Source organism: Mustela putorius, unplaced genomic scaffold (assembly GCF_011764305.1).
Source record: "Mustela putorius furo isolate JIRA1106 unplaced genomic scaffold, ASM1176430v1.1 tig00004121_pilon_pilon_pilon, whole genome shotgun sequence".
NCBI classification, from domain to species: domain Eukaryota; kingdom Metazoa; phylum Chordata; class Mammalia; order Carnivora; family Mustelidae; genus Mustela; species Mustela putorius.
Window position 1 is genome coordinate 851,859 of NW_025422246.1, and position 72,089 is coordinate 923,947.

A 72,089-nucleotide genomic window follows, 5' to 3' on the forward strand; every position below is an offset into this window, starting at 1 on the left:
TCTTTGGTTTGGGATCAAGGTAATCCTGTCCTCCTAAAATGAGTTTGGAAGTTTTCCTTCCATTTCTATTTTTTTGGAATAGATTCAGGAAAATCAGTATTAATTCTTTAAATGTTTGGTAGAATTACCCCTGGGAAGCCATCTGGCCAGGCTCTTGTTTGTTGGGAGATTTTTCACTACTGATTCAATTTCCTTACTGGTTATGGGTCTGTTTTGGTTTTCTATTTCTTCCTGGTTCCATTTTGGTAGTTTATACATCTCCAGGAATGCATCCATTTCTTCCAGATTGCCTATTATGTCAGCATATATTTGGTTATAATATGTTCTTATACTTGTTTGTATTTCTTTGGTGTTGGTTGTGATCTCTTTCATTCAAGATTTTGTTTGAGCTAGCTTGCTTGCTTGCTTTCTTTCTTTCTTTCTTTCTTTCTTTCTTTCTTTCTTTCAAGTCTGGCGAGAGCTTTATCAATCTTAGTAATTCTTTCAAAGAACCAGTATCTAGTTTGGTTGATTTGTTCTTCTGTTTTTTGCTTTTGTTTCTATTTAATTGATTTCTGCTCTGATCTTTATTATTTCTCTTCTCCTGCTGGGTTTAGGCTTTCTTCGCTGTTCTTTCTCCAGCTCCTTTAGATGTAGGGTTAGGTTGTGTATTTGAGATCTTTCTTGTTTCTTGAGAAAGGCCTGTATTGCTATATACTTCCTTCTTAGGACTACCTATGCTGCATTCCAAAGATTTTAAAGAGTTGTCTTCATTTCCATTTGCTTTGATGAGTTTTTAAGATTCTTTTATATTGTGGTTGACTTATCCATTTTTTTAGTATGATGCTCTTTAGCCTCCATGTATTTGAGTTTTTCCCAACTTTCTTCTTGTGGTTAAGTTCTAGTTTCGCATTATGGTCTGAAAATATGCAGGTAATGACCCTGTTCTTTTGGTACTGGTTGAGAACTGATCTGTGAACCAGGATCTAATCTATTCTGGAGAATGTTCCAGTGTATATTCTGTTTCTTTGGGGTAGAATGTTCTGAATATATCTGTGATGTCCATCTGGTCCATTGTGTCATCAAAAGCCTTTATTTCCTTGTTGATCTTTTGCTTAGATGATCTGCCCATTTCAGTGAGGTGGTTGTAAAAGTCCCCTACTACTATTGTATTATTGCCAATGTGTTTCTTTGATTTTGTTATTGATTGGTTTTTATAATTGGCTGCTCCCACTTAGGGGTACAGATATTTAAAATTATTAGATCTTCTTGTTGCCCTTTAAGTATGATGTAGTGTCCTTCCTCATCTCTTATTATATAGTCTTTGTCTTAAAATCTAATTCATCTAATATAAGAATTGTCAACTTAGCTTTCTTTTGATGTCTATTAGCATGGTAATTTTTTTTCCGGCCCCTCACTTTAAATCCAGAGGGGTCTTTGGGTCTAAATTTAGTTTCTTGCAGAAATCATATGGATGGGTCTTGTTTTTTTATCCATTCTGATACCCTGTGTCTTTTGATTGGGGGCATTTAGCCCATTACATTCAGGATAACTACTGAAAGATAGGGATTTGGTGCCATTGTATTTTCTGTAGGTTGACTGTTACTGTATATTGTCTCTGTTTCTTTCTGGTCTGTTACTTTTAGGCTCTCTCTTTCCTTAGAGGACCTCTTTTAATATTTCCTATAGGGCTGGTTTGGTGTTTGCAAATTCTTTGGGTTTTTGGTTGTCCTGGAAGCTTTTTATTTCTCATTCTATTTTCAATGACAGCCTAGTGGATATAGTAGCCTTTGCTGCATGTTTTTCTCATTTAGGGCTCTGAATATATCATGCCAGTCCTTTCTGGCCTGCTGGGTCTCTGTGGATAGGTTTCCTGCCAATATAATATTTCTACCATTGTTGCTTAGAGACCTCTTGTCCTGAGCTGCTTTCAGGATTTTCTCTTTGTCTCTGAGACCTGTAGGTTTCACTATTAGATGATGGGGTGTTGACCTATTTTTATTGATAATGAGGGGCATTCTCGGTGCTTCTAGGATTTTGACACCAGTTTCCTTCCCCAAATTAGGGAAGGTCTCTGCTATAATTTGCTCCCATATATCTTCTGTGCCCCTCTCTTTCTTCTTCTGGGATCCCAATTATTCTATTATTGTTTCATCTTATGGTATCACATATCCCTCGGATTCTACCCTGTGATCCAGTGATTGTTTATCTTTTTCTCTGCTTCTTTATTCTTCATCATTTGGTCTATATCACTAATTCTCTCTTCTGCTTCATTTATTCTAGCATTAGGAGCCTCCATTTTTTAATTGCACCTCATTAATAACTTTTTTTATTTCAACTTGGCTAGATGTTAGTTTTTATTTCTCCAGAAAGGGATTCTCTAATATGTTCTATGCATTTTTCAAGCCCAGCTAGCATCTTTATAGTTCATTCTGAACTCTATTCCTGACACCTTACTAATATCTGTATTGATTAGGTCCCTAGCAGTTGGTACTCCGGCTTGTTTGTTTTTTTCCCTGTCATTTTGCCCAGAGAAGAACAAGTGAATGAGAGAACAAAATGTCAAAAGGGTAAAAATGACCCCCCCCAATACACACTAACTAAATCAGAAAAGACCCAAAACCAGCGGGAAAAGAATGGAAAAAAAATATGCTGGTGAATAGAACAGAGCCACACATTTGATTTTGGGTGTATTTTGGCCTATTAGAAGAAACTGCATCTGTTACTTTTTAAGAAAGAAAAACATATGTATATATAAAAAAATAAGGTTAAATACAATGAAGGAATAAAATATGACTATAAAAAGGAAATTAAAAAAGATTTTTTAAAAGATATTGATAAAATGGTTAAAATAGGAATGAGGAAAAATTTAAAAAAAAAATAGAAAAAAACCCCCCAAATTTAAAAAGTTTAACTTTGAAAGACTAAAGAATCATGGGGGGGGGGAAGGCATGAATTTTTTATTTAATTTTTAAAAAGAATTTATTTATTCATTTGACAGAAAGAGACACAGCGAGAGTGGGAACACAAGCAGGAGAGTTGGCGAGGGAGAATTCCCATGAAGCAGGGAGCCTGATGTAGGGCTCAATACCAGGACCCTGGGATCATAATCTGAGCCAAAAGCAGATGCTTAACAACTGAGCCACCCAGGCACCCCCAAAGCAATGAATTCTATGTACTGTATTACCCTAGTGCTGCTATTTTGCAGTTCTCATTGATCAGTAAACTTGGTCTTGGCTGAATGTTCTTGCTGATTTTCTTTTGGAGTGGCCTCTTGCAGTGATTCTCTAACACCATCCTTGCCAGGGGCCAGGCTATGTAATCAGCTCAGGATTGTTCTTGGTAGCTTTCATTCCCTGAAAGGTTACTGTAGATCCCTGGGGGATGAGAATCAAAATGGTGGCCTCGCAGTATCCAGCCCCAGGAGAACCAAGAGCTAAGGAGCCCCCTCTTCAGTGAGCCCTCAGAGAAAAGCAGTCAATGACTCCTGTCTCCCTGGTCTATGGCTGCATTCTGAGCTCACCTAGACTGTGACTGAGAGTTTCAATCTCTGGCACAAAGCCCTGTTTGGATTCTCCAAATCTAGTGGATTCCTGCAATGTAATCCTGCACTGCACCTCCTGATGGAGGAAGGAGGGGGTCTCTGCTCAGATCACAGTTTATGGCAACCCCAAGCTGAGAGCCCACCCCTTGGCTCTGTCTTTAAACCAAGCTTCCCTGCTCCTATACCTGGGACATTTGCCACACTCTGTCACTCCTCATCTTTCTATGACCCTGAGGGTCCTCACACTACACTAACCCAGTGAGGATTCCACTCCCTGCTTAGCCACTGGAGTGGTGTACCTCCTGGAGCAGACTTCTAAAAGTTCTGATTTTGTGTCCAGTGCTCTCTCAATTGCGGGGAGTTGGCTGATGGAGTCTCCCATCCCCATGGTCTATCCTCCCATATATCACCTACGGTTCCCTTCTCATACATTTTACCTTCCGGAAAGCACTCATTTTCTTTCTTTTTTAAATTTTTTATTTATTTTCAGCATAACAGTATTCATTGTTTTGGACCACACCCAGTGCTCCATGCAATCCATGACCTCTCTAATACCCACCACCTGGTACCCCAAACTCCCACCCCCCCACCACTTAAAACCCCTCAGATTGTTTTTCAGAGTCCATAGTCTCTCATGGTTCACCTCCCCTTCCAATTTCCCCCAACTCCCTTCTCCTAACTCCCCATGTCCACCATGCTACTTGTTATGCTCCACAAATAAGTGAAACCATATGATAATTGACTCTCTCTGCTTGACTTATTTCACTCAGCAGAATCTCTTCCAGTCCCGTCCATGTTGCTACAAAAGTTGGGTATTCATCCTTTCTGATGGAGGCATAATACTCCATAGTGTATATGGACCACATCTTCCTTATCCATTCATCCGTTGAAGGGCATCTTGGCTCTTTCCACAGTTTGGCAACCGTGGCCATTGCTGCTATAAACATTGGGGTACAGATGGCCTTTCTTTTCACTAATCTGTATCTTTGCGGTATATTTACCACTTCATAGAGAAGTTCTATTTTTAATTTCTTGAGGAATCTCCACACTGTTCTCCAAAGAGGCTGCACCAACTTGCATGCCCACCAACAGTGGAAGAGGGTTCCCTTTTCTCCACATCCCCTCCAACACATGTTGTTTCCTGTCTTGTTAATTTTGGCCATTCTAACTGGTGTAAGGTGATATCTCAATGTGGTTTTAATTTGAATCTCCCTGATGGCTAGTGATGATGAACATTTTTTCATGTGTCTGATAGCCATTTGTATGTCTTCATTGTAGGACTGTCTGTTCATATCTTCTGCCCATTTTTGGATATGATTGCCTCTTTTGCGTGTGTTGAGTTTGAGGAGTTCTTTATAGATCCTGGATATCAACCTTTTGTCTGTACTGTCATTTGCAAATATCTTCTCCCGTTCCGTGGGTTGCCTCTTTGTTTTCTTGACTGTTTCCTTTGCTGTGCAGAAGCTTTTGATTTTGATGAAGTCCCAAAAGTTTATTTTTGCTTTTGTTTCCTTTGCCTTTGGAGACATATCTTGAAAGAAGTTGCTGTGGCTGATATCGAAGAGATTACTGCCTAGGTTCTCCTCTAGGATTCTGATGGATTCCTGTCTCACGTTGAGGTCTTTTATCCAGTTTGAGTTTATCTTTGTGTACAGTGTAAGAGAATGGTCGAATTTCATTCTTCTACATAGAGCTGTCCAGTTTTCCCAGCACCATTTATTGAAGAGACTGCCTTTTTTCCACTGTATATTTTTTTCCTGTTTTGTCGAAGATTAATTGACCATAGAGTTGAAGGTCCATATCTGGGCTCTCTACTCTGTTCCAGTGGTCTATGGTTCTGTTTTTATGCCAGTACCATTCTGTCTTGGTGATCACAGCTTTGTAGTAAAGCTTGAAATCAGGGAACGTGATGCCCCCAGTTTTATTTTTGTTTTTCAAATTTCCTTAGCGATTCGGGGTCTCTTCTGATTCCATACAAATTTTTGGATTATTTGCTCCAGCTATTTGAAGAATACCAGTGGAATTTTGATTGGAATGGCATTAAAAGTATAGATTGCTCTAAGCTGTATAGACATTTTACCAATGTTTATCTTTCCGATCCAAGAGCATGGAATTGTCTTCCATCTTTTTGTGTCTTCTTCAATTTCTTTCATGAGTTCCTCCAGTACGGATCCTTTACCTCTGTGGTTATGTTTATTCCCAAGTATCTTATGGTTCTTGGTGCTATAGTAAATGAAATTGATTCCCTAATTTCCCTTTCTGTATTTTCATTGTTAGTGTATAAGAAAGCAACTAATTTCTGTACATTGAGAAAGTACTCATTTTCTGTCTATAAAATTGCTGGAGAGGGGCAAGATGAAGGAAAAGTAGGAGACCCTGTTTCAACCAGTCGCTGAAAGTGAGCCAAATATCTGCCAGAACACTCTGAACACCCATGAAATCAGCCTGAGATGTAGGATTATACACTTCTGTATCTCCATGGGGACAGAAGACACCCGTGGAGAGGCAAAGTGGAGTGGGAATGCTCATACTGATATTAGAGGATAAACAGAAGGGGGAGGGAACCACCAGAAGTGACCCATTTGAAAGTAATACTGCAATACTAAAGTGCCCTTTGATTGAGGACAAGCATTAACTTGGAATCTGGTTTAAAGCACTCAAAATGAACAAAAGATCTTAAGGGGAAACTGGTGGAATCAGGCAGTCACAGGCACGGGCGTAAGCCCATGGACCCAGGATGGCTGCTGCTGGTTACCACCCATACCACAGAGGGTGAGGTGTAGCCTCTATTTCCTGGTCCCTGAGCCCCATTGTTGCACTTCTTGCACCGCTGCACAGCTGGGCCCGTTTCAGCATGCGCATGAGGCAGTCTGGTGTGGGCGCCAGCCTGTGCTCTCTAGAATCACAGCATTTTGAGTACTGTGCACACTGCGCAACCAGGGTCTGACCGCTCTCCCGGCCCACACCTGCAAGACTTCAGGATGGGTACTAGCCAGTGGTCTCTAGAACAGGCCAAGTGTCTGGACACTCCCAGATGGCACCTGAAGGAACTCGGTATGGTCTCTGTTCAGCATTCCTTGGCCACATCAGTCTTCTGCGACCTGCACAACCTAGAGGTCTGGACCCCAGACAGCAGTACCAGCAAAGGCAGTCTCCAGAAGTAGAATCGCTGGACCAATATTGCTCACAGTTTTAGTGGCACAGGGGTGCAGAGAGAAGCACACACTGTGGGTGACACATGGGACAGTGGCTGGGGGTGCACACTGCCTGTGGGAGGTTGCAGTGTTCGGGCCCAGAACGGGCCCAGCTGTGCACAGTTTTTGGAGGGGAAGTCTGTGTGTTCTGGACCACCCAGAGGGGGAGCAGACTGAGGCTTCTCACTGAGGCAGAAGTCTGGGTGCAGTTTGTTTCCACTAAATTCCCAAAAGCTACAAAAAGCCACCAAAGATCTAAAACCTCCAGAGAACAAAAGCCTGAAAAACCGGTTTCCACAGAGCCCAGCCCCTTGATAGGGGGCAGGATGACTCAACCCAAACAAGACTGAATGGAAAACAATGCTGCAGGCCCCTCCCTGAGATAGCAAGCCAAAAGAATGAGAAGACAACCACCACAGTATCCCCATAAAACTGTTAAACCCCAACAGCAGGGGAAAACAAAATATTAAGCTCCCGGTATTGCCCTAAAACCTGTATATTTCATAGATAAAACTTTTTTGTTTTAATTCATTCTCACAATTCTTGTTATTTTAATTTTTTAAACCTACTTACCATTACAACTAGAGGTTTAAGACAACATATTCCATAATAACGTTTTAACATGAACTTGTTTCATACATATACCTGTGTTCTTCTCTCTCTTATTTTCTTAATATACATATAGGTATAAGCTTCAAGGTAATCCTCTATCCCTAATCAATACTACCCCTATATATAATCCAGTTTTCATTGCCATTTATCTCTGGAAAGTTGAGTCCTTTAAAAAAGATATCAATATACACCCAGGAAGAATCAAACTAACCTTCCATGCCCACATCAAGGATTTATAACCACCCTCCCATTTTTTTCTTCTGTCAGTGTTTCTGTGTATTTGTTTTTGTTCTTGTAGTCTACAAATCTTTTCCTTTGGGTTCATTTTGGCTGGGTTCTTTTTATTCTACTCATTTACTTTTGTCAGTCTTTTTGTTTGTCCATTTTTGTTTATATACCTTATAAATCTTACTTTTGGGGTTCACTCTGGCTGGGTTTTCTCTTCTCTCTTCATCTCTTTCTCTCTATTTTTAAATTTTTTATTTCCTTTTGGTGGTTACTTCTGATTGCACTGAAGCATTTCAGGGTGCACTTTGCCTGGGTCGTGGTTGAAATATTCAGCTATACAACTCCTCAACCACCTCTCACCAAAATGACTAGGAGAAGGAACACCCAATAGAGGAAAAATTCTGAGACTGTGCTGTCTCCCTCAGAACTATTGGATATGGATATAAACAGTATGTCAGAAAGGGGATTCAGGGTAACAATTATCCAGGGAATAGCTAGGTTGGAGAAAACCATTAATGACAACATAGGGTTTCTAACAGCAGAAGTGAGAGCCATCTGGGAAGAAGTTAAAAAAGCTATCAATGATATCCAATCTAATCTAAATACTCTAACAGCTAGGGTAACTGAGGCAGAAACAGAATAAGTGGAATAGAGGACAAAATGATAGAGAAAAAGGATCAGGAGGAGGTATGAAAGAAAGAGCTTAGAAGCCAGGAAAACAGAATTAGGGAAATAAATGATGTCATGAAACATTCCAACGTCAGAAGTGCAAGGATCCTTTGGGGGGGGGGTGGATAGAGAAGGCTAGAAGATACAGTTGAACAAATTCTGGATGAAAATTTTCCAAATCTGGGAAATGGAACCAGCATTCGAGTCCTACAGAAGAAAGACCCCCCCCCAATATAAACGAATCTAGAAAGATCCTTGAGGAACTTGATTGTGAAACTTACGAATCATAATTACAGAATGGAACTCCTGAGGGCAGCTAGGGGAAGAGATTCCTTACATACAGCAGAAGGTCCATCAGAATAACGTCAGAAGTCTCCACAGAAATCTGGCAAGCCAGAAGAGTGCTGGCAAGACATATTCAGGGCACTAAATGAGAAGAACATGCAGCCAAGAATACTTTATCCAGCAAGGTTGACATTCCAAATGTATAGACAGATAAAGAGCTTCCAAGATCAGCAAGGTTTAAAAGAGTATATGACCACCAAGCCAGTACTGCAAGAAATATTAAGGAGGGTTCTATAAAAGAAGAAAGTACCCAGGAGTGACATAAAACAGAAATTTAGAGACATTTATAGAAATAAGGACTTCGCAAGCAACATGATATCAATAAAAACGTATCCTTCAATTATCTCTCTCAATGTGAATGGCCTAAATGTTCCCATAAAATGGCACAGGGTTGCAGATTGTATAAAGCAACATCTATCCATATGCTGTCATATCCATATGACACATTTGGAACCTAAAGATACATTCAGACTGAAAGTGAAGGGATGTGCAAGGATTTCTCATGCCAATGAACCTCAAAAGGAAGCTGGGGTAAGGATTCTATAAGAAAATTAGATTTTAAACTAAAGACTGTCGTCAGAGATGCAGAAGGACACTACATCATTCTTCAAGGGGCTACCCACCAAGAAGATCTAACAATTGTAAATATGTATGCCCCAACATGGGAGCAGTCAACTACCTAAGCCAACTATTAATCAAGATAAAGAGTCATATTGATATGAATACATTAATAGCAGGGGATCTTAACATGCTACTCTCAGTAATAGATCATCCAAGCAGAAAATCAATAAAGAAACAAGGGCACTGAATGACACATTGGACCAGATGGACCTCAGAGATATATATAGAGCATTCTACCCTAAAAAACCAGAATACTCATTCTTCTCAAACACACATGGAACTTTCCCCGGAATAGTCCACACAGTGTGTCACAAATCAGGACTCAACTGATAGCAAAAGACTGAGATTATTCCCTGCATATTCTCAGACCACAATGCTTTGAAACTGGAATTCAAGCTCAAGAAAAAATTTGGAAGGAATTCAAACACTTGGAAGGTAAAGACCACCCTGCTAAAGAATGTTTGGATCAACCAGGATATCAAAGAAAAAATTTAAACAATTCATGGAAAACAATGAGAATGAAGACACTTTGGACCAAACCTAAGGGATATGGCAAAGGCGGTCCTAAGGGGTAAATACATAGCCCATCAAGCTTCACTCAAAAAAAAAAAAAAAAACCTGAAAAATCCAGAATACATTAGCTTTCTTTACACCTTAAAGAAATGGAAAGTCAACAACAAATGAAGCCAAACACACACAGAAGAAGGGAAATAATCACAATTGGAGCAGAGACCAAAGAGATAGAAACTAGAGATACAGTAGAACACATCAATGAAATTAGAAGCTGTTTTTTTTTTTTTGAAAGAATCAATAAGACTGATAAACCACTGGCTAAACTATTCTAAAGGAAAAAAGAAAGGACCCAAATTAATAAAATTATGAATAAAAGGGGAGAGATCACAATTAACACCAAGGAAATAGAAACAATCATTAGAAATTATCAACAGTTATATGTCAATAAGTTAAGCAATCTAGACAAAATGGATGCATTCCTGGGAACCTATAATCTTCCAAAACTGAATCAGGATGAAACTGAAAACTTGAATAGACCAATATCAAGTAATGGGATTGAAGCAGTGATCAAAAAACTCCCCAAAATCAAGAGCCCAGGACCTGATGGATTCCCTGGGGAATTCTACCAAACTTTCCAAGAAGAAATAATACCTATTCTCCTGAAGCTGTTTCAAAATATAGAAACAGAAGGAAAACTTCCAGACTCTTTCTATGAAGCCGGAATTATCCTGATCCCCAAACCAGGCAAAGATCCTACCAAAAAGGAGAATTTCAGACCAATATCCCAGATGAATGTGGATGGCAAGATTCTCAACAAGATTCTAGTTAATAGGATCCAACAGTACATTAAAAAGATTATCCGCCATGACCAGGTAGGATGTATCCATGGGATTCATGGGTATTTCAACATTCACAAATCACTGTGATAGAACGAATCAATAAGAGAAGAGGGAGGTACCACATGGTCCTCTCAATTGATGCAGTAAAAGCATTTGACAAGATACAGCATCCGTTTCTGATTAAAATGCTTCAAGATAGGGATAGAGGGAACATTTCTCAACTTCATAAAAACCTACCTATGAAAAACCCACAGTAAATATCATTCTCAATGGGGAAAAGCTGACAGCCTTCCCTTAGATATTAAGAACATGGCAAGGATGCCCACTCTCACCACTCTTGTTCAACATAGTATTAGAAGTCCCAGCAACAGTAATCAGACAACATAAAGAAATAAAAGGTATTCAAATTGGCAAAAGATGTCAAACTCCCTCTCTTCATGATGACATGATAACTTTTGATGGAAAACCCAAAAGACACCACCCCCAAACTACTAGAATTCACACAGCAATTCAGTAATGTGGCAGGATACAAAATCAATGCACAGAAATCACTTGCTTTCTAATACACTAACAATGAAACAATAGAAAGGAAAATTAGAGAATTGATTCCATTTACTATAGCACCAAGAACTGTAAGATACATGGGAATAAACCCAACTTAGAAGGCAAAAGATCTGTAGTCCGGGAACTATAGAACACTCATGAAAGAAATTGAAGAACACACAAAAAGATGGAAAAGCATTCCATGCTCATGGATTGGAAGAATCAACATTGTTAAAATGTGTATAATGCCTAAAGCAATCCATACTTTCAATGCCATCCTGATCAAACTTCCATCGGCATTTCTCAAAGAGCTGGAACAAATGATCCTAAAATTTGTATGGAACCAGAAGAGGCCCTGTATTGCTAAGGAAATGTTGAAAAAGAAAAGAAAACTGGGGGCATCACATTGCCTGATTTGAAGCTTTACTACAAAGCTGTGATCACCAAGACAGCATGGTACTGTCAGAAAAAAAAAAAAAAAAAAAGACATAGACCAGTGGAAGAAAGGAGGGAGCCCGCATATGGACCCTCAAATCTATGGTCAAATAATCTTCAACAAGCAGAAAAAATATACAGTGGAAAAAAGTCTCTTCAATAAATGGTGCTGGGAAAACTGGACGGCTATGTGTAGAAGAATGAAATTCGATTATTCTCTTACACCATACACAAAGATAATCTCGAAATGAACAAAAGACCTCAACATGAGGCAGGAATCCATCAAAATCCTAGAGGAAAACATAGGCAGTAACCTCTTTGACATCGGCTACAGCTATTTCTTTCAAGATATGTCTCCAAAGGCAAAGGAAACAAAAGCAAAAATGAACTTTTGGGACTTCATCAAGATCAAGCTTCTGCACAGCAAAGGAAACAGTCAACAAAACAAAGAGATAATCCACAGAATGGGGGAAGATATTTGCAAATGACAGTATAGACAAAAGGTTGATATCCAGGATGTATAAAAAACTCCTCAAACTCAACACACACAAAACAGATAATCATGTCAAAAATTGGGCAGAAAACATGAATAGATACTTCTCCAATGAAGACATACAAATGGCTAACAGACACATGAGAAAAAGTTCATCATCATTAGCCATCAGGGAGACTCAAATCAAAACTACATTGAGATACCAGCTTATACCAGTTAGAATGGCCAAAATTAACAAGACAGGAAACAACATGTGTTGGAGAGGATGTGGAGAAAAGGGGACCCTCTTACACTGTTGTTGAGAATCCAAGTTGGTGCAGCCACTTTGGAAAACAGAGTGGAGATTCCTTAAGAAGTTAAAAATAGAGCTTCCATATGACCCTGCAATTGCACTACTGGGTATTTACCCCAAAGATACAGATGTAGTGAAAAGAAGGGCCATCTGTACCCCAATGTTCATAGCAGCAATGACCACAGTCACTAAACTGTGGAAAAAAAACAAGATGCCCTTCAACAGAGGAATGGATATAGAAGATATGGTCCATATACTATGGAGTATTATGCTTCCATTAGAAAGGATGAATATCCAACTTTTCTATCAACATGGATGGGAGTGGAAGAGATTGTGGTAAGTGAAATAAGTCAAGCAGAAAGAGTCTATTATATGGTTACACTTACTTGTGGAGCATAACACATAATTTGGAGGACATGAGGAGATGGAGAGGAGAAGTGAGTTGGAGGAAATTGGAGAGGGAGACGAACCATAGGAAACTGTGGAATCTGAGAAACAAACTGAGGGCTTTGGAGGGAAAGGGGGGGGTTTGGGTGAGCCTGGTGTGGGGATTATGGAGGGCACATATTGCATGGAGCAGTGGGTGTGGTGCATAAACAATGAATTCTGGAACACTGAAATAAAAACGAAGAAAAAAAAAGAACAGCTTCTAGTTTCATTCATGTGCTCTACTGTTTTTGTACTTTCTATTTCATTGATCTCTGCTCTAATCTTTATTATTTGGCTTCTTCTGCTTGGTTTAGGTTCTATTTGTTGTTCTTTCTCCAGTTTATTTAGGTGTAAGATTAGCTTGTGCATTCAGTATTCTTTTTACTTTTTTTGAGAGAGACTTGGATGGGTATGTATTTCCCCCTTAGGCCCACCTTTGCAGTATCCCATAGGTTTTGGACCGATCGATGTCTTATCATTCTCATTGGTTTCCATGAATTAATTTCTTGTTGGATTTCTTAGTTGACCCAAACATTCTTGAGTAAGATGTTCTTTAGCTTCCAAGTGTTTGAATTCTTCCAAATTTTTTCTTGTGATTGACTTCCAGTTTCAAAGTATTGTGGGTTTGAAAATATGCAGGGAATAATCTCAATCTTTTGGTATCAGTTGAGACCTGATTTGTGACACAGCGTGTGGTCTATTCTGGACAATGTTCCATGTGTGTTCAGGATGAATGAGTACTGTGTTGTTTTAGGGTGGAATGTTCTATATATCTCTGAAGTTCATTTGGTCCAGTATGTTATTCAAAGCTCTTATTTCTTTGTTCATTTTCTGCTTAGATGATCTTTTACTGAGAATGGAGTGTTGAGGTCCCCTACTATTAAAGTATTACTATCAATATGAGTTTTTATTTTGGCTAACAGTTGGCTTATATAGTTGGCTGCTCCCATGTTGGGGGCATAAATATTTACATTGTTAGACCTTCTTGTTGGACAGACCCTTTATGTATGATACTGTCCCTCTGTATCTCTTACTACAGTCTTTAGCTTAAAATCTAATTTATCTGATGAGAACGGTTATCCCAGTTTTGAGTTCCATTGGCATGAAAAATTGCTCTCCATCCCCTCACTTTCAGACTGGATGTAACTTTAGGTTTAAAATAAGTATCTTGTAAATAGCATATGGATGGGTTACATCTTTATCCAATCTGCAACTGTGTACTGTTTCCTGGGAGCATTTAGGCTGTTCACATTGAGAGTTATGATTAAAAGATATGATTTTAGTGCCATCATGTTGCCTGTGAAGTCCCTGGTTTTACAGATTGTCTCTGTACATGTCTGGTCTATATTACTCTGGGGGCCTTTCTTCTTTTATAGACCCCTTTAATTTCTTGCAGGTTTGGCTTGTCACATATTCTTTCAATTTCTGCCAGTCCTTTAAACTCCTTGTCTCTCCATCCATTCTGAATGACAGCCTTGGTAGATAAACTATCCTCGGCTGCATGTTCTTCTCATTTATTACCCTGAATACGTCTTGCCAGCCCATTCTGGCTAGCCAGGTCTCTGTGGACAGGTCTGATGTTATTCTGATGTTCATCCTTCCATAGGTAAGAAATCTCTTACCCCTAGCTGCTTTCAGGACTGCTGCCTTGGTTCTAAGATTTGGGAGTTGTACTATTATATGTCAGGGTGCTGGTCTGTTCTCATTGATTTTGGGATCTGTTCTCACTGATCTCTGCCTCCTGGAATGAATGCTTGTTTCCTTTCCCAGATTAGGGACGTTCTCAACTACGATTTGCTCTAATAATCTTCTGCTCTCTCCCTCTACCCCATCAGGGAACCCAATAATTCTGGCTTTAGAATGTTTCATGGTGTCATTAATATATCTGAGTCTGATCTCTTGTGCTTTAAACCTTTTTTACAGGCCTCCTTGGTTTCCTTCTTTTCTATGATCGTATGTTCTAGCTCACTAATTCATTCTTCTATCTCCTTTACCCTCGCTGTCAGGGTATCCAGTTTAGAGTGCATCTCATTCATACCATTTTTAAGTTTGCCCAGATCAGATCTCATTTATGTCCTTAGAGATTCTATACAGTCGCTAATATTTTTCTCAAGCCTAGATACCGACTTCATAATTGCTACCCTGAAATCTATCTCTGACACCTTGCTTATATCCATATCCATTAAGTCTGTGGTAGAGATCACAGTCTCTGATTCTTTTCTTTGTTGGGGGTTCCTCCTCCTAGTCATTCTATTGAGAGGTGTTTGAGGGAAGGTAGAGTCCAGAGTGTTAACCATGACCAAAACACAATGCACCATTTTATAAGGACCTTAGGGCTGTCATCCTCTTGTTCTTCCAGCCTGTCTTCTGGGGGAGGGGCCTGCCACTCTGTTACTCATGCAACTCTGCTTGGGCAGAGTTGGCCTGCCTCCTGTCAGAGCAGGGTGGGCTCAGTGGAAACCAGTTTTTTGACCTTTTGTTCTCTGGCAGCTTCCCGTGTCTCTTCTATCTCTCCCAAGAGTGAGAGGTGAAATGAGTACACCCAAACCTCTGACCCAGAGCAGAGAAATCATAGTCCTCTTCTCACTGAGCCTTCCAGGACACACAGTCTCCATTTCTGTCTATGCTGCTAAAAACCACAGCCTCCCTCTTGGTGCATCCCACAGCAATTCTCCCAGAGGTCAATCCCAGGGCTGGGCACGTCTCTGGCCTTTGTGCTTGTAAAACTTTGAGTTGCCCCTAGTTGAGTTGCTCCTGGATCCTCTCTGGGGCTGTACTAAAGTCCTTTCCCCGCTGCTACCACTCTGCGCATCTGTGCCTGGTCTCCAGAGCTGGATGTTTTTGTCCTCTGGGGTTATAACACCTTCCCAGCGCCAGCTTATGGTGACTCTCTCCCCCTTCTGATTATCTTCCAACATCTGTCTACTGAATCACGGCTTTGCCCTTCATACCTCATGACCACTGGAGATTTTCTGCTTGTAGAGATCTGGATATATATTCTTACATCTCAGGCTGATTTCATGGGTGTTCAAAATGGTTTGGTAAATTATCCAGCTAATTTCAGGGGACCAGCTGAAATAAGTTCCCCTACTCCTCCGCCATCTTCTGTGCTTCTCCTAAAACAGAACTTCTTGAAAAATATTTTAATATTACTTGACTAGCATAATGAAGGCATGTCCCATTAGGTGTAATGAAATATATAAAATTAACCATTTCTGGACTACAGAGAAGGAAGTTTTACATCTCATGAATCCTTTTTTCCCTCAACTTTTTATTCATTCCTTCTCTAGCTGCATCCTGGAAAAGACTTTTCAACACACCTCAGGTGTACATTACTGCCAAAGCTTCCCCAAATGCCACCAGTCAGCCCATATAATCTAGGTTAATTTTCTTTCAAAATTCCTTCCATATAATTTCCCTCCTCAAAAGCCTTTAATGGTTTCCTATTTCTTATCACATTATATCTAAAACTCTTCTACCTAACTTTAAGGCTATAATCTACCTCCATCCTTCCTATCCTACTTTATTCTGTAATATTTCCCAACCAGCAGATCCCCTCCCCCTAGGATAACTGTTGATATTCATTTGCTCTTTCTTAGGGAAAATCTGAAGAAACAAGGAAAAGAAAAACAGACACTGAAATCCCTAACTGCAAATGTTTATTTATAGTTGAAGTTAAGTAATATTTTTAATGCATGCTGAGAAAACAGTAATATTCCAAACTTACAGATTATTATTGGATAAGGAAAAGAAGATGATGTTGGAAAAGGCTTTGGCATACACAACTATTAGAACCAGTTTATCAGAACACACACTATTAGAATCTTGTTATCAGAACACTTACATATCACATAATTTTATGTCACATCAAGTCCATGAACAGCTCATCTTCTAACTTCTTACTGGCTATTTTAGTAAACAGCATTCAAGGTTAAACATTAAGACTAGAGAGTAAGAAAGAAATACAGAAGTGGTAAGCATCACAGTTCAGAGCCTACATATATGAATACCTTAAGATTAAGAAACAGTATCTCTAAGTTTTTTGAAACAACATTTGGCAATGTTTAGCGCATGAGAAGACACTGCTTTGGTCCATCCACCCTTTCCAGCTTTTCAAAGTGTTTTCTGGCATTGCGGATGTTGATCAGAGTAGCTGCAGAAGCTGAGGGTAGGGATGGAGGAGACAGCCAACAGAATAAGTACAGGTAGCCAAAGCAATGTCTGACTAATAAAAACAAATAGAAAAAAGAGAGCCAAATCTTTCAATGTATGTCACAGAGAACATACAGAAATAGGAAGTCTCAAGTTAACCATGACTTAAGTTTTCTGAATAAGTAGATGATTTGTTTATATACTAAATACTACATTTCCAAAATAAAATTTCAAAATCTTTTGGTTTACTTTTAGAATAAAACCCATTATCTTATGTTGCATTTTAATATTAACCTAAAATAGGAAAAGCAAGTGGATCAGAGATAATTTAAACTTCTGAGAAAATCCTAGATATACTCAACTAATGAATAATTGAACATTATATCAATAACTAATGATATAATTTGGCTAATTGAACTTAAATTTAAAAAAAAAGAAATACTGCTAGAGCCTTTATTTCAGTGGTTATAATGAATATGGCTACTATGGCATGGAAGTACCAAATACCTCCCTGTATATACGCCAATAACACAGATATGGGACTATCGTACTTAAGAATATACAATGACAAAATCGTTCAATATTTAGTCGTTCAGAACTTAGATCGATTAGTCTTTTAAAAAAATGTTACTATGTGAAGCATAAATCATACATTTGGATTATCTTTTCTTTAAAATTCCTTGATTTAGTTACTAGATTTTTGAAATACCATGAAGAAAAAACAAAATACCCTAGAGTCTAAATTATTTTTAAGCTACAAAATGTAAGTCTATGAAACAAAAAACTATTTACTACTAATACTGAAATAGCTTTTTCATTGTGATAAATATACATAACAAAAAATTACCATTTTAACCATTTCAAGATATACAGGTCAGTGGCATTAAGTATATTCATACTGCTTTGCAACCATCCCCACTACAAATTTTTTTTATTATCTAATAAAGTACTACCTCTAGGTCAATTAAAGAATGTGGCTTTAAGAGTGCTTGGGTAGCTCAGTGGGTTCAGCCTCTGCCTTTGGTGCAGGTCATGATCTCAGGGTCCTGGGATCGAGGACTGCATCAGGCTCTCTGCTCAGCAGGGGGCCTGCTTCCCCACCACCACCACCCTCGCCTGCCTCTCTGCCTACTTCTGATCTCTCTCTCTCTCTCTAATAAATAAATAAAATCTTTAAAAAAAGGAATGTGGCTTTAAGCCTATGTCTATGTCATTTAAGTTTAAACTTACGAATGGATGGATCAGACATCACGACCATCACATAAGTGTTGGATGTAAAGATGTCAATGAAAGCAGCAAAGTTAGAGTTCCTGACTTCCATGCTCTGAAAAGAAGCAGCTAGTTTGCTATAGGAAAAACGAGAAAAAGAAGAATATAAAATAATATCAATATAAAACATTTTTACCTTTTATGTTAAAAATTTCAAGGTATAATGATACCTTGATTCTCCACTTCATTAAGACAGTTAATCACTAACCCACTTTGTTTTCCAAGGAAACTCTAATGCTGAATTTAGTATGTTCTGGAAAGTAACTTAGACATAAAGTGGATTAGGACCTGATATTGACTGTAAAATGGGCTTAGAACCAGATCCATGTTAAAATATTATGTCACAAAAGATTTCTCTAACATTTAAGAAGCTTAAGTTGAACCTTTCCTATCACTGTGATTAATAACTATATTTTTGAATGTTAGTTATATTGCAATTCAAGAAATGCTCCCACGTCTTCAAAAACAAATAAGGTAATTATATTTGTATGTCATTTGCTATTTCTTCTCAAAAATGTAGGCATAAACCCACCATTAAGTCTCAGAGAGTGCTAAGGCATAAAAAGAGTAAACTTATACCAGTACTTAGACCTGTTCTTTTTCTGGGCATCAAAGTTTTACCAGGATAAGAAATTTGCTGATTAAATCTTTACTAAATTATACTGTTCCATCATTCTTTCTTCCTATATTCACAATGCTATGATTCAAACTTGATTTTATCAAAGGTGAGACAACATGATCAGGCATTTCTAGAATCTATTCTATACTATTCTTGAATCATTACTTATTTTAATTACTATAGTTTTATAGTAAATCTTATTATTTGGTAGGATAAAATCTTTCTTCTTTTTCAAAACTTTCTTGGACATTTTCTGTTTATTTTTTCCTAAACAGGATTAAGTATTTCAAAGGGTATTCTGCTTATTCTTCAATGCTTCTTCTCTATCAGTTGAGTTTGCATTAAAGGACAATGACTTTTACCTAAGTGAATTGCAGGCTCCCTTAGAGGTTAGCTTTCTTTTCAATTAAATGAACTTTTCTGAATACAGAAGTACAGTCTACTATAGTTATTTGAACCTCTCACAAATGACAATAATTTCTTTCTAGACATAAATAAATCACACAAGATAGCTTACCTACAGCTCAGCTTAAACTGTTTAATAATGTTGCTGATTTTCTCAAATCTGTGGGCATCACGCTGCTCTTTACACTGATAGTGAGAAATCACCTATGAAAAAGAGCAATGCCTTTAAATATGCAATGTAGTCATATCACCCTCTGCTACTTACTCCTTGAGGCAGACCTCTGCCAGTCTCCTGGTAATTCTGATTTTCAAGGTAGACTTGGCACCTGGCTTACTGTCTCTTCTTTCCCATATTATGCCAATGTTCTGTACAATTTAAATATCCCTATAGATAACCCAAACAGTAGTGTTTCATTATAATTTTATTAGAGAATTAAAGTATTATTTATTTTGGTTCAGTGCTATTCTTCCTCACTTACTTTTAATCATTAAATATTACCTAATGTATTAATTTTAATGAAAGCTGTAACTTATAGTGGCTTTTGGTATTACATTTAAAAATCTTAAGTATGCAGTGAAGAAAGCCCCCATCTGTCCCTACCTCTTTCTTATCAGCACCCTCTCCACACTCCTGAGTGTCCCATGGGCCTGAAGTATTTACTTTGAAACAGAGTGTTCAAAGCAGGACCATAAAGTATAAGCAAGATTTTTTCCATAGCTGCCTGGATAGGCAGCTAGTAATAATGGAATAAGACTGGTTCCATTTTGTTGGTTTTCAGAATTGAGGGCATGACTAAAAGGAACAGACAGGGCTATTAATATTGCACTGCTACAGGTCTAATTCTTGGATGGACATAGACCAGAGTGAAAACATTTGCCAAGAATGTTTTCATTAATTAAGAATGTTGGAGGTTCACTCATATGTGGAACATAAGCAATAACACAGAGGACCACAGGGGAAGGGAGGGAAATCTGAAAGAGGAGAAATCAGAAAGGAAGACAAACCAGGAGAGACAAAATAGCTGGGAAACAACTGAGGGTTTCAGAGGGGAGGAGGGTCGGGGGGATGGGATAACAGGGTGATGGGTATTAAGGAGGGCAAGTGTTGTGATGAGCACTGGGTGTTATATGCAAATAATGACTCATTGAACACTGTATCAAAAACTAATGATATACTATACAGTGGCTAACTGAATATGAGATATATACATCTATATATATATATGTATATATATACAGATGTATATAAACAAAAGAATGTCAGAGGTTCAAAGATGATCAGATACTGTTGTAGTTCCAACCACAAATGATGCTGAATGATGATGCAGCAGCATTATAACCAAGACCTGTGAGGTAGCTTCTAGTAAACCAAAGTCTTTGGGTTCCAAAGGGAACCTTTGGGTTCCAGAGGTTACAAAGCTGCAATTTAAAGGAAATGAGGAAAGGGCACCACCCTTCCAGGAGCCTGTGGCTTAATTTGATTCAACACTGGAAACCTCACCCAGCCTGGACATGGACAGGATTGACAGTGAAAGGTCCTTCCCAGTTCTGTGCATGGTGGTACATGGCTGTTCTTACTCAGTGGAGTAATTTTCGTGGTTAATTCCGATAATGAACAAGACTTTGGCATGTTAACTAGTTACATGACTCCCAAGCTAGGAGCACCCAAAAATATAAACCAGTTAATAACAAACATAAAGGAACTAATCAGTAATAATACAATAAGAGTAGGGGACTTTACATCACAGTTACATCAATGGACAGATCATTCAAACAGAAAATCAACAAGGAAACAATGACTTTCAAAGACATAATGTAATAGATGGATTTAATAGATACATTCAGAACATATCATCCCAAAACAGAATACACATTCTTCTCAAGTACACACAGAACAATCTCTAGAAAAGATCACATATTAGCCCATAAAATAAACCTCAATAAATTCAAGATTATTGAAGTCACACCATGTGTATTTTCTGGCCAAAATGCTATGAAATCAGGAGTCAACCACACACACAAAAATCGGAAAGACCACAAATACATGGAGGTTAAATAACATACTACTAAACAATTAATGGTTCAACCAAGAAATCAAAGAAGGAATTTAAAAAGTACATGGAAACAAATGAGAATGAAAACACAATAGTCCAAAACCTCTGGGATGTAGCAAAACCAGTTCTAAGAGGGAAGTTTATAGCATTACAAGACTACCTCAACAAGATAAATCTCAAATAATCAAGCTAACCATATACCTAAAGGAGGTAGAAAAAGAACAATGAACAAAACCTAAACCAGCAGAAGGAAAGAAATAATAAAAATTAGAGCAGAAATAAATGATAAAGACATTTAAAAAACAATAGAACAGATGACTGAAACCAGGAGCTGTTCTTTGAAAAAAGTTAATAAAATTGATAAACCTCTAAGCTGGACTTATCAAGAAAACAAGAGAAAGGACCAAAATAAATAAAATCATAAATGAGAGAGGGGAAATAACAACCGACCATACGAACATAAGAGAGTATTAATTAAAACTATATGCCAACAAACTGGACAACCTAGAAGAAATGGGTAAATTCCTAGGAACATGTAAACTACCAACACTGAAACAGGAAGAAATCGAAATCTTGAACAGACTGATAACCAGCAAACTGAATCAGAAATAAAAAATCTCCAGGGACGCCTGGGTGGCTCAGTTGGTTAAGCAGCTGCCTTCGGCTCAGGTCATGATCCCAGTATCCTGGGATCAAGTCCCACATCGGGCTCCTTGCTCGGCGGGGAGCCTGCTTCTCCCTCTGCCTCTGCCCACCATTCTGTCTGCCTGTGCTCGCTCTCCCCCCCCACTCTCTGATAAATAAATAAAATCTTTAAAAACAAAATCTCCCAATAACAAAAGCTTAGGGCCAGGTGGCTTCACAGGTGAATTCCACTAAACATTTAAAGAAGAGTTAATGTTCATTCTCACAGTATTCCGAAAAATAGAAAAGGAAGGAAAACTTCCAAATTCATTCTCGGAGGCCAGTATTACCCGGACACCAAAACCATACAGAGACACCAATAAAAAAGAGAACTATAGGTCAATATCCCTGATGAACATAGATGTAAAAACTACCAATAAAATACAAGCAAACAAAACTCAAAAATACATTTAAAAAAATCATTCGCCATGATCAAATGGGATTTATTCCTGGGTTACAAAAGTAGTTCAATATTTGCAAATCAGTCAACATGACACATCACATCAGTAAGAGAAAGGTAAGAACTATATGATCATTTCAATAGATGCAGATAAAGCATCTGACAAAGTACAACATCCATTCATTATAAAAATCCTCAACAAAAAAAAAGGTTTACAGAGAACATACCTCAAAATAATAAAGTCCATACATGAAATACCCACAGTTAACATCATCCTTAATACAGAAAAACTGAGAGCTTTCCCCCTAAAGTCAGGAATAAGACAAGGATGTCCACTCACACCAGTTTTATTCGACATAGCAATGGAAGTCCTAACACAGCAATCATACAGCAAAAAGAAAAAAAAATTATCCAAATTGGTAAGGAAGACATAAACAATTGATTACTGGCAGGGCACATGATACTATATACAGAAAACCTGAAAGACTGCATCAAAAAACTGTTAGAACTGATAAATTCATTATAGTTGCAGGATACAAAATCAATGTACAGAATTCTCTTGCCCATGTATATACCAGTAATGAAACAGCAGAAAGAGAAATTACAAAAGCAACACCACTTACAATTGCAACAAAAATACAAAGATACCTAGGAATAAACCTAACCAAAGAGATGAAAGACCTGTACTCTGAAAATAATGAAACACTGATAAATTGAAAAGGACACAAAGAAATGGAAAAACACTGCATGTTCATGGATTGGAAAAGCAAATATTGTTAAAATGTTCATAATACCCAGAGCAATCTACATATTTAATGAAACCTCTATTAATATACCAATAGACTTTTTCAAAGAACTATAAGAAACAATTTTAATATTTGCACGGAACCATAAAAGATGCCAAATAGACAAAGCAATCTTGAAAAAGAAAAGCAATGCCAGAGGTATGACAATTTTGGACTTCAAGTTATATAATAAAGCTGTGGTGATCTAAACAGTATGGTCATGGCACAAAAACAGAGAGCAATAGGACAGAATAGAAAATCCAGGAATACATCTACAATTATATGGTCAGTTAATCTTTGACAAAGGAGGAAAAAACATAATGGGAAAAAGACAGAATCTTCAACAAATGATGTTGGGAAAACTGGACAGAAACATGTAAAAGAATGACACTGAACCACTTTTGTACACCATACACAAAATGATGAAAGACCTATATGTGAGACCTATAACCATAAAAATGCTAGAAGAGAACACAAGCAGTAACTTTCTTGACATCGGTCACATAATCCTGTTGCTAGATATGTCTCCTGAAGCAAGAAAAACAGAAGTAAAATCAACTACTGGAACTATGTCAAAATTAAAAGCTTCTGTACAATAAAGGAAACAATCAACAAAACTAAAAAGCAACCTATGGAATTGGAGAAGATATCTGCAAATGACATATCTGATAAAGGATTAATACCCCCAAAATATAAAGAACTTATATAACTCAACACCCCAAAAAATGAATAATCCACTTAAGAAATGGGCAGAAGACATGAACAAACATTTCTCCAAAGACATAGAGATGGGCAACAGACACATGAAAAGATGCTCGACATCATTCATCATCAGGAAAATACAAGTCAAAACTACAATAAGAGATCACCTCACACCTGTTAAAATGCATAAAATGAACAACACAAGAAAGAACAGGTGTTGGTGAGAATGTGGAGAAAAAAGAACTTTCTTGCACTGTTGGTGGGAATTCAAACTGGTGCAGCCACTTTGGAAAACAGTATGGAGGTTCCTCAAAAAGTTAAAAATAGAACTACCTTATGATCCAGGAATCACACTTGTGGGTATTCATCCAATTAATACAAGAACACTAATTTAAAGGGATATACATACCCACCCCTAAATTTATAGCAGTGGTATTTACAATAGCTAAGATATAGAAGCAGCCCCAGTGTCCATCAGTTGATGAATAGATAATAAGATGTCACACACACATACACAATGGAGTATTATTACTCAGTCATAAAAAGAAAGAAATCTTGCCATTTGCAATGACGTGGATGGAGTTGGAGAGTACCATGCTGAGCAAAATAAGTCAGTCAGAGAAAGACAAATATATGATTTTACTCATATGTGGAATTTAAGAAACAAAACACACAAGCAAAGGGAAAAAAACAGGAGTGACAAATCAAGAAATCAAGAAACATACTTTCAATCATAGAGAACAAATTTATGGTTACTACAGGGCAGATGGGTGGGAGGATGGATTCAACAGACGATGGCAATTAAGGAGTGCAATTCATGGTGATGAGCAGTGTGATATATGGAATTGTTGAATCACTGTATTTTATACCTGAAACTAATATAACATGTATATTAACTGGAGTTAAAATAAACATTTAGAAAATTTTAAGTAAAACAAGCACAAAAAACAATAAAAGTATTAACTAAAGGTTTCCCAGCTCAAAGGATTTACTATTTATACATGAACTTATTCATTATGGACACCCATGTTAGCTAAAAACACTTCCTCTATTTTTTGCGACAATGTGGATGGAACTAGAGCGTATCATGGTTAGCGAAATAAGTCAAGCGGAGAAAGACAACTGTCATATGATCTCCCTGATATGAGGAAGTGGTGATGCAACATGGGGGTTTAAGTGGGTAGGAGAAGAATAAATGAAACAAGATGGGATTGGGAGGGAGACAAACCATAAGTGACTCTTAATCTCACAAAACAAACTGAGGGTTGCTGGGGGGAGGAGGGTTGGGAGAAGGGGGGTGGGGTTATGGACATTGAGGAGGGTATGTGCTTTGGCGAGTGCTGTGAAGTGTGTAAACCTGGCGATTCACAGACCTGTACTCCTGGGGATAAAAATACATGTTTATAAAAAAAAAATTAAAAAAAAAAAGAAAAGAAAAGAAAAATAAAATAAATAAATAAATTTTAGCTCTAAAAATTATTTAAGTGTATATTATATACATGAATACATATTCACATAGCACATGCATTACATAATTAGATTAATAACACAAGACCAAGCTGGTGCAGCCACTCTGGAAAACAGCATGGAGGTTCCTCAAAATGTTGAAAATAGAACTGCCCTATGACCCAGCAATTGCACTATTGGGTATTTACCCTAAAGATACAAACGTAGTGATCCAAAGGGGCACGTGCACCCGAATGTTTATAGCAGCAATGTCCACAATAGCCAAACTATGGAAAGAACCTAGATGTCCATCAACAGATGAATGGATCAAGATGTGGTATATATACACAATGGAATACTATGCAGCCATCAAAAGAAATGAAATCTTGCCATTTGTGACAACATGGATGGAACTAGAGCGTATCATGCTTAGTGAAATAAGTCAAGCAGAGAAAGACAACTATCATATGATCTCCCTGATATGAGGAAGTGGTGATGCAACATGGGGGCTTAAGGGGGTTGGAGAAGAATAAATGAAACATGATGGGATTGGGAGGGAGACAAACCATAAGTGACTCTTAATCTCACAAAACAAACTGAGGGTTGCTGGGGGGAGGGGGGTTGGGAGAATGGGGGGTGGGGTTACGGACATTGGGGAGGGTATGTGCTTTGGTGAGTGCTGTGAAGTATGTAAACCTGGCGATTCACAGACCTGTACCCCTGGGGATAAAAATATATGTTTATAAAAAATAAAAAATTAAAAAATTAAAAAAAAACAGAAAAACACTTCCTCTAACACTTTCAGATTTTAATAAAACCATGTATTTCTTACAGGCTGAATATTCAGATATATAGTTTCCAATAGGAAGCAAAAGTGAGTTGCTCACCAGAAGAAAATTCACAGGGCAATTTACTGAAACCATGTGAAACTTTCAAAAGGTAATTTCTAAATCAATGGTGAAACAGGTTCCCCTTGCTTGACTTCAAACCCCTCAGTGAAAATGGTCCATCACAAATAATCTTGGTCTTCAAGAGAAACCAAAGCCACCTGTTACTGTTACTGAGGATAGGGAGCTTATACCAGGTTAACCTCTTTGATCACATGTAATGGATAAGGCAAGAGAGTCCTGCTGAAAGGAGGATTCTGCCATGTTGTGTACACCAAGATGATCAGTATAGCTTACTTGTTTGTTGCTTTTTACATTATCAGAAAAAGAAGACACAGGGTAGTATAATTGCAAGCAAGTGACCCCTGCCAATGGGCTCAGGCAGAAAGACACTCTAGTTAGGACTCCTTGCCATAGCTGTACCACTTAGAAGGAAGTATGACTCACAATCATGGCAACAGTTACAAATAATGTTTCCACAAAGGAAGGAGTAAAAATTACAGTTTGCATTCTCTGCCCTCTGCTGTAATAACAACAGAAAGAACCAACATTTAATAGTTTGCTGACTATATGCTAAGTTATTTATTTATTTATTTATTTGATAGACAGGGAGAGATCACAAGTAGGCAGAGAGAGAGGGGGAAGCAGGCTCCCCGCCGAGCAGAAAGCTCGATGCGGGGCTCGATCCCAGGACCCTAAGATCATGACCCGAGCCGAAGGCAGAAGCCTAAACCACTGAGCCACCCAGGCGCCCCTATATGCTAAGTTTTGCATTAGGGCTTAACATTACATTGTCCCATTTTAACCCATACAATAAACTTACAGATATGTGATCTCCGTTTTATAGAAGGGGAACCAAGCTCGAAATTTAAAAATGTGTTTTAAAATCACCAGACAATCAGCTAATCAATCAATCAATCAATAAAATTCACCAGGCACTGATAGAGCTTACAAGCATATTATTTACTGTGAGCTGCTCTTAGAGTTATATTTATTAAACTGATCAGCAATTACTTATGCAGTGCTTTGTGACATCTCAAATTAGTTTGTTATTATTCTTTAAACTTTTACTTATAAACACAATATTGCATCCCCCTCGTGCCATGTATACAGTAGGCTCCTCAGTTAAGCTGAATTTATGTAAGAAAAATAAAAATACCAAGGTGCCTCTTTTCCCTTCCACCTCTCCATCTGAATTCTTAGTTATGTCACTGAGATAACCATAACATCTCTTCCATGTTAAAAGTCTTCATATCAGTCTTTTGGAGAAAGGAGTGGGATGAGAATTTTATCAAAAGGAAAATACCCTTCATTTTACAATAAAAGTCAATAGGAAATTAGGAATTCTTTAACACAAATGAAGTATTAGCAGAAATAATCTAAACTCTATAGTAAGGCCGGCTTGTAAAAATCTAAATTTTACTAACTACTAAAGAGCTACACACCAAAGGACTTCTTTGAGGTCACCTGCTAACAATACTACTTTGTAATTAAGGTTATACATGCTGACGTAAAGACAAAAGGAGAAAAGGTTTTTCCTGAAAATAGCAACGTGTTGTTCTCTGTTGCTTGACAGAAGAAAGTTAAGCGTGAAGTATATCTGCAGAATAGAAATTTCTCACCAGAAAAGTAGCTCTTTCAAACAAAAGCACTTCATCAGCCTCAATAATTTCAGCAAAATTCCGTAGGTTCATTTCCAGCTGCTGAACATTGGGAATCAGCTGATAAACAATGCTGGACCAAGCCTAACAGAACAGAAGTACAGTGTAATATTACTAACAGGTACCCAGTCCTGGACCTCTGCAAATGAGTAAGTACACTACAACATATGGACAGCAAAATATAGTAATATGAGTCCCAAACAAACATTGGTAACAAATATGATATAACACAAATAAAATGAGAAGATGAAGCTACTATTTGATTTTTATCTTTCAGCTGGAATTTTTTAAAGTTCCAAACATTTGTAAAATGCTAGAAAACTTCTTTCCATTGATAATTTTCAAAAAAATATTAATTTAGTTCCACATTTGCCTTAGGAATAATTGAAAACTCTGATTTACTGGGCCAAATAAAAAGTTTCTAATCCAGCCATTGAACAAATATTTAAGTCCAATAATGCAGACTGCTCTAAAGATCAGAACTTAATAATGTTATATTTAACATAAATCTAAGAATCACTTTTGTAAAAATATCAGAGTCACACAGAAAAATGGCCCCTCCCCTCAACATACAAAAGAAATTATAAGAGAAATTAGTAGCATTATCATTTCAAAAGGCTTATTGTCAGCTATATGTTATTGATCCAACTGAATTAAAAATGGTCCAGTGGTGTGCTTCCCTAAAGTAGACTTCATTAACCATACCCTCCCTCTATTCTCTTAAGGCTCTTTTATTTGCATTTCCATTGTAGTAATTCCTTCCAATTTGTCTAGTAAGCTGTATAATGTTCTTTTCTCCCCTACTAGAGGGCAGGAACCTGGTCTTAGTCATTCGTGTGTCCAAAAACATCAAGCAGATATGCAATGAGTGCTTGTAGAATAAAACAATATAAAAATTTAAGTCAGCTCTATGCAACATTGATGTAGAAGATAGTAGTGCTATGTCTCTGTTCCAATTAGTTTTATTACTTAAGCATGGGGGTTCAGGTTTCAAGTTCCCAGGTCGGTGTTAATGTCACTGCTGAATTTACCTTGGAGAAGGCACCAAAGCTAACCACAGCAGAGACATTGTCACTCACAGCAGTGTTGTGATTAGCCAATTGTCTTTGGTCGTGTTATGTATTGCCATCCTTCACACCGCAGTTGGTTCTTATCAGTGCGTCATGTCCATCCTTATTCACGGTTACCTGTTCTATGGGAATAAGGCTTTGAGAGAAATTCGGCCCAAATTAATCTAGAGCAGTATTTCCTAGACAGGTATCTCAAAATGATCTGTTATTAGAGTGAGGCTGGGTCAACATAATATTGGGAAAAAAATAATTAGTTGAAAAAATAAATCAATGGCTATTTTTAAGGTCCATTGATTTTTCTCCTTGGCAAATCAGGTTTTCGTGCTTCTCTGGTTGTAGATACTTGTCAGATGCAGTTGATACTGAGGCTGTAGCTACCAATGACAGAGAAGGATGCTTTCCCACTCAGAGTCAGACTTCTCAATGGATACTAGTAGCAGTCTGAAGGAAAGGTCTGACCATGAAAGGGCCCCAAAGAAGCCAGTCTTTCAAATCACTAGACCTCATAGGAGAAAGAGAGGAAGCAGGATAAGGAGCCTATGTGCTAGTAAGGTAATTTCAGTTTTTTCCATAACACAGCTACTGTTGTAACCTCTACAACTACTGCAGGCAGTATGGTATTCTTCCCAGCAATGGAAACAATCCTGGTTGAAGAATGCTAATCCCCACTTTGGCATGAAAGTTGAAGCTACCATATTCGAGGCATAAAGTATCTCATTATAAGACTCCCTTCTCCAAACTCTTCCCTAAATATTGCTATTGTAATGCCATCCAAACTGAAGCAGACTAGTTTATATCCTGAAGAGGTACCTCAATATTTGATACAGCTCCAATCAGCATTGAGATCACAACAGATCACAATGGATGATGGTCAGTGAAACCTCTGCTGTCACAAACATCAGTATCAAATTAATCATCATAAAACTGACTAATTCAGTGTGACTTGGTAGATATTGCAACACAATCTTAAGATCAAACCCAAAATCTCTTAAAGTTAAGTTTGATAGTTTTCAAACAATTTATTGTAGATTATTTCTTTTTTTTTAAATTCAACACATCTAAATGGATATGACAGAGATTAAAATCTTTTACTTTTGACAATACCCTTTTAACTTTTTCTCATGATCTTAAAATAAGGGAGCTCAGGGAAACATACACACCTTATAAAGAGTTTCATCCCAGATAGATGTTCGGAAACAAGAACATTCCAATGGGCGAGACAAACGCCTTAGATCTTCTTCTCGCTCTTTAAAAATCTGAATTAAAAAGTCCAAATATAGATCAGCATATAACAGGTCTTCTCTTTCACTGCAAAATCTGAGATGTAACTATTTCAGTGTATTTTAAACAGGACCATTTCCTCTTTCCTCAGAGGAATTTTTCAAGTAATTTTTCATTACTTCATGAACTAGGATGGCAGAAATCATTTCAGGTCAGGTCTAAAAGTACAACAGCTACTAGAATTCTTCAGGTCTCTGCTGCTTCTGCCAAGTACTCACTGAGAGCACTGTGTTGGGGAAAAAAAAATCACCATACAGAGGAATGTTAATAAAATATATCTAACATTCCAAATCACCTAATCTGTGTCATTTTTAGATAGTATTATTGTAAAATAAAAGTTTTACTTTTGTAGATATTTTTCTCTCACACAAATATATGCATATACTCATATATATTACTTCTGAATGGACTTTTTATCTGGCTATATAGATATAACCCCCCTCACACAAATACAAATATCTATCTTACACATATTTACACATAATTTGGCACACACCCAAATACACATTAAAGAATATCTATCTAATATATACAAATATGTATCTACAGATATTTTCCATGACTGGGTGGATTTGTAGTAAGCATTATGTACACACTGTGACAGCCAATTTTATGTATCAATGTGGTTAGGCCACAGTACCCAGACATCTGGTCAAATACCAGTTTAGATTTTACTGTGAAGTGTTTTTAAGTGAGATTAATATTTATGTCAGTAGACGAAGCAAAGAACATTCCCCTCCATGATGTGGGTTGGCTTCATGCAATTAGTCGAAGGTCTTAAGAGATAAAGACTGCCATCCCACAGGAAGGAGGAATTCTGCCTCCAGTCTGACTTCTGATATGCGATACAACATTAGTCTTTCCTGGATCTCCAGCCTACTAGTCTGCCCTGCAGATTTGGACTTGCCAGTCTCAATAGCTGTGTAAGTCAATTCTTTAAAAATCCATCCATCCATCCATCGATCAATCAATCAGCCAATCCCTTTCTTTACCCCCCCCCCACGCACGCACACATTCTTATTGGTTCTGTTTATCTGGAGAACCCACACACATACAGAGGGAAATATCTATCTTGAAATTGAGATTTAAGGAGGCACCCTAGCCACTCTGACTTCAAGATTTGAAAGTTTGAATCTTTAATGAAATGGGGTATACTTTTATTAATTGAGTTTAGAATCCCACAAAGAACATTAATATATTTTTGAGGATATAACATGTAAGCATGTAGGAAACAATACGCTGATTAACAAATAATGAAAAGTAATTTAAAAAATCCATAAGGACCTCATTTGTTGGAATGTTGTTTTTCTATTGCAAACTGGGCCAGGGAATGAAATCATTTTTAAAGGAAACAGAACAGAAAACAAAACAACAGCAAGAATAATAATAACACAGCCCTCACAATCTGAAAACCCAGCCTACATACATAATTTTCTGCTGAATTACAATGGAATTAATACTTAGTGAGAAAAAGAGAGGGAGAAGGAAAAAAGACTACCTACTCAAATGTAATTTTTCAAATACTGAATCCTGCCAAGTCATTTGTGAAGGCCTGTAAGCTTCCTCAGAAACACCAAAACATGCCCAAACACTGAAACACTGGAGGCAATACTGCAACTAGTTATAGAAAAAAAGTATTCCTGACCACAGCTGTTACCAAAAAAGTCATTTAAATAAAGGATATCCTTAGATTCCTAGGCTCCAACCCAAAAAGGAACTGAATTCTTCTACATCACCAAAATATTCTAAAACTGCCTTTCTTACCATTATTCTTAGAGGATCTTCTCTTTTAGCTTAGAAAGAGAAAATCCTATTTTAGACCATATACACTAAAGCTGGACTATATTTGTTTCTTGGTTTAAATTTATGTATACTAATCCCCATGCTAGAAAAGAAGGCAAAGATACCACACATTGCAATTAAAAAGGACTTGGCATTGAGCTTAACACAATGTGATTGCACTTCCACTGGTGCATACATGTTTCCTAAGTCAACCCAGTGACAGCTATAATCTTTTTTCATCTCGTCCCTGGTGGGTCTTCTAGCCTGGGCAATAATTGCCTATTCTGAAGAAAAATAAAACAGGGGCAGCAAACATAAAGGTATATAAAGAAGGATATAAATGGGGAAGATGGTGGAATAGGAGGATACTAAGCTCATCTTGTCCCACAAACATATGTATAAAACAGCCACATCAGTGCCACCAACCCAGAAAATGACCCAAAGACTGGCAAAACAGACTTTCTATAGCTAATCATGGAGAGAACACACTGAAAAGGGTAGGGGGGGCAGAGACATGGGGAACCAAACTCTCAGACAGACTAATCACAAATGAGAGAGACACCACAAGAATAAAGAAGGGAGAGAACTAGACCCCACACTAGGCACCCCAGACCTAGGTGCACTAGATGCACTAGGAAGACGAGTCCCCATAACATTTGGTTTGAAAACAAGGAGGGCTTAATTTCTTTCAGCTTTTATAACCAGGGAACTTAACTTCATGTATTTTAAAATCAGCTGGCTCAGCTCTGTGAGAGTTGGAAGGTAATAGGGAACTAAGTCTTCATCCTCAAAGAGCCAGCATATCAAACATCTCCACGAAGATACAGTATAGAAACAGCAGTGGAAAAGTGCCTGGGGTACACATAAAAGAGATTAATTTACTAATCTCAGAACACATGAAAGAGGGCAAGGGATCTTTAGGAGACTTCTCTAAGAATAAAAGAACTGGTAGGCACCATTTCTCTCTGCATCCCCAGTGTAGATAGCTGGACACTTGCAGAAAATACCACAAACACTCTCTACTTTCCATACTAGCACTATGTACCTCACCACCACAATCTCCTGCAGATCCATCCTATCCAACCTGCTCCATGCAGCAGGAGTCCTTCCAAAGCAGCTCCTGCATGTTTCATCCTGAAGGGAGCCTTGGCAGGGGCTAGCGCAATTCCAAAGTTACTCCTGTCTCAGGGAAAAGGGAAGATAACAATAAACACAGCCCCAGCAGCCAAATCTTATAACTGGTAATGAAAAGAAAGTACCCTGTCAAACAGTACCTCTGTAGCCCCTGCAGGAAACTGGCCTGACTCCTGGGCCTACACACCAACAAAAACCTCTCAGGGGACAAGGCAGGGAGAACACCCTGCAGTTTGTTATTACTGTAGCTCCTGCAAACAAGCTGAGAGCAGGCGTCTGATCTGACTGCTGAAAGCATCCAATAATGATAAGTCCACAGCAGCCTCAGACTGACCCCTAACAGCACAGGGACCAAATCCTACCAAGTGTGTGCACAACAAGCAAAGTGGGCCATTGTAACATACTGATCTAAAGGCAAATGCAGCTCAAACAGAAGAGCATGGTGCACACAATCCACGTAGGAGCCACTCCTGAAGCACCTGGTTCTGTTAAACAGGGGACATGGCTACAGGCCACCAAAGGAGCTTTTCTTCATAACATCTTTACTTCCAACATCAGGAGATAAAAACAATGTTCCTAATACACAGAAACAAACACAGAAAACTAGATCAAATGAGGAGACAGAGGGATATGATCCGAAAGGAAAAAAAAAAAAAAAACAGGACAAAACAACAGCAAAACAGCTAAATGAAATGATGATAACCGATATGTGTGATAAAGAACTCAAAGTAATGGTCATAACGATACTCACAGGATTTCAGAAAAGAGTGGAAGATCTCAGTGCAACTCTTACCAAAGAGAAAGAAAAGCAAATAAGAAACGAAGAACTCAATAACCAAAATTAAAAATACACAGGAGGCGATCAACAGCAGATTAGAGGAGGCAGAAGAATGGATCAGAGAGCTGGATGACAGAGTAGTTAATAAAAAACAACCAAACAAAATAGCAAACAAACAAACAAAAAGAATAAAAAATAAGACTAGGTTAAGGAAACTCATCAATGTAATCAAGTGTAACAACACTTAGATTACAGGGATTCCAGAAGAGAGAAGGAGGCAGAAAATTTATTTGAAGAAATAACAGCTGAAAAATTCCCTAATCTGGAGAAAGAAATAGATATCCAGATCCTGGAGGCACAGAGAGCACCCAAAAAAACCAACCTGAGGAAGTCCACACCAAGAGACATAAAAATTAAAATGGCAAAAAGTAGTGATAAAGAGAGAATTTTAAAAACAGCATAAGAAAGTTAGACACAAAGGAAATCCCATAAGGTTACCCACTGCATTTTCAGCAGAAGCTTGGCAGACTAGAAGACAGTGGCAGGACATAGTCAAAATACTACAAGGAAAAAATCTACAACCATGAATACTTTACCCAGCAAAGCTATTATTTAGAATAGAAAGAAAGACAGAGTTTTCTAAACAAACAAAAGTTAAAGGCTTTCATCACCATTAAACCATCCTTACAATAAAAGTTAAAGGGAATTCTTTGAGGGGAAAGAAAAGGCCATAATCAGGAGAAAGAAAATTATGAAAGGAAAACATTTCATAGGTAAATAAAAACATAATGAAAGTAGGAGACTAATCACTTACAAAACCAATATGGAGGTTAAACAGAAAAGGAGTAAAATCAGTTATATCTATAAAAATCAGTCTATGGATTCACAAAATAAAAAGATACAAATTATGACATCATATGCATAAAACATTGTTGGAGGGGTGTAAAAATATAGTACTTTTAGAATGTGCTCAAATTTAAGGGACCATCAACTTAATATAGACTGTTATATGCATCAGATGTTATATATGAGCTTACTGATAAACACAAATCAAAAACCTGTAATAGATAACCAGATAAATGGAGAAAGGAATCCAAGCATATCATTAAGGAAAGCCATCAAACCATAAAGGAAGAGAGCAAGAGAAGGAAAAAAAACACAGAAAAAGTACAAGAACTGTGAAATAAATAACTAAATGACAGTAAGTCCATATCTATCAATAATTACATTGAATTTAAATGGACTAAATGCTCCAATTAAAAAACACAGGGTGACTGTGTTTTTTTTTTATACACATGTATAAAAACCAAGACCCATCCATATGCTGCCTACAAGAGACTCATTTCACACCTAAAGACACATGGAGGTTGAACATGAAGGGATGGAAAAACATTTACCATGCATATGGGAGCAAAAACAAAGATGGGATAGCAATGTTTATATAAGACAAAATAGACTTTAAAATAAACACTGTAACAAGCGACAACGAAGCACACTACATGATGATAAAGGGAACAATCCAACAAGAGGATAGAATAATTATAAATATGCATTCAATATGGGAGTACCTAAATAGAGAAACATAAACACAGGGGTAACTGGGTAGTTCAGTAGGGTGAGTTTCCAACTCTTGGTTTCAGTTCAGGTCATGATCTCAGGGTTGTAATACTGAGCTCTGTGCTCAGGCTCCACATGGAGCTTGCTTGGGATTCTCTCTCTTCCTCTCCATCTGCAACCCCCACCAACCTACCCATGCTCTTGCTTCTCTCTTAAAAAAAAGAGAGAAACAAAAGAAACATAAACACATAAACATAAACATAAAGACAAGAATTGAGAGTAATAAAAGTCGGGAACTTTAATACCCCCACTTACATCCATGGATAGATCATCCAGACATAAAATCACCAAAAAACAGTGGACATTGGACCAGATACAACTAAGATACACTCAGAACATTCCATCCCCAAACAGCAGAATACACTCTTTTAAAGTGCACATGGAACATCTTCCAGAATAGATCATGATATGCCACAAAACAAGTCTCAATAAATCAAAACAGTGTGAGAGTATATCATGCATGTTTTCTGACCTCAGTGGTACAAAACTAGAAATCAATCCCAAGAAAAAAATCTGGAAAGAACCCAAATACATGGAGACTAAATGACATGGTACTAAACAATGAATGGATCAACCAAGAAATAAAAGGAAATAAAAAACTACATGAAGATAAATGAAAACACAATGATCCAAAATATTTGTAATGCAGGAAAAGCTGTTGTAAGAGGGAAGATAATAGCAACAAAGGCCCATTTCAAGAAGGAAAAATCTCCAATAAACAACCAAACTTTATACCTATAGGAACTACAGAAGTGTAGGGTGGTTCAGTTGGCTGAGCATCCAAATCCTGGTTTCAGCTCAGATCGTGATCTCAGGGATAAGGGTCACACTCTGTACTTAGCACAGAGTCTGCTTGATATTCTTTCCCCTCCTTCCTCTCCCTCTTCTTTCCCTGCTCATACTCTCACTGAAAGAAAGAAATAAAATCTAAAAAAAAAAAATAATAAAGGAACTAGAAAAAAAATGCTCAAAGGCAGTTAGAAAGAAATAATAAAGATCAGAGCAGAAATAAATGAAATAGAGACTAAAAAAATGACAGTACGGTCAATGAAACCAGGAGCGAGTTTTCCGAAAAGCTCAAAAAACTTGATAAAATTTTAGCCAGACTTATCTAGGAAAATAAAGAGGACTCAAATAAAATCACCAACGAAAGAGGAGAAATAACAACCAGAACTACAGAAATACAAAAGATTATAAGACATTATGAGAATTTATGTGCCAAAAGACTGGACAACCTAGAAGAAATGGATAAATTCCAAGAAATATATAACCTCTCAAAACTTAAACAGGAATAAATAGAAAATATGAACAGACCAATTACTGGCAATGCAACTGAATCTGTAATCAATTAAAATCCCAAAAACAACAACAACAAAAAAGTGCAGGGTAAGATGCTTCACAGGTGAATTCTACCAAACATTTAAAGAAGAGTTAATATCTATTCTTCTCAAACTATTAAAAAAAATAGATGAGGAAGGAAAGCTTCCAAATTCATTCTATAAGGTCAGCATTACCCTGATACCAAAACCACATAAACTACAGAAAAGAAGACTACAGACAAAATCACTGATGAACAGAGGTGCAAAAATCCTCAGCAGAATATTAACAAACTGAATCTAAAAATACATTTTAAAAAATCACTCACTGGGATGCCTGGGTGGGCCAGTCAGTTAAATGTCTGCCTTTGGCTTGAATCATGATCCCAGGTTCCTGGGATCGAGTCCCACACTGGGCTCCTTGCTCAGTGAGGAGCCTGCTGCTCCCTCTGCCTGTTCCCCCTACTTGTGCTCTCTCTCTGACAAATAAGATCTTAAAAAAAATCATTCACCTGGCTAAAATCAACAAGTCAGGAAATGACAGATGCTGGCGAGGATGTGGAGAAAGGGGAACCCTCCTACACTGTTGGTGGGAATGCAAGCTAGTGCAGCCACTCTGGAAAACAGCATGGAGGTTCCTCAAAATGTTGAAAATAGAACTGCCCTATGACCCAGCAATTGCACTACTGGGTATTTACCCTAAAGATACAAACGTAGTGATCCAAAGGGGCACGTGCACCCGAATGTTTATAGCAGCAATGTCCACAGTAGCCAAACTATGGAAAGAACCTAGATGTCCATCAACAGATGAATGGATCAAGATGTGGTATATATACACAATGGAATACTATGCAGCCATCAAAAGACATGAAATCTTGCCATTTGCGACAACATGGATGGAACTAGAGCGTATCATGCTTAGCGAAGTAAGTCAAGCAGAGAAAGACAACTATCATATGATCTCCCTGATATGAGAAAGTGGTGATGCAACATGGGGGCTTAAGTGGGTAGAAGAAGAATCAATGAAACAAGATGGAATTGGGAGGGAGACAAACCATAAGTGACTCTTAATCTCACAAAACAAACTGAGGGTTGCTGGGGGGAGGGGGGTTGGGAGAAGGGGGGTGGGATTATGGACATTGGGGAGGGTATGTGCTTTGGTGAGTGCTGTGAAGTGTGTAAACCTGGTGATTCACAGACTTGTACCCCTGGGGATAAAAATATATGTTTATAAAAAATAAAAAATTTAAAAAAAAATCATTCACCATGATCAAGTGGCATTTGTTTTGTGATGCAAAGGGGATTTAATATTTGCAAATCAATTAATGTGATATATCACATTAGCAAGATTAAGAATAAAACCCGTATGATCATTTCAACAGGTGCAGTGAGAGCACCTGACAAAGTGCAGTATCAATTCATGATAAAAACTCTCAACAAAGTAGGTTTACAGGGAACATACCTCAACATAATAAAGGCCATACATGAAATAACCAAAGCTAACATTCTCAATGGTGTAAAACGGAGCTTTCCTCTATGATCAGGAACAAGAAAAGGATGTCCACTCTGACCACTTTTATTCAACATAGTATTTCAATAGTATTGAAAGTCTTGGTCAGAGCAAACAAGAAAAAGAAATAAAAGGCATCCCTATTAGTAAGGATGAAGTAAAACTCTCAATGCTGATAACATGATACTATATAGTGAAAACCCAAAAGAATCCACCAAAAACTATTAGAACTGATAAATGAATTCAGTGAAGTTGTAGGATACAAAATTAATATACAGAAATCTATTGCATTTCTATACACTAAAATGAAGTAGAAGGAGAAATTAAGAAAACAATCCCACTTATATTTGTACCAAACAGAATAAACTACATAGGAATAAACTTAGCCAAGGAGATGAAATACCTGTACTCTGAAAACTGTAATACACTGAAGAAGGAAATTGAAGATGACACTAACAAATGGAAAAGATATTCCATGCTCATGGACTGGAAGAACAAATGTAGTTGAAATGTCCATACTACCCAAAGCAATCTTCAGATTTAAGCAGTCCTACCAAAACACCAATAGGATTTTTAACAAAACTAGAACAAGTAATCCTAAAATTTATATGGAACCACAGAAAACCCCGAAAAGCCAAAGCAATCTTGAAAAAGAACAAAACTGGCGGTATCAGAATCCCAGATTTCAAGATATACTACACAGCTGTAGTAATCAAAACAGTATGGTACTGGCACAAAAACATACACATAGAACTATGGAACAGAATAGAATAGCACAAATGCACCAGTGTTTATATGACCAATTAATCTACCATAACAGAGGCAAGAATATACAATAGGGAAAAGTCTCTTCAACAAATGTTGTTGAGAAAAGTGGGCAGCAACATGCAAAAGATTTAAACTGGACCACTTTCTTACATGATACACAAAAATGAACTCAAAATGGATTAAAGACCTAAATGTGAGACCTGAAACCATAAAATTCCTAGAAGAAAACATATGCAGTAATTTCTTTGACATTTGCCATAGAAACATTTTTCTAGGTTTCTGGAAAAAGAAACAAAAGCAAAATCAAACTACTGATTTTATTTAAATTTTTATCTAAATTTTATTTAAAAATAAAAAGCTTTCACATAGTACAGGAAACCATCAACAAAACAAAAAGGCAACCTACCACATGGGAGAAAATATTTGCAAATGATATATCTAATGAGGGGTTAAAATCCAAAATATATAAAGAACTTGAACAAGTCAAGCCCTCCAAAAAACAAATAATCCAATTTAAGGAATGAGTAGAGGATCTGAATAGACATTTTTCCAAAGAAGACATACAGATGGCCAACACACATAAAAAGATGTTCAACATTACTAATCATAAGGGAAGTGCAAATTAAAACCAGAACACTGTATCACTTTACACCTTTCAGAAAGGGTAAGCTAAAAAACCAAGACATAAGTATTGATGAGGATGTGGAGAAAAAGGGACCCTCGTGCACCACTGGTAAAATGCAAATTGGTGCAGGCACTGTGGAAATCAGTATGGAAGTTCCTCAAAAATTAAAAATAGAATTACCATAGGATCCAGTAATTCCACTACTGGGTATTTACCCAAAGAAAAGGAAAATATGCATGCAAAACAATATATGGGTCCTATATTGCAGCATTATTTACAATAGCCAAGATATGGAAGCAACTCAAGTGTGCCTCCATAGATGAATAGATAAAGAAGATATGTTTATATATGTATGTTACATACATATACATATATTTTGTATGTATAAGTTATATATATATGTACATACAGTGTAGTATTATACAACCATAAAATGAATGAAATCTTGCTATTTTCAAGAACATGGATCAACCTAGAGAGTATAATGCTAAGTGAAATAAGTTAGTCAAGAGAAAGATATATACCATATGACTTCACTCATTTGTGGAACTGTAGAAAGGAAACAAAGCAACAAACAGAGAAAAAAAGAGAGACAAACAAGAAAACAGATGCTTAAATGCAGAGAACAAACTCCTGGTTGACAGAGGGGAGTTGGGGGGGAAATAGATGAAATAGATAAAAGGGATTTAGAGAACACTTATCTTGATGAACAGTGAGAAATGTATAGAATTAGTGAATCATTATATTGTACATCTAAAAGATAACGCTATATGTTAATTTTACTCAAATAAAAAAATACATAAAGGCTGCTTAATGATATCACATTGACAAATTCCTTACCTAAATCTGAAAATTATTTGCCAAATGGATATTATATTCCCTTTACCATTTTTTGCATAGAAAATTTGCTTATGAGTGTTTTTAAAAACCTGACAGAACTTTGAGCACTAATGCTGAAATTTATTCTTCCTGAAAATAATCATACTATTTACCTATTTCTCTATAAAAGAAGTTTAGAAAGCATGTCAATCATTTCATGCAGCATCCTTTATGCTTCTTACCAGGTCCCGTTGATCCTCCTGTACCAGATCCATTTTGTGTACCAAGCAAAAAACTTTCGCATCTGGAGAATTCTGCAGAATGGCTTCTAAGCATGATTGGTAATAATGCATGTCTTTTTCCAGTTCACGGCTTTCCACATCAAACACATATATCAGAACCTCCACATTTCGGAAGATGTTATCTCGTTGGCTAGTAAAATAATTTTCCATGAAGGTATCCTGTCTAATAGGAAAAAATTTGGTAATAACCAAGTCCTCAGTTTAGTCACTCCTACTTACAATTTATTTTGTGTTGGATTAATCAATGTGAAAGATAATCTTAAGGCTTCAAATTAATAGGCAAGTAAGAGTAAATTGGTACAGTTTCAACTTCTTGGTTGAGCCATACCTGCCCCACTCTTTGCCCCACCCTTTGCCCCTCTCCTTGTATTCCAAATACACTATGACCTTCCCTCAGTTCCACTGGGCTGTGATGTATCCACCAAGAAGCATTTACACATGCTATTTAATCTGTTTTACATGCTATTCCCCTATTTCTACATCTAATTAACTCCTACTTGTCCCTTTAGATTTCAAATCAATCCATATTTCCTCACAGAAACCATTCCTGACCTCCCTGTCTTGAGCAAATCCAGTCACCTTAGGCCCTAATAAAATTACATTGTTTTATTTTTAAAATAAAAAAAAACAGTAGTTTCGTTTGAATTTAAGAAACAAAACAAATGAGCAAAGGGAAAAAAGGGAGAGATACAGAGAGACAAACCAAGAAATAGACCCTTAACTATTGGGAACAAACTAATGGAGGAGGGGTTGGGTGATACAGGTAATGGGGATTAAGGAGTGTACTTGTCATGATGAGCACTGGATATAATATAACACTATATTAACTGTACTGGAATTAAAATAAAATAAAATAAAATAAAATAAAATAAAATAAAATAAAATAAATAAAACAGTAGAGTTTGGTCACGGGGGAAAAAAAAACATGTACCTAGCTTTCAGTCTTGTACTTTTGCTATTAATTACCTGTGTGACCTTGGTGGATTCTTAATATCATTGTACCTCAGCTGCCTTATCTGCAGAATTAATGATAACATCTTAGGGCCTAAAAGCAAGGAACTTGGACTAATCTCTTGAAAGAGATTACAGAATTAGAAGAATGATAAAGATGAAGGATTTGTATGGAAAGAGCTCTAGAGCACTAAGTGATCCATCTGCTAGCAATAATGGGAATCATTTTCTTTTCTTTTTTTATTTTTGATAAACATATATTTTTATCCCCAGGGGTACAGGTCTGTGAATCGCCAGGTTTACACACTTCACAGCACTCACCATAGCACATACCCTCCCCAATGTCCATAACTCCACCCCCCCTTTCCCCAACCCCCCTCCCCACAGCAACCCTCAGTTTGTTTTGTGAGATTAAGAGTCACTTATGGTTTGTCTCCCTCCCAATCCCATCTTGTTTCATTGATTCTTCTCCTACCCTCTTAACCTCCCCATGTTGCATCTCCACTTCCTCATATCAGGGAGATCATATGATAGTTGTCTTTCTCTGCTTGACTTATTTTGCTAAGCATGATACCCTCTAGTTCCATAATGGGAATCATTTTCTTATAGAATACTTGGCTATTTCATTATTCTTTCAACAAACAACTCATTTGGCACCTATCCATGATTGGTTCTATGCTAGGAGCTGGTAAACACTGAGCCAACAATAATGTCTATTTATTTTGTGAGGAACTTTACTATGCATTTGTATCTCATCTTACTTAATCATCAAAACACCCCTATGATTTAGTACCATCATTATCCTTATTATACAGATGAAGAAACTGGCTCAGAGAGTTTAAATGATCTACCCAAAGTAACACAGTTAACAGAGCTGTGTTACAAACCCCAGTCTATCTCCAGACCCTAGGCTCCTAACCACTGTGCACTACACACTGCTGCTGAAACATGGAGATGCAAATGGCCATAGGGTAAGGAGCAATACCTCCATATAAGCACAGTGAATATGCATTTATGATGGAATATTCTGGAAGTACCTCAGCCATGAAAGGAAAAATTATTTCCTACTTCTCCAACAGTTGGTAACTCAGTTGGAGAATATGAGCTTAGGGCTGATCTACAGTGCTTAGACTGCCTGGAGATTGAAATAATAAAGAATGAAAAGGTATTACGGTATGATGGCTAAGAGCTCAGCACTGATATTATGCCACCTGAGATAAAAATCCAATTTCTTCTCCTGCAAGAGAGGGGGATAATCTATCCCATACTACAGATCCCTAGACACAGCCTATGTTAGTGCTGATTAAATATGTCACACAGAGAGGGCATTTCCACAATTACATAAAAGTCAGAGATCTTTATTTAATCAAGTGCCAATTATGAAACAATTTCTATCAAATGTATCTATTACAAATGATAGCTACTGTAATGTATTTTCCATGCTGATTATACTAGGTGCCATGATTACTGCCACTGGTGCCACAAACAAGCAAACAGTACTCACCCACCACAGTCCCACAAGTTCAATACCAGGTTTCCCAGAAATCGAACATGAGAATGTTCTACATCAACTGGAAGACAAATATGACAAAGCTAGTAACTGCAGCACATGAGGTAAAATTCAAAATAAGCAAAGAACTAACCCATGGAATTTAGAAGGACCAAAGTGGAGTGAAATGCTCAAAGCTTCAACAAGAAGGTGATTTTCAGCTTAGTAATATGGTTTAGTGGCAAGGTGGGCACCTAAACTATTCTGAGCTACAGAATTGGCTCTCAATGTAAGTAATTTTACTTTTTAGTAGTTTAGTGGTTAGAGCAGAAACAATCTCCAATTATAATATTGTTAAAATTTCAACATGTAAGACAAAGACATATACTATTTAATAACTCTTCAGTGACCCACCAACACCCTCCATAAAACAAATTTTTAAAATGACAACAAATACCAAATACAAAACAAGCATAAAACATAACCCAACTTGCTCCCTCTATTGGTTTCCCTATTTCAATTAATGACCCTATTATTGTCCCATTTTGGGGAAGATGGTCATTGTCGACTCCTCTGTCTGACATTCATTGCTATTTCTTTGTAATTCCTCGATTTCACTCCTTGTTTTACAACGTGCCACTAACAATAAGGAAGGCCCTTAATTTCTCAAGCCTACACAACTACAATTGCTCCATAATTACCACCCAGCAGGAAGCCATACCCTCTTACAGGCTATTGTCAGATTCATCTTCTTAACACTACTTTGAACATGTCACTCCCCATTCAAAAAACTTGCAATGGTTCCTCCGTGCCTACAGAGGGGCATGGAAGGTCCTTCAAATTTGGCTTCTAATCTACCTTTATATTCCCCATTGAGTCACATTAATAAAGACTTTTGTTCTAGTCCAATTTGGTTTATTTATAGTCCTCCCCTATCCCACTACCTCCCCAACCCTCAACATACCTTACACATCAGGGGTCGCAAACTTGCTAATATGGGCCAGGCCAGTAAATGTACAAAAGCAAAGATGATCATGTATGGAGAGTGAATATCCACCCAAGAGGGTGATAGAGAAGGTGGCAATTACACAGCTCTAGCTCATCTGTCAAGGCAGGAATGTGGGATCAAGATGATCATATCTTTACACTTTTCAATATTAGAGAGAAACCAGATTTTTATGGAAACTTTTACCTATTAGTACCTAATTCCAATTTTTCTAAGACATTGTAGAAGCCAAACAAAACATATCTATAGGCCTTATCCAGCTTACAGACTGCCTGTTTGCGACCTCTGCCTTACACTTCCCTCCCCACTCTATACTTTGCCTACTCTGTTCACCTGCCTAGAAAGTCCTCCCCACCTTTCGTTCAAAGTTATATTCATCTATTAAGACCCAGCTTAAATTCACTTTCTCTAAAGGCCCTTCCTGGCCACCCCCACTTACTGTCATCACTCCCTCTGAATTCATTCAAACATTTATTAAGCATCTACTCTCTGCCAGGCACCAAAAATCACAAGGAAAAATAATGAAAGTTCTTATCTTAAAAATTTCTTAAAGTCTAGCAATCATAATTTTTACAATTTTTGTGATACTCAATCACACAGTGATGTTGCTTCTATGACCATCTTGAATCTATTGATTATATTGACTGCTATCTAACTTTTGTGCAATTTTATCTTCTCATAACCCAGACCATGAGCAGCGAAGCATTAGAACATGGGTACTAAAAAAAACATGGGCATTGGAGTTAAACAGTTCTTCATTCAAATACCAGCTGTACCTCTTTGTGTGACCTTGGGCAAGTCACTTAGCCTCTGGGTATTAGTTTCCTTTTCTATTACAAAAGGTGGAAGGGATGTTATTGACCTCACAGGATTGTTGTGAGGATTAAAGAAGTTATATATAAAGTGCCTGGCACGTAGTAGGTGCTCAAACTACTTCCATTCTCCCCCTTACTTCCCCATCCTTGGAAAAGGAATCATATCTTACATGTCTTTGTATTTCCAACAGAGTCTACGAGAGAGTAGGTGCTCAAACTGCTATTAATTTGAAGACTATGTAAACGGTCTAGTACTAAAAAAAAAAAATGGAAAGAAGTGCTACTGAGAAAGGGAAAGACAATAACAAAAGAAGTGACAGAATTCAGTAACTGTTTAGGTATGAAGCACATGGGACAGAAATCTGGTTTCTACTCCCATATCACAGAAATTGTTCTCATCAAGTGATCAACGGCCCCCTTACCAAATCCACTGGACTTTTTAGTCCTTGTCTTACTTTCTGTAGCATGACACTGTTGACTACTCTCTTCTCAAAAAATTCTCTTCTCTTGGCCTCTGATATCATACCTATAACCTTTCTGGTGTATCTTCCTATTCTTTCTTCTGTCCTTTAAATGTTGGAGCACTTCAGGATTTCACCTATGGCTACCTACTTCCCCCCAGGCAAGCTACTCTATTCATATTGTTTTAACTTAAGTGTTTATATCTAATACAGATGTCCCTCTCCCTTTTTGAAACATATACTGGACATTTTCACTTGAATAATGCATAAGTATCCCAAACTCAGTGTATCCAAATATAACTCATCTCCCCATTTTTTCCTACAAAATCTATTCTTCTTTCAGTCTTCTCCATCTTAGTGAATTTAACCAGTTGCCTAAGCGAAAACCTTAATTTCATCCTTGAGTCCAGCCTTTCCTCCATTATTCCACCCAAACCTTTCAACAAGTCCTACTGACTCTATCTCTTAAGTATATCCCAAATGTATTTGCTTATTATATCTACTACCACTACCCTAACCCAAGTTAAGGCCCCATCATCTCTTACCTGGTCTACTAAAATAGTTTCCAAATCTGTCAATCTGTTTCTACCCTTGCCTTCCTCTAATCTATCCTCCGTGTTAGATATAATAGTCTCTTCAAAATGCAGATTTTACCCCATTATTCTTTAAAAAGAAAAAAAGTCTCTGTGTATATGACCGTATATACCCGGGAAAAAAAAGGGCCTAAAGGACAATCTCAAACTACTAACGGTGGTTGTCCCCAGGAAGCAGGCCTGAGAACAAGGGAAGGAGCACACTTTTTTTACTTCTGCAATGTCTGAATTTTTCACAAGTATTACTTTTGTAATCAAAGTTGAAAATTAAAAATAATAAAATCTGATCATGTTACTTTTCTATTTAAAAACTCTCTATGGGCTGCCCTCTACCCTCAGTTCAAACTATCTGACTTGGTTTATAAGGCAGTTTATGATCCAATCCCCACATTCTACCTTCCTTTTTAGTCTTAAGTCTCCTAAGTGGCCCTCTGGCTCTCCTAGTTTTCCTGTCCTGCTGTCGTAAGAGCAACTGAAAAGAACCAGAACAGAGCATTAGGAAATCACATACATTTATGGGGCAGAAAGAAGAAAATATTTTTTAAAGGGGGTAGGGATGGTTAAAGATAAAGGAAGAAAACCAGAGTAATAAAGCATTAAATAAAAGCCAAGGGAACAGAGAATTCTGAGAAGGTAGGAAATCTTGGAACTGTCAACAGTGTTTGTGACTAAAATATTTTATAATCTTATTTTTATTGAGAATCTTACTATTCCAACAAACACATTTTAACAGCCCACAAATAAATTAATTATATCACCATGCTGTACCCTTACCACAAATTTTAAAACACAGTAGGTTCTAAGTTTAACAAAATAAAATTGGATCTTTTTTCAGCAATGCTAGACTAGAAAAACACTAAGGCATTAAAGGTGATATAATATTTTAGAAGTACTCTTTTGCTACTGTTAAAGAAAATCAACAACTTCATAAAAAGGAAGAATAAGTAAAAATCAATGCACTATATGTATTTTCAAAGAGTCTGTAAGTTTAGCAATAGAACCCAGACCTTTTTTCAACAATGACAAATTGGGTAATGATACATTAAAGCATTAAGTCCAACATAATATTTTAAAGCATACTTTTATTACCTTTAAGGAAATACAGTAATTGCTAACAAAGTATATCAAGAAAGGTCCCATTTGAGACAAAGCCTTGTCCCATTCACAGTGCCTGGCACATATGATGGTCCAGAAAAGCACTTACTGAATGAATGGGATGCTAAAATGTATAGTGTACACATAATCTGCAATATTCTGTTCATAATTTTTAATGATGCTGCTAGATTACTTCAAAACTATTTCAAGTAGCTTGAACAGTTCTGAAATTTGGGTTGTATGACTATTCACTAGACCAAGGGTAGTAAATCAACTCTGCTGATCACCTAAAAATAAAAATATTAATTGACTAGAAAACTGACCATTGCTTCAATAAAACGTATAGAACTTAAACCACACAAAGAAAGAAATCCTCCAAGAATGGTGACTGTGGCACAGTGGAGAGAGCAGGAACACAGAGTGATATTCCAGTTCTAAGGCTTGCTAGGTGAATAAGCTCACCTTCTAGATCATCTATCAAAATGAAGTTAATATAAAAACTAAAGTAAATTAAAAAGCATGTAATACACAGAAGCTTCCTCTAATTTACTGAAACCATATGATTATTAGGTCCAGATCTTTAACTTGGGATAATAGAAAAAAATTAAAATTTACCAAATCATGATAAAGAAATCTGGACTGGTCCTTTCTAGAAGGAAGTCTCTCAAGGCATGACAGGCTATAGGACCCTGTCCTGACCAAAATTTTTGATGAACAACTTAGATGAAAACTAGATGAGAGGCTTATCAAATGTACAAAATGCACAAAGTTAGGAAGAATAGAGAATCTATCAGATGAGATAATAAGCACCTAAAAAGAAAACAGATCTGATAATCTCTTTTCTACAGATAAGGGAATTACAGCCCTGAGAAATAATGAGTGGTCCTGGACTTCACAGTTAACAAATACTGGATACAAGAAGATAGGTGCTAAAATAAACAAAACTGAATAATTTAATCAAGTAAGAATTTATTCTTAGATTCAAAATATTAGCTGCACAAGAAGAAGAAGGATGGTATGTGTTTTAATAACAATGTATGTGAGAAGGAATTTAGTTTTTAGTATGACTCAGTATAATAAAGCCACTCCACAAAATAAGAGTAGGGGACTAGACTGTGTTAACAGCAGTGTGAGGCCCAAAATAAAAGATATAATAGTCCTTCCTTGCCCTGATCAGATCACATCTATATTCAAATCTCAGCACTTTAAAAAAATGTAGATATATTCAAACAAGTCTTTAAAAATGTTTCAAGATGATGTCGCATGAGGTATAGATGAAAGAACTGGACATGTTTAACTTAAGGAAGATAAGATTTGGGAAGCAAGGATGGCTAGGAGAGATTGAGACATCAATCATACTCAAATATTTGTAGAGACTCAGTGGAACAGAAAGGAAGAAACAAAGAGAAACAGATTCAGGGTTCTAAGAAATAGCTTTCTAACCACTAAGGCTGCTCCAATTATGAGAGTATATATAAACTCCAAGCACTTTATAAAGAAAAATACGGTTTCCTTCTTTATATCCTAGGGTCTGGAACACAAGTTGTTTTAAAAATGTTTGTTTTTTCTTGGAACCAGAGTGAGATGCCTTAAAAGAAGTAGTGGGTGACTTGTCCCTAAAAGTATTCAAGATGCTAAAAACTCAGATCAGGAATCTTGGAAAGCCAGGTAGAGCAATGCTTTCATCACTGATAGGCCAAGGACCATGGCAGAATCCAGAAATGCCTGGATGCTGCAAAACAAAATAGCATTACACTCGAAACAGAAGAGGTCTCCCAGAAGCATAGATCCACTGAACGGCAGCCATGGTAGCCCAGCTAGGCCATTATTAAGAAACCAGACTTAACATTCACATTATAAAGGGCAATGAAACATTTCTCAAGTCAGCTGGAACTCCAATGAGAACATCTATGTATATCCAGGAAGAGAAGCAGCAGAGTACACATCAGGTTAACCTTCCCCTCACAGCCCTGCCCACCCCACTCAGAATGGACCTTTTAATGAAGATTAGGACTAATCTTTAAAAAAATCTTAGGAGATTTTGTTATGCTTGTTAATAAGTATCAATTAATTTCCCTTTATATAAAAAATTAAAAAAAAAACTCTCACAAAAAATAAAAAAGCAAACAAAAGGGTCCCTATGTTTGTTTAATAAAGACCAGGATAAAAAAGCAAGTTGGACAAGGGTATCCCACTTGGTAAGCAACCTAGAAAGAAGCTCCCCAGACAGCAAGCAGTAATAACCAGAATTAGGCTGTACCCCTTCGAGAAAGAACGAAAAAACAGGAAAACCTGCTCCAAAACAAATGTCTCAATTTCTGCAACCCTAAGTTACTGCAACCAAGTGTGTTATGCGGATTATTAATATTTAAGATCATCTGATTTCGGAATTAGATAAAACATCTTACTTGTTGCACCAAGGCGACGTGTGTCTCGGGCAATATAATTTGCAAAGATAATAGACCTCATGCTGGTCTTACCAGACCCACTTTTACCCATTAACAGCACCTAAGGACAAAGTAAAAAAAAAACAAACTTAGAAATCTAGAGCAAATCAAGTCTAAAAGGATCTGTTTCTCTCTTGTACTTGACGTTTTACTGAAGTTGACAGTACCAACAACCTATTGCCGGTACTTGTAATTAACTTAGTTCCCTGACCAATGGTAAATGCAGAGATACCAAAAATTCCAGGAGTCAGGCACATATGTCACACACCTCTTAGCGATAAAATAACACGAATTTATTATGGTAGCATTATACACTATCATTCATTCAGAACTATGTTAGAGAAATAACAACTTGAGGAAATTGAACCCTGATCTCTCATAATCTAATGCTTTATGCACTGAACTACCTGGCAGGAGATTTCATTATAACTGAAAGTTCTCTCCCCTGCTCAAGGTCAACCTTCCCAACTCTGCCCTTGATCTCATCTCTTCTACTTACTCTATGATTTTTTTCATTAATTACTCTGAATCTTTTTTTTAAGGCGTCCCATGGCATACATAAAAGACCTTCCTTGATCTGGCTTATCTACTCCTCTGTCCTTACCTCCTGGCCTAGAACATTTAGAGTCCGGGAATAATGAACTGAACTAAACCTATTATAGTCCCTATGACTGCTCCCACAATTCCAGGGAGCCCAGTTCTATGTCTTTGTTTCATGCTGTACCCTCTGCCAGTTATTTCCCATTCCTTTTTCTTCCTTCATCTAAGCTCCACTCATCCATCCCTCAAGACTTGGTTCAGTAAGCGTCTCCCCAAGAAGCTTCCCTGACCTCAATGACCTAGGCTGGTGTAGGTGTGTTTCACGCCTTTCCTCCCATCACACTCCTATTGTATTGTAAAGACATAACTGCACTGCAGTTATTTGGGCTGTGTGTGTTTGTTTGTTTGTTGTTGTTCTTTGTGTTATTTTTGTCTGTGTCTCCCAAGACTGTGAGTTCTTGAATGGCAGGGAGAATTCCCTTTGTAACTCCAGTGCCAAATATATAACAGATGCTTAAAATATATTCATTGAAAGAATGAACAAGCTATCTAAACAAAGACAGAAGACAAATAAGTTTTTAATGATGAGAACTGTCTAATGGAAAAGGTGACATTATGAAGGTGAATAACCTTTATGTCAATATCAGCACCTAACAAAGACAGAAAAACACCTATCAAAGATGCTATTGATTCTTGCACAAGGAGGAAACTGTGTAAGGTGACATTTCAGAGTTTTTTCAAACTTTAACATTTATGGACTATAGTTCCAATTACCTTACTTTTCAAATGAAGGTGTTACAAGTTGTATCTTCACTCCCAAGAAATTTTTAAAAATTTTCTAATTACAAATACAGGGAATATTAATGAAAGTATACTTCACTCAGTGTCAATTTAACCTAGCTATTTAGGCACATAACTTTATTTCACTAAAAAAATGTTACTAACAAGACAGGCTAGGGTAGTTACAATTTCTTTTTTGTTTTATTCTTAGTCATGTAGAAATTTCTGGTATTTTTAGCCATCCTTGTTGATAACAACTTTAGATAACTTAGATAGGCTCATCAAAAACATTGCTTTAGGAAATTGAGTTATATAACTGAATTGTTAGATAAAGGGTAAATATGGCATATTTCTTGTGTTTTTTATTTAAGAAATCTTCAACTGCTTATGAAAGACTAACCATGCATTTACTCACTTAAACTTCATAATGACCCTACGAGATAGGTAATATTATTATCACCATCTTACAAATGAAGAAAGAGAGTCCCAAAGGTTCAGAAATTTAGACCACAACTGTGTCCTTATTGATTCTGCCTAAACCCCAAAGTGGGGCAGAGCACAAGAGGACACTCAATTCCACCTGGAAAACTCATAAAAAGACCTTATATACGTATCATTTAAATTGGGTCCGCATAAATGTGCAGGAAGAGACCTGTGTAGTGTTTGTGCATGGCCCACAAAATGAAAATTTATAAATTTGGAGAAAAATTGGAGAAAAATAGCTTCTGTATGGCTATAATAGGGTGGTACAGATATGGCAGATCAATTTAGTCAGGAATAGAAGGGCATTCTATATGATGAAATCATTTGGATTTTATTCTTTGAATCTTGGGAAGTTATGAAACAGTCTTAAGTATGTGAATGACCCAATTACATTTAAATATTAGAAAAATTAAATCTGATAGCAAAGAAGAGGACAAGAGTCAAAGAGTACAGATAGAAGATTCCTGCAATGGTCCAGGAAAGATGGTACATATACATCAAAAATCTATTTCCTGAATCATAACTTCTTACCTTTACTTTCATGAATTTGATCTACCTAATATGTCTTACCTTTTTCTTCATGGCTGTATTTGGTAGCACCCACCTGCAGATATAAACCAAAAGACAGTTTCCAGGATCCATTGCCTTAGAAATTGGAATTTTAAAAATACAAATAAATGTGGAGGTGCAAAAGAACATGCTTAGCACAACGGCTGAGTACAGCTGTGTGTAGGAACCCAGTTAAAGAGGCCCTTGTCTTCCTAAATTATAAAACTGGGTTCAAATTCCCTACCCCTAATTACAATACTCTGGAGATGGGTCTTAAGAAGACTGGCTTACTAATATAAATGAGCAATAAAATTCAAGATTCAATTTTTTTATCATCTTAAAAAATGCATCAAAGCAACACATACAAGTGCTTTAATAAATCAAACAATATTATCTTATTTGAATGTCCTTTATAATTTTTAAGTTAGGTTATTTTCAAAATGTGGGTATGTTTAGCCAGCTGTCCTTCCAAGTTAGATTTCACTCATTACAGGTACAAAGTATATAAAATACAAATCTCAAATTCAGGTACAAAAAGGTACTGAAATCACCTTTTAAGCCACTGATCTCTGCCCCCAGAAATACCAACCTTCTTCCTAGTCTTCTTATCCTCAACACGATGTTAAATCTCCTTTAATGAAAATTCAAAGCAACCCAGAACTGCCTTCTCAATTAGAACACTCCCCACCCCACCCCCAAACCTCGGGATTGACATCAGGCCCATCCCAAGGGCTGTTTCTATCCAGTTACCAACCAACCAGTCTTGCCAGTTTATCCTGACACCAAAAGCATGATGCCAATCAACCTTACTGGTAAATCAAAGCAATTTATCATAGGTGGGGTGTTCTAATTCACAGTATTTTCTTAGTTAGAACTCCATCACCACCTTCCAAGTTTTACATAATAAACTTCACCCACCCAAGCGATCCTTCCGGTTCCCCTATGGGAGGATCCATTCTTGGCCCCAGATTCTCTTTCTCCATCTTTCTCTCAGAGTCAGATTCTTCCATCGTGCAACAAGTCCTTTCCAGTTCTTTCTAGACCGTAGTACTTTCTCTCTTTTTTTTTCTTTTTCCTTGTTCACACCCTCAGTCGCTTATTTTTATTGCCTGTGGCCGCGAGGCCTGCTCTATTCTTGCCTCCGCCTTTGTCCACTGGGGGGGCTGTTTTCCCCACACCTTAACCACCTCAAACTTGGCCTCAAGGCACAGCCGAGTTGGCCACCTCAAAAGCTGAATGATGTGGTTGGTGGCGCAAAGGAAAAGACGGAGAATGAGTGGCGAAGTGGGGATGGCAAGGGTTCGTGTCGAGTTTGGGCCTCAGGCCCCAAAGTCTCGAAACGCAAAGGTGACTTCACCCGGGAAGAGGTGGGGACGGCGGAGGTGGCAAAAAGAGCAGACCCGTGCGGTAGGCACTAAGTGGCCAACGCTTCCGCCAGATTATTGTTACCGAGCCTGGCCGCCCAAGAGCCTCCGCCGTTTAACAGTAGTTACGACCCAACCACCCGCCCTTAAGGAGCCCAGGTACCTCACCGCAGGCTGAGACTGCAGGCCAGGATGACGTGGGCACCTGCCGTAAACCCGGAGCCCGTCACGTGACAGCTGCTACCCGAGGGGCGGGCCGACTGGGAAGAAATACCATAGAGACTGCGCAGAGAAAGAGTGTCACCAGTCCCCGTGACGTGGCTCCAGTTCCTCCGCTTCTTTGAGACGGTTAGGGAGCACTCAGTCTATAGGCTCTTCGCTTGTGGTCCCCGTGCCCCGACCCGTCCGGCACAGGGACGGAATTAAAGGAGTCGTTTTAAATTTCAGTTCTTCAATGCGTGTGTGTGTGTGTGTGTGTGTGTGTGTTCACTTAAGGCCCCCGTAGTCCGACCCGTCTGACACAGAATTAAAGGAGCCATTTTCAACTTAAGTGCTTCAACACTAGCCCGTGTGTGTGTGTGTGTGTTGCTGTAGTTCTTGTTCTTGTTTTTAACTATTTCACCGAACTTAACATTTTGTGGTGAGGAAGGCCAAGCATTGTTTTTGTCTTCCTGTTTTTTACTACTAGCCCCTGTAACCGGGCTTGTAATGAAATGAGTTAATACATCCAAAGTGATTACAACTATATGTTCCAAATACTAAGCACACAATGGAAGTTATTATTGCTGGGAAAAGGGATTCACTGGGAATTTTAGGACACATACTCATCTCCCCCACTTGTTTAAAACTGGAAGCAAGGGAAATAAATTCTCATAGAATTTATTTAAGAAGTCAATAAATTCTACACTTGATAACTGAAGGGCTATTGATATGTATTTACATACTATATTTAGATATAGAGACCTCCAGATAAAGGGGCCCAAACAGTTCTCCTTCTGGAGAGAAAGATGGGGATAGGAAGTGAGAGGACTGATGCTTTCATCTGAAGCCCCTTTGTACTGTATCTATCATCTATGCAGATAGATAGGTATATCACATGTATACTTTACTCAATGAGAAAGGAAAGGAAGGAAAGAATGATGGGAGGGAGGGAGGAAGAAAAGTAGAAAGGGAAGGGAAACTAGATAGAACTAGGGTGCTCCCTGATTCCAGATTTCCCCAACTTCTGTTCTATATGATCCCTTCTCATCACAACTGCCATACCTCAAGAAAAATTTATTTTATTCTGATCACAGCTTCCTTAGCCCTATCACTCTGTAGTCTCCTCTATCCTCCCCACTAACTCCACCCAAACAAGCCATTGGTCTAGTTTTTCTTGTATGATGAAAGATTCTGAGTCCCAAACCAGGAAGTGACTTTAGATTCATTGCCTTCCATACCAGACAGTGATAAACAAATTCTAAGTTAAAGCATTGAAAACAGACTTTATTTAATAACTACTGACAGTAGTGGGGAAAGCTTAGTTCCATTCCAATATGTGCAGAGGTGACTAGGCTTTTAAGATTTTATTACATATTTATTTATCAGGGAGAGAGAGAAAGTGTGTGTGTAGCTTGCAGGGGGAGAATCAGAGGGAGAGGGACAAGCGGACTCTGTGGTAAGCACAGAACTCCATACCAGACTCACTCTCATGACCCAAAATCAGGACTTGAGCTGAAATAAAGAGTTGGATGCTTAACTGAGCCCCCAGGAGCCCAAATTGGGCCTTTCAAAGGGACAATAAAGGAGGGGAAAGAACTAGGCCTCATTTGAGTCAGAGAAGTGAAATATTATAGAAGGTTGGTCAGTATAAATGTGATTAAGTTGTTTGTTAGCTTATCAAAGTTATCAAAGTGGTTATCAAAGTTAGAAATCTATCTTCCCACAGAGACTTCAAAACAAAATTCCTATCCTTCCTGATGGTTACATTTCAATGGGATGGCTCTCAAGTCCTTGAAAAAGACTACTGAGTTCTAAGAGCTACATATTCACAATTGTAAGCCTTTATAGTAAATGATCTGAGAAAAGTAGGTCAGGCTTATACCATCAGGCTAGAACAAACAGTATATTATCTTTGCTGTGTTGAGTTTGCTCAGTCAGGCATTTTAATAGAACATTGGGGTCAACAGAGTATTGGGGGCCATCATAGGGGGATGGCAAATCTCTTGGTGCAGGGGTTTGGACAGAGTTCTATGCTGAGAGGTCTGCCATTCCATTAGTCCATTTTCTACAACCTATCTCCTCTTCCTTACTCTTCTGCTATTTTTGTTCCAGCTGTTATAATATCTGGTCTGGATAATTGCAATAGACTGCTAAATGATTTTTCCTATGGTGAAATTTCCAGAGTTGTTAGGAGTGGGTGGAATAATCTTCATCAGTCATCTCACCCCCCAAAAGCATTCAATGGAAGTAATACGTGCATGTTATGTAAAGGTAGTTTTCAAACATATCCTCCAATCTCCACTATGACCAGGCATCACCATCCAAATTTTTTCCTTACACTGTACTATTATAGAAATCCATTGTCTCCTTGTTGCCAGTATCCCTCTCCACCCCTCCAAACCATCACATTTATCTACCTTCAAAGTCCATGAAGAAGAGATGAAGAAAGAGAGGAGAAGGAATGAAGAAGAAAAAGAGAAGGAATGGGCGGTTGAGTGACTCAGTCAGTTAAGCTTCTGCCTTCAGCTCAGGTCGTGATCTCAGGGTCCTTGGATTGAACCCCACATTGGGCTCCCCACTTAGCAGGGAGCCTGCTTCTCCCTCTTTTCCTGGCTTGTGCTCTGTCTCACAATCTCTGATTCTCTCTCTTAAATAAATAAATAAATAAATAATCTCTAAAAGAGCGGGGAGGGAAAAGTGAAGAGAGGAAAAAGGAGAAGGGGAAAGAGGAGAAAAAGGAGTCAGAGGACATGAGTGGAAGGAAGGGATTTGAAAAAAGATTGAAGAAATAAACCAAATTAAGAGTTCATCCCAAAGAAGTTGAGTGAGACTGTTGATACAATGCATTCCTATATGGTCTAGAGGTTGAGATTCTGATTTGCACTCAGACATCCTGGGATGCTTATTTTTACACTTTCATTGAAGAATCTTACAGAGATAAAAGATAAAACTTTTTGGTCAAAATTAACTTTTAATTATACATACTTTTTAAAAAAGTGTTGATTAAGCTCTGCAGAGTTATCCATGCATCCATTTGGCAAATATTTATGAAGCAAGAATTCAGTTCCAGAAACTATATTAGACACTAGATATGCAAACATTTCTATTTCTGGTCCTATTGCATGTCAGACACTTCTGTCTGATAACTCAACTCCACTATACTCACACACATATACACACACATACAAACACATTAGCATTCTGTTTATCCAGATCCCACACTGTATTTTTTTCAACCATCCATCTCAAAAAGAAAAAGTAATAGACTGCTAAGATCCAATGTGATACATTCCCTTATACTCCCTAAATTCATTCCAGTCACTTTTATACTCAGCCACATGCATGGGTCTCCAATTCCCAACTGTTCCTCATAACTTCTTGTCCTTCTTTTTCACCACCCCCTCTTTTTCCTGTGTTCTCACAGCTCACTGATATTTCCCAGAGGCCCTTGAGCTTATTCCTATAACTTTATGGCAGCTCTTTCTTTTCCATTCCCACCACTTAGCTAGACTTAAGGATTTGAAGAATGAAATTCGAATGGAGGGAATTTCTGGTTCCATACTCAACATGTAAGGACCTTAGGAGTTGCCACTCCAAACTAATAAGTAAAAGACTGAGAAAGCTGAAAAATCAACAAATATTAGATTTATCAGAGAAGTGAAGTTACAGGACAAACTGCTGTCCCTGAAACTGGAGAGGAAAAACAAGTGGATACAGAGAATAGTAACTCTCTAGAGCAGACCTTCCACCCCCAGGAAACATCTGTAGAAACCATTATCAGGGTGGAAAAACCTAAACTGTAATTGACAATTTGTTGGAGGCTCAATGAGGACAAGTCTGAGAGTTAAAAACTCCAGGGCAGCCCAGAGAGGTCTCCACACTTTTGTGAATTTTACCTCCAGAAACTTTACTAGATCCTCAAAGTAAATATCAGAGAAAATTATCTTCCTGCTACTGGAAGTGAGAGGTGAAAAGTAAACATTTTGAAATAAACTAGAACTTTCTGTTATCCTTAAGAAGACTGGCCCATGGGAGAAACTATTTTACTAGAGCCCAACTTGCTAGGGTTTTATCAGTGCATAGGCTACCTGAGGAAAGGGAAATACCTAACTCCAGCCCACTTTAGACATCCTGTCCTAACCAGAGGAAGAAAAACTTTAGAAACACTGGTGAAGATCACAGTCTAGAGACACAGGTTCAGCAAAGATAGACAATAACCATGGGACTATGATTATAGCGCCTCAAATGCACACATAAACTCATACCATCACACTACTAAAAACCTATTTGCCAAAGTTCCTCTCACCTCTACATTATCTCTACCTTACACAAAAAATTACGAGTCATACAAAAAAAGCAAAAAATGCAGATTGAAGAGACAGAAAAAGAATCATAACCGGATAATGGCAGAAATGTTAGAAAAATCAAGTGTGAATTTAAAATGATTAATATGTTAAGGACTCTAAAGGAAAAATGCAGATAACATGCAATAACTGGTATGTGATATGAGCAGAGAGATGGAAATTCTAAGAAAGAATAAAAAAGAAATGTATGAAATTAAAAAAATACTGTAATAGAAATGAAGAATGCTTTAGCTGGACTCATTAGTAGACTGGACACAACTAGGGAAAAAAATCTCTGTCCTTGAGGATATGTAAAAAAAAAAAACCTTCCAGAACTGAAAAGCAAACATTAAGAAGACTGAAAAAAAAACCCCAGAGAAATATATGTAAGAACTGTGGGATAACAACAAAAATGTAACATATGCATAATGGGAATACTAGAAGGAGAAGAAAAAGAGAAAGGAACAGAAGCAATATTTGAAGGAATGATATTTCTTCCAACTTAATATCAAACATCAAATCACAGATTCAGGATGCTCAGAGAATGTGAAACAGGATAAATGCCAAATCTACCCATAAGCATATCATTTTCAAACAATAGAAAATGAAATATCAAGAAATAAAATCTTTAAATAAAACAATGGCATATCCAGTTTCTAGAGGCTCTATCACACCTTCCAAGAGTGTGTTCTATGTCCACCATCACCTAGCCAAGTGAGACATGTTTCTCTACCATTAGGCCCAAGGCCTAACATCCTCAAAATGGCAACTGATATGGGAGGGAGGAACCGGAGTGACTGCTTAATGGGTATGGGGTCTCCTTTAGAGATGTTCTGGAACTAGACAGGGGATGATGGCTGTACAATACTGTGAACACACTAAATGCCATTGATCTGTACACTTTAAAATGGTTAATTTACATTATGTGAATTTCATTTCAATTAAAAAAAAAAAGGCAGCTGAAATAAGACCACGATGTCTTTCATCATGTTGTTAAAGGTCTATACCCTTTAGAATGCCCTGTGCTGTCCTGACAATTCATTCTACCTATGTCTCTCTACCTTCCAAGCTGTTCCAGTGTGCCTCTGGCACTGTCTTTAGCAATAACCTGGACATTTTGTCTTAAAACTCTTTTCTTATTGTTTCTCCTTACTTTCTCCTTACTTTAAAATAAAGTTGGCTCTCCTCTATGTACAATAAAAAAAATAAAATAAGCCAGAAAATAAAACACCGTTTCCATAGCGGAGCAAATATAAGAATTATATCTCACATCTTCTCAGAAACTATGGAAGAAAAAACATGGTGATGTGAAATATTTTAAGTGTCTAAAGAAAAAACTCAACAACTGAAAACTCAGTATTCTACAAAATTATTCTTCAAAAATTAAGAAATAAAGACTTTTAAGGAAAAAAAGTGAAAGAATTTGTGCCCAATAGACTTGCTTTGAAAGAAATGTTTAAAAAAAAAAGATTTTCAGGAAGAAGGAAAATTATATAGGTCAGGAATCCAGATCTAAATAAAGGAAGAAAATTTGAGAAGGAAAAGTGAAGATTTACATTTCTTATTCTTAACTGACTTAAGAGATAACAGTTTATTCAAAATAATAATAACAGCTAAGATAGCGGAGTAGTAGGAGGTCCCTAGGCTTGCCTGGTCACTTGACCACAACTACATAAATATTAAATCATTCTGAATACCCAAGAAATTGTTCGAAGGACTGAAAAATAAAATAAACAGTACAACTAGAGGGAGAGAAGAGGCCACGTCACAGAAGTTAGGAGGCGTGGAGGCATGATTTGGGGGATAAATGGATCATGACCAGGGAAGGGACCCCTGGTCATGGAGAGAAGAGAGAAGGCCGGGGAGCACACAGGAGATCACACAAGGAAAGCACTTCCCCAAAGTGTTGGGAAAGTGAGAGGGGCTGATTTTTGTGAAGTTTTACAACCGGTGAGCCTCAAAGACTAGAATTTTAGAGGTCCATGGGCATGACTGATGTGGAATCCTGAGGACACTGCAGTGCTCCTGTGGAGAAGGAGGGCAAAAGCTCAGGAGCAGAGAGCTGAACTGAGGTTCCCTTGAGGTGCACTGGGAGAGATGGTACCCCCTTCTTGGGCACATCTGGGAGAAGTGGCATTGTCTCTCTTGGAACAAAAGAGCCAGTGGGCGCCATTACCCTCCCCACCCCATAGCACAGATGCAGAGACACCTGCTGAGGGCAGCTAACCTGGACAGCAGCTTCTTGCTACACTTTTATCCAAACTCCACGGCCCTGCCCTTTGGTGTGACTGCACTTCTGGGTCAAACCTGCATCAATTCCAGTGCAAACAGACACTACCCCCAGAGGACCAGCACAGGTCCACACAATGTCAGGCCCCTGAAATTTGGAGTTGTACAACTCAGCTAGCCTGAGTTATCCTAGCCTGCCTAGGATAAAACACAAGTGCGCTGGGCAGGCAGACAGCCCAGACACAGACGGGGTGAAGGCAGGGATCTGAGGGATGCCTTAGACATAGGAGGTGTGAGAGTTCACTGTTCTGGGAGACTCCCCAGACAGCAGTGTGTGTGAATTCCCCTCTTCAGGAAAGAGGAGAGGGCTGGCACAATTTCCCTTCCTGTCCCTCAGCATAAACTAACTTCAGTAAGCAACACAGCACCCACAGTGGAGGCCTAAACTACTTATATCAAGCCATACCCCCTCAGTGTTCTGCAGGTGTTACTTATATCTGCAAGTGTACCTGAGAATCAGAGCAGCAAGCATGTCTCCCAGAAGACCAGTACAAATACCCTGCACACACCATGTCTACTGACTATAGAGTTCTGCAAAACTTTAGTTCTAGTGGAAATAGCATCAGGTCTCTTTTAACAAGCGACCAGAGCACACTTAGTCAACAATCATCACACTCTGGCCAAGGTCCAAACACACTCCACTGCAGGCAAGAAGAAATTCTGCAGAGGACTGACCTGAGGAAAAGAGCAGCGAGAACACAGCAGCAGAGTGCATACAGCATTCACCAGAGATAATTCCTGAAGTGCCAGGTGCTTCACAATGTAAGATCTCTTCTTCAAAAATCCATTACTCTCAGTAACCGGAAATATAACAGGTTTTCTAACACAGAGAAGAAGACAGATACCTAGAAAAAAAAAAAAACACCAAGATGGGGGGATTCATTCCAAAAGAAAGAACAAGGAAAGATCATAGCCAGGTGGCAAAGCAATAACAGAATCCCAAGCATGACACTGTGGTCTGCGGATCCCCTGGGTTGCAAGAAGAATGGATGGCACCTAAGGGCTGCACTGTTCCCAGGCATAGGAGTGTGGAAGCCAGCTGAGAAAAGCAAGTCAAGGTGCGGACTTTCTGCTCTGTATTACTATAAACCTTGAACCACTGCTTGATCATGTGACTGCATACCTGGAATGGGTACGGCAAACAGCAGAAGTGTGGCAAGACCCTCCCAGGGAGGAACAGCATGGGTCTACACAGTGGGAGTCCCTAAAATTTGCAGGCCTGATATAAAGAAGCTTGGACACAGGCAGGGTAAACACAGGGATCTGACAGAAACCAGGGAGATTAGAATGACTGATTGCTCTTCTGTGAGAAATCTGAAGAAGGGAGGCTTGAATTTTCAGCTCCAGGGTTAGAGAACTGAGCACTGCCACAGTAATCCCATCCATCAATGCTGAAAGCCTTCAGGGAGCAAAACAGAGCCACCTGGAGCTGCTTACACTAATCCCTGCCTTCCAGCACCCTGGAGACACATTTCCACGAGGGCTATTTCACTTGAATGTCAGCTCAACAGGCCTCTCTCCTGGAAGACCAGCACAAACAACTCACCTACACAAACTTTACTGATCATAGAGGGCTGCAGTGGTCAGCTAGAGGAGAAAATAGTATCTACTATCTTTTGTACTTTTATTCTTTATTTTTTAATTATAACTTCTTCATTTATTTCCTTATTTTTTCAATTATTTTTAAACTTTTAAATTTTAATTTTATATACTTTATGTATACATATTTTATTTATAATTTAATTTAATTATTCTATTTTATTTTTATATATATTTTTTCTTTTCTTATTTGGGGATCTATGATTTAAGTAAGCAGACCAAAACACACCCAAGATCTAGTTTTTGTTGTTGTTGTTGTTTTTGTTTTTGTTGTTTTTGTTTTGTTGGGTTTTTTGTTTTTGTTTTTGTTTTCTTTTTCTTTCTTCTTTTCTCTTCTGGACAAAAATGACATGAAGGAGAACTTCGCCTGAAAAGAAAGTATGGGAGGTAGTACTCACAGTGAGGGATTTAACCAATACAGATATAAGTAAGATGTCTGAACTAGAATTTAAAAGAATGATTATAAGGCTACTAGTTAGGCTTGAAAAAAGCATAGAAGACACTAGAGAATCCTTTACTACAGAGATAAAAGAACTAAAATCTAGTCAAGACAAAATAAAAAATGCTGTTGTTGAGATGCAGTTCCCAGTAGAGGACATAAAAATGATTATGGATGAAACCGAGGGGGTGAATCAGTGATATAGAAGATAAAATTATGGAAAATAATGAAACCTGAAAGAAGAGGAAAAGAAAGGTAATGGACCATGGAAGTGGACTAAGGGAAATCAGCAGCTTACTAAAATGGAATAACATTTGTATCATAGGAGTCCTGAAGATGAACAGAAGGAAAAGGAGGCAGGTTTATTCAAACGAATTATCACTAAAAACTTCCTAATCTGGGGAAGGATATAGACGTCAAAATCTAAGAAGCATAGACAACTCCTATTAAATTAAACAAAAACCGACCATCACCAAGGCAAATCATAGTCAAGTTCACAAAATATACAGGCAAGGAAAGAACCCTGAAAGCAACAAGGGAGAAAAATGTCCTTAACCTACAAAAGAAGACAGACCAGGTTCGCAACAGATCTTTCTACAAAAACCTGGCAAGCCAGAAAGGAGTGGAAGGAAATATTCAAACTGCTGAATTGGAAAAATGTGCAGCCAAGAATTTTTTATCCAGCAAGGCTTTCATTCAGAATAGCAGGAGGAAAAAAGAGTTTCCCAGACAAAGAAAAACTAAAGGAGTTTATCACCACTAAACCAGCCCTATAGGAAATTTTAGGGCGGACTCTTTGAATGGGGAAAAAAAAATGGCCAAAATCAACAGAGACCAGAAAGGACTATAGAACATCACCAGAAACACCAGCTCCACAGGTAACACTATGGCACTACATTTATACCTTTCAATAATCACTCTGAATGTAAATAGACTAACTGCTCCAATCAGAAGATACAGGATATCAGAATGGGGTAAAAACAAAAACAAAAACAAAAATGCGATCCATTTACATGCTAGGTACAAAGTGTCATTTTATACCTAAAGAAATCTGCAGATTGAAATTGAAGGGATGGAGAACAATCTACGTGATAAGGATGGCACAAGAAAACTGGAGTAGTCATACTTATATCTCACAAGCTGGGTTTTAAACCAAAGACTGTAATAACAGTTGAAGACGGGAATGGTATTATAATTAAAGGGACAATCCATTAAGAAGATCTAACAATTGTAAATATTTATGTCCTTAATTTGGGAGCACTCAAATATATAAATCAATTAATAATAAACTTAAAGAAACTAATGGATAATAATTCAATGATAGTAGGGACATTAATGCCTCAATTACAGCAGTGGACAGATCATCTAAGCAGAAATTCAACAAGGAAACAATTACGTTCAATGACACACTGGACCAGATGGACGTAACAGATATATTCAGAACATTTCATCCTAAAGCATCAGAATAAACATTCTTTTCAAGTATACATGGAACATTCTCCAGGATAGATTATGTACTGGGTCACAAATCAGCCCTAAACAAGTACAAAAAGATTGAGATCATACCATGCATATTTTCAGATCACAAGACTATGAAACTTGATATCAACCACAAGAAAAAAATTGGAAAAGGCTAAAAAATGTGGGGATTAAAGAATAAATGGGTTAACCAGGACATTAATGAAGAAATAAAAATATATGTAGAAGCAAATGAAAATGAAAACACAACACCACAAAACATTTGGGATGCAGCAAAAGCACTCCTATGAGGGAATTCTATTACAATACAGGACTACCTCAAGAATCAAGAAAAGGCCCAAATACAACTAACTTGACACATAAAGGAGCTAGAAAAGGAACAGCAAATAAAGCCTACAGCCAGCAGAGGAAGGGAAATAATAAAGACTTGACCAGAAATAAATGGTACAGAAACAAAAAAAAAAAGAAAACAGAATGGATTAAAGAAACTAAGAGCTGGTTCTTTGAAAGAATTAGTAAAATTGGTAAATTCCTATCCAGACTCATCCAAAAGAAAAGAGAAAATACCCAACTAAATAAAATCATGAATGAAAGAGGAGAGATAACAAGCAAAACCACAGAAATATAAACAATTCTAAGAGAATACTATGAAAAATAATATGACAACAAGTAGGGCAATCTGGAAGAAATTGACAAATTCCTAGAAACCTACAAACTACCAAAACTGAAACAGGGAGAAATAGAAAATTTGAACAGACCAAATACCAGCAAAGAAATTGTATCAGTATTCAAAAATTTTCCAAAAAACAACAGTCCAGGAGCAAATGGATTACCAGAGGAATTCTACCAGACATTTAAGGAAAATTTAATACCTGTTCCCCTCAAACTGTTCCAAGATAAAGAAATGGAAGAACTTCCAAACTCATTCTATGAAGCCAGCATTACCTTGATTCCAAAGCCAGACAAAGACTCCACTCAAAAGGGGAATTACAGGTTAATATCCCTATTGAACATGGATGTAAAAATTCTCAATAAAATACTAGCAAATTAAATTCAATAGTACATTAAAATAATTATTCACCACAATCAAGTGAGATTTATTCCTGGGCTGCAGCAGTGGTTCAATATTCACAAATTAATCAGTGATACACCACACTGATAAAAAGAAGAATAAGGACCATATGATCCTGCCAATAGGTGCAGAAAAAGAAAACATTTGACAAAATATAGCATCCTTTCTTGAAAAAAAAAATCCTCAAAAAGTAGGGATACATGAAAGATACCTCAATATCCTAAAGACCATATATGAAAGATGCATACCTAATCTCATCATCAATGGGGAAAAACTGAGAGCATTTCCTTTATGGTCAGGAAGAGGACAAGGATGTCCACTCACGCAATTACTATTTAACATAGTACTGGAAGTCCTAGCCCAGCAATTAGACAACAAAAAGAAAGAAAAAGCATCCAAATTGGCAAAGAAGTCGATTTTTCACTATTTGCGGATGACATGACACTTTATGTAGAAAACTTGAAAGACATCACCAACTTCCTAGAAGTAATACATGAATTCAGAAAAGTTGCAGGATATAAAATCAATGTGAGGAAATATTTTGCATTTCTATACACCAATAACAAAGCATCAAAAAAATCAAGGAATCCCATTTGTGATTGCACCAAAAACAATAGGATACCTAGGAATAATTGTAACAAACAGGTAAAAGTTCTATTCCCTGAAAACTACAGAAGACTTATGAAATAAATTGAAGAGAATACAAAGAAATGCAAAAGCAATCCATGCTCAAGGATTGGAAGAACAAATATTGTCAAAATGTCTATACTGCCCAAAGCACTCTACAATTTTAAGGCAATCCCTATCAAAATATCATCGACATCTTTCACAGAACAAACAATCCTAAAATTTGTATGGAACTACAAAATATTATGAATAGCCAAAGCAATTTTGAAAAAGAAAAACAAACCTGAAGACATCACAATTTCAGATTTCAAGCTATATTATGAATATGTTGTGATCAAGACAATATGGTATTGGCACAGAGACAGGTGCATAGATCAATGGAACTGAATAGAGAAACCAGAAATGGACCCACAACTATGTGGTCAACTAATCTTTGACAAAGAAGGAAAGAATATCCAATGGAAAAAAGACAGTCTCTTCAACAAATGGTGTTGGGAAAATTGGAAAGCAGCATCAGAAGATGGAAACTGGACCACTTTGTTACACGATACAGAAAAATAAATCCAAAAGGATGAAAGACCTAAATGTGAGACAGGAAACCATCAAAAGTAGGTGTAGAGGGAACATAACTCAACAGAATAAAGGTCATAAATGAAAAACTCAGAGCTGACTTCAGAGTCAATGTTGAAAAACTGAGAACATTTCCCCTAAAATCAGGAACGAGACCAGGATGTCCATTTTCACCAGTTTTATTCAACATGGTGCCAGAAGTCCTAGCCACAGCCATCAGACAAAAAACAAGCAAGCAAACAAACCAAAAGCAAAACCAAAAGCAACAGGATCCAACAGCACATTAAAAAGATTACCAACCATGACCAGGTGGGATTCATCCCTGGGCTACAAGGATGGTTAAACATTTGCAAATCAATCAATGTGATACAACAAATTAATATGAGAAGAGAGAAGAATCACATGGTCCTCTCAATTGATGCAGAAAAAGCATTCGACAAAATCCAGTATCCGTTACTGATTAAAACGCTTCAAAGTATAGGGATGGAGGGAACATTCCTGAACCTCATCAAATCTATCTATGAAAGACCCACAGTAAATATCATCTTCAATGGGAAAAAGCTTGCAGCCTTCCCGTTGAGATCAGGAACAAGACAAGGATGCCCACTTTCACCACTCTTGTTCAACATAATATTAGAAGTCCTAGCAATCAGACAACAAAGAGAAATAAAAGGTATCCAAATTGGCAATGAAGAAGTCAAACTCTCTCTATTCGCAGATGACATGATTCTTTATATGGAAAACCCAAAGACTCCACCCCCAAACTACTAGAACTCATACAGCAATTCAGCAACGTGGCAGGATACAAAGTCAATAGTGCAGAAATCAGTGGCTTTCTTATGCACTAACAATGCAAATACAGAAAGGGAAATTAGAGAATCGATTCCATTTACTATAGCACCAAGAACCATAAGATACCTGGGAATAAACCTAACCAAAGAGGTAAAGGATCTGTACTTGAGGAACTACAGAACACTCATGAAAGAAATTGAAGAAGACACAAAAAGATGGAAGACCATTCCATGCTCTTGGATCAGAAGAATAAACATTGTTAAAATGTCTATACTGCCTAGAGCAATCTATACTTTTAATGCTATTCTGATCAAAATTCCACCAGTATTCTTCAAAGAGCTGGAGCAAATAATCCAAAAATTTGTATGGAATCAGAAGAGACCCCGAATCGCTAAGGAAATTTGAAAAACAAAAATAAAACTGGGGGCATCACGTTACCTGATTTCAAGCTTTATTACAAAGCTGTGATCATCAAGACAGCATGGTACTGGCATAAAAACAGACACATAGACCAGTGGAACAGAGTAGAGATCCCAGATATGGACCCTCAACGCTATGGTCAATTAATCTTCGACAAAACAGGAAAAAATATACAGTGGAAAAAAGACAGTCTCTTCAATAAATGGTGCTGGGAAAACTGGACAGCTATAAGTAGAAGAATGAAACTCGACCATTCTCTTACACCATACACAAAGATAAATTCAAAATGGATAAAAGACCTCAACGTGAGACAGGAATCCATCAGAATCCTAGAGGAGAACATAGGCAGTAATCTCTTCGATATCAGCTACAGCAACTTCTTTCAAGATATGTCTCCAAAGGCAAAGGAAACAAAAGCGAAAATAAACTTTTGGGACTTCACCAAAATCAAAAGCTTCTGCACAGCAAAGGAAACAGTCAAAAAAACAAAGAGGCAACCCACGGAATGGGAGGAAATATTTGCAAATGACAGTACAGACAAAAGGTTGATATCCAGGATCTATAATGAACTCCTCAAACTCAACACACACAAAAGAGGCAATCATATCAAAAAATGGGCAGAAGATATGAACAGACACTTCTCCAATCAAGACATACAAATGGCTATCAGACACATGAAAAAATGTTCATCATCACTAGCCCTCAGGGAGATTCAAATTAAAACCACATTGAGATATCACCTTACACCAGTTAGAATGGCCAAAATTAGCAAGACAGGAAACAACATGTGTGGGGGGGATGTGGAGAAAGGGGAACCCTCTTCCGCTGTTGGTGGGAATGCAAGTTGGTGCAGCCTCTTTGGAGAACAGTGTGGAGATTCCTCAAGAAATTAAAAATAGAACTTCCCTATGACCCTGCCATTGCACTCCTGGGTATTTACCCCAAAGATACAGATGTTGTGAAAAGAAGGGCCATCTGTACCCCAAGGTTTATAGCAGCAATGGCCACGGTCGCCAAACTATGGAAAGGACCAAGATGCCCTTCAACAGACGAATGGATCAGGAAAATGTGGCCCATATACATATGGAGTATTATGCCTCCATCAGAAAGGACGAATACCCAACTTTTGTAGCAACATGGATGGGACTGGAAGAGATTCTGCTGAGTGAAATAAGTCAAGCAGAGAGAGTCATTTATCATATGGTTTCACTTATTTGTGGAGCATAACAAATAGCATGGAGGACATAGGGAGTTAGAAAGGAGAAGGGGGTTGGGGTAAATTGGAAGGGGAGGTGAATCATGAGAGACTATGGACTCTGTGAAACAATCTGAGGAGTTTGAAGTGGCGGGAAGGTGGGAGGTTGGGCTACCAGGTGGTGGGTATTATAGAGGGCACGGATTGCATGGAGAACTGAGTGTGGTGAAAAAATAATGAATACTGTTATGCTGAAAACAAATAAATTAATTTAAAAAAGCAAAAACAACAACTACAAATAACAAGGCATTTGAATTAGTAAGGAAGAAGTAAATAGTTCACTATTTTCAGACTATATATATATATATAGAGAGAGAGAGAGATCCCTAAAGAGTCCATCAAAAAATGACTAGAACTGATCATGAATTTTACAAGGTTGCAGGATACAAATTCAATATACGGAAATCCATTCCATTTCTCTACTTTAATCATGAAACAGCAGCAAGAGAAATTAAGAAAGTAATCCACCAACAATTTGCATCAAAAATAATTATGTACTTAGAATAAACTTAACAAACGAGGTGAAAAACCTGTACTTTTAAAACTATAAAATATTGATGAAAGAAATTGAAGACACAAAAAAATGGAAAGACATTCTATGCTCATGGATTGAAGGAATTAATAGTTAAAATATCTATATCACCCAAAGGAATCTACATTTTTATCTATCTATCTATCTATCTATCTATCTATTTATTTATTTTTAAAGATTTTATTTATTTATTTGACAGACAGAGATCACCAGTAGGCAGAGAGGCAGGTAGAGAGAGAGAGAGAGAGGGAGGGAAGCCTCTTTGGAGAACAGTGTGGAGATTCCTCAAGAAATTAAAAATAGATCCCACATCGGGCTCCTTGCTCAGCAGGGAGTCTCTTCTCCCTCTGCCTCTGCCTGCCATTCTGTCTGCCTGTGCTTGCTCTCTCTCCCCTTCTCTGATAAATAAATAAAATCTTAAAAAAAAAAGAAATTAAAAATAGAATTTCCTTATGACCCTGCCATTGCACTCCTGGGTATTTACCCCAAAGATACAGATGTTGTGAAAAGAAAGGCCATCTGTACCCCAATGTTTATAGCAGCAATGGCCACGGTCGCCAAACTATGGAAAGAACCAAGATGCCCTTCAATGGACAAATGGATAAGGAAGATGTGGTCCATATACACTATGGAGTATTATGCCGCCATCAGAAAGGACGAATATCCAACTTTTGTAGCAACATGGATGGGACTGGAAGAGATTCTGCTGAGTGAAATAAGTCAAGCAGAGAGAGTCATTTATCATATGGTTTCACTTATTTGTGGAGCATAACAAATAGCATGGAGGACAGGGGGTGTTAGGAGAATGGAGTTGGGAGAAATTGGAAGGGGAGGTGAATCATGAGAGACTATGGACTCTGAAAAACAATCTGAGGGGTTTGAAGTGGCGGGGGGGTGGGAGATTGGGGTTCCGGGTGGTGGGTATTATGGAAGGCACGGATTGCATGGAGTACTGGGTGTGGTGAAAAAATAATGAATACTGTTTTTCTGAAAATAAATAAATTAATTTATAAAAACAATTTAAAAAAAAAGAAAAAAAAGTCCAAGGACAAATGACTTCGAAGGCAAATTCTACCAAACATTTAATAAAGAGTTAATACCTATTCTTATCAAAATGTTCTAAAAAAACAGAAAAAGGGAAACTTCCAGACTCATTCTATGAGGTCAGCATTACCCTGATATCAAAGCCAGATAAAGACTCTAGTAAAAAAGAGAACAGGACAATATTGCTGATGAACATGGATGCAAAAATTCTCAATAAATTACTAGCAAATTGAATCCAACAATACATTTGGAAAAAAAAATCCTTTCACCACAGTCAAGTTGGTTACAAGAATCCCTGGGTTATAAGAATGGTTTAAGGATTGCAAATCAATTAATGTGATATGCCACATTAATAAAGGATAAGAATCACATGACCATTTCCGTATATGCAGGAAAAGCATTTGACATCTATTCATGATAAAAACCCTCTAAGGGAACTTACCTGAACATAATAAAGGCCATATACAAAAAGCCCACAGGTAATATTCTCAAGGGGGAGAAACAGACAGTTTCTCCTCTATGGTCTGGAACATATGAGAATGGGCGTAAGTGTCATGTCCACTCTTACCACTGTTATTTTATATAGTACTAGAAGTCCTAGCCACAGCAATCAGACAACAAAAAGGAAAATCAGCACTGAAGATGTAAAACTTTCACTGTTTGTAGGTCACATGACAGACTATACAGAAAACCTGAATGACTTCACCAAAAAGTTTCTAGAACTGATACATGAATTAAGTAAAATTTCAGGATACAAAACCTGTGTACAGAAATCTGTTGCATTTCTATACACCAATAAAGAAGCAGGGGGGAGAGAGAGAAATTAAGGAATCTATCCCATTTACAATTGTACCCACGCAAAGAAGATACTAGGAATAAATCTAACAAAAGGAGTAAAACCTGGTAAGAAATTTAAAAAAATAAAAAATTATATAAAAAATACCCTCCTAGTCTCTTAATTTCACAAAACAAACTGAGGGTTGCCAGGGGGAGGAGGATGGGGAGCGTGTGGTTGGATTATGGACATTTGGGAAGGTATGTGCTATGCTGAGTGCTGTGAAGTGTGTAAACCTGGCGATTAACAGACCTGTACCCCTGGGGCTAATAATACATTATATATTAATAAAAAAATTTAAAAAGTTTTTAAAAATACCTTCCTAAAAAAATAGTAAAACCAAAAGCACTGATGGAACAATTTGAGGAGTACACAAAGAAATGAGAAAACATTCCATGTTCATGAATTAGAAAAACAAATATTGTTAAAATGTCTATACTACACAAAAGAACATTTAAACCAATCCCTATCAAAATCCCAACAGCATTTTTCAAAGAGCTAGAACAAACAGTTCCAAAATCTGTGTATGGAACCTCAAAAGACCTCAAATATCCAAAGCCACCTTTAGAAAGAAAAGCAAACTGGAGACATCACAATTCTGGACTTGAATTTATATTTACAAAGCAATTGTAATCAAAACAGTATGGTATTGGCATAGAAACAGACACATAGATCAATGGAAAACAACAGAAAACCCATTAATGAACCCACAACTGTATGGTCAATTAATCTTTGACAAAGCACAAAAAATATCCAATAGAAAAAAATTTCTTCAACAAATAGTGTTGGGAAAACTGGATGGCAACAAATTCAAAGTGTATTAAAGATCCAAGTGTGTGGCAAAAACCATAAAAATCCTAGAGGAAAACACAGGCAGTAACCTCTTTGATATCGATATGTCCCTTCTCCAGTAACAAACTATAGAAATGATAACTGAAAGTATAGTCTTGAGACAAGGAAAACAAAAGCAAAAATGAAGTACTGGGACCACATCAAACTAAAAAAATTTCTACACATAGAAGGAAATAATCAGCAAAAGTAAAAAGCAACCTAGAGAATGAGAGGAGATAGTTACAAATGACATACCTGATAAAGTGTTAGTATTCAAAATCTATAAAGAACTTATCAAACTCAACATCCAAAAAATGAATAATTCAATTAAAAATGGGCAGAAGATGTGAATAGACATTTTCAAAAGAAGACATTCAGATGGTGAA

The 72,089-nt window shown here is 37.5% G+C and overlaps 1 protein-coding gene across 6 annotated transcripts; it reads right to left on the reverse strand.

Annotated features, from left to right (window-relative positions):
- Positions 1–16,378: 16,378 nt before the first annotated feature.
- Positions 16,379–53,624, reverse strand: RRAGB (Ras related GTP binding B). Of its 6 annotated transcripts, none has more exons than XM_045072784.1 (11): positions 53,544–53,624; positions 52,033–52,066; positions 49,621–49,720; positions 45,234–45,317; positions 43,258–43,324; positions 40,743–40,965; positions 30,031–30,126; positions 27,762–27,884; positions 19,294–19,385; positions 18,119–18,234; positions 16,379–16,898 (listed from the first exon to the last, which is right to left on the reverse strand). In XM_045072784.1, the coding sequence occupies exons 2-11, from the start codon at positions 52,042–52,044 to the stop codon at positions 16,801–16,803; spliced, it is 1,011 nt and encodes a 336-aa protein (XP_044928719.1). In that variant the 5' UTR covers positions 52,045–52,066; positions 53,544–53,624; the 3' UTR covers positions 16,379–16,800. The 6 variants fall into 6 exon arrangements, with proteins under 6 accessions (XP_044928719.1, XP_044928718.1, XP_004781861.1 ...); XM_045072783.1 differs by having other exon boundaries at positions 53,539–53,622; XM_004781804.3 differs by having other exon boundaries at positions 16,379–16,680; positions 52,930–53,588.
- Between the last annotated feature and the right edge of the window lie 18,465 nt (positions 53,625–72,089).

Coding starts and splice junctions, on each gene's coding strand:
- RRAGB (XM_004781803.3), bottom strand. CDS start 53,021: ATGGAAGAATCTGACTCTGAGAGAAAGATGGAGAAAGAGAATCTGGGG. Junction 27,885..30,030: donor GGGATGAAACTCTTTATAAG/GTGTGTATGTTT, acceptor CTGTTCTGTTAG/GCTTGGTCCAGCATTGTTTA. Junction 16,899..18,118: donor GATGTCTGATCCATCCATTC/GTAAGTTTAAAC, acceptor CCCTACCCTCAG/CTTCTGCAGCTACTCTGATC.